Raw genomic sequence first — 72089 nt, forward strand, 5'->3', positions numbered from 1 at the left:
ATACGCATGCTTTTTTTTTTTTTTTTTAAAGAAAATGAGTTAAACATTTGTAGCGATTACAATCGCTATAATAATCACCACAATTGGATGTATTTTTTCGTATCGATTATTGAGGCCAACCCCAGCAATGTAAAACCACTACCAAAGGCTAAGGCAACGGGGGATATTGTATCGAATAACCATTCGTTGGAAAAGCTTTTTGTTACAATTACAATCGATACTAAAGGTTAAAATAATCGCTACGAAAAGGTTGTTTTCTTGTAGTGAAAAACCTTCCCTTGACTGGAAATTCCTATTCTCATGGCATTTCAAGTCAATTAAGCATACGAGATGTAACTTAAGTTCATCTCTTGATCCTTCGCTGAAAAACTTGGATAATAGTTCTAGCAATGGACATATACAAGAACTAAGCAATTAAACCACTTAAGCTCAACTAATTAACACCCAACAATTATCAAATTAACACATGCAACAAGTAATTAGTGACTACACTGAAGGTTTTACCCAAATCCTAGAAAATTACACTACTCACAATCCATGGAGATTAAAGCAATTAAGGATTTCAAGTAACTCATAAACAAGATTTAACCAAAAATTAAGCTAAATAACAATCTAAGCATAAAAGGATTAAGCAAGATAATTAACAATCAAAGCAATTAAAATGGAAGAGAAGAGTGAGAAAAAGTTACTAGAAGCTTCAATTTGAATAACAATGGTGGAACTTGTCTTCTATAATGATCGAGATTGAAATTTCCAAGCTATTAATTAAAACCTAACTAATGATTTGAGAATATTTGTGTTCACTAGTACATAACTAACTTTAAGTAACACCCAAATAGTGTTACATAAAGTGATAAAAGTGTTATTATAGACAATATGTAACACTTTAGTGGGTGATACATCCGCCCATGTTACCTAGGGTCTTATGTAACACTTTGGGCAACGTGTGGTAACACTTTTTAAAGTGTTACTATAAGCCCTCTTATGTAACACTTTTTTATATTATTAGTATCATTTTTAGAGTGTTACTTTTTATTTCTTATGTAACACTAGCTTATCTTTAGTAACATTTTTCAATCATATAGTAACACTTTATTTGACATTGTGTATCACTTTTGCGAACTAATGTAACACTTGGTTGATTGTTAAGTATCATTTTTTAATCATCTTTTGACATATAGTATCACTATATTTGTCTTTATGTATCACTTTATTCAAAGTAATGTACAATGAACCCGGTTCAAAACTGGCTTAGGGCACTGATTTAATCGCCTTTTTGGGGGTTGCCCATGATAGAGGTTATAGACACTGGTTCATGGGCCGTTCAGGGCACTGGTTTACCCTCTATTCCTAAAAAAAAGTAACTATGATAAATAAACCATTATATATATAAACTTAGATATTTTTATTAATAAATGCTTGTAATATTACAATTTCACAAAAAATAAAAAAAAAATAAAAAAAAATAAATACAATGCTTAAGGCTAAGTATCAGTAAGGCACAACATAAGTAGTGTTAAAACACGATTATTCACAACCTTCTCCTTCCTCTGTAAGTACTAGCTGTTTGAGATGGGAGTCACATCCTCTGGAATGCATACACAAGTGCATCAGTACAAGGTTCGTCAAATAAAATGGAGATGCTAAGCACACTTAAACAGAAAGTTAATTAATTATTCACTACAATCTCATATCTGAAAACCTACAATTATCCACAGTATAAGATTTTATAAGATCACTACAATCTTAGTTAAAGATTAGAATGACAACCCGCAAATAAGAATGAAAAACATTACCTTTATAGCTTCAAAAGTTTTGTTAGTAGGTTGGATAAAGAGTACTGTATATAGGGTTGTTATGTCCTGCAAACAAAAAAGGAAATTAAGTTATACCTTAGCATGATTATAATTTCTGAATAGATCAATGGATAGCTCAGAAACTAGTCCAAAAGGAGGAGACTCAGGTTCAAGAACCACATGACCAGCATAATTAATCAAGATCATACTTTATGCCAGTCTTTTACGAGCCCTGCTGCCGATGTTCTTGATCACCATTGTTATTGGAGAGCTCAGCTCAAATAATCATTTAAGAGAGAAATTGAGAGAGATAGAGGTGAGTGGAGCAGAATAATCAAGGGAATATACTGGAGTATATTCTTGGAAGAATATCTCGATAATGGGAGGCTTCTCTAAGCATTGCCACTAGTTTAGAAACAATTGAAACCAAGCCAGACTAGGAAAGCCCATAAAACTTCTGACTTCAGGAACCCATACGCTAATGTGAAATAATAGATTCTTGTAGCCCCTAATAGCTAATCGATTGCTAATCAAGAACAACTTGGTTTATCCCGCTAAGGGGTAATGAATGTCTACATACAATGTGATAGCCATTAGAGCTTCATCTATACATGATCAAGGTCGAGAAACATATACAAAAATTTATGAGCTATGTAATTGAGACCTTAATTAACATATTAATCCTGAACACAAAATTTTGAATAGTTAGATGCTAGAAAAATATTAGAACAGAAAATCTGGTGTACTGTCAAACAAATTTAGAATAGAAGTTTTCCATAATCATTCCTTTTCCATTCACGCCCATCTAAAAACAACTATATAATTATAGAATTATTCATGTTAGCATATACTTTTCAATCATTAACAAACCCATGTACATTTCTCTATTATACATTTCAAAATCCTATTATATCCTAAGCTTAATAATCTGATCGATCAAAATTCCCAAATTAAATCAATAATCACTAATAAATATCTTAAATTTAAACTCAACATTCAAAAGAGAGAATATGAAAATTGAAAGAAAGCGTACCAGAAACACTCAGAATGGTTACTTCATTAGCAACAACTCAGCTAGTATCATTATCAAACAACACCACATTATTCATTTCCTCCTCCCACTTTCCCTTACTCCACTTATGCAAATTCATGTGCTTAAGCAAACTCATGTGCTTATGCAAACTACTGTCAATTCTACTAAATAAGATAAGAAATTAAATTAAGGTGAGATTTTTGTAAAAAAAATAGTAGATATTAGTATGATCTTAATTAGATATACTATTTTACTCATAATTCTATCTTGAATTACTGCAGTAGTTAAAATAAGTAGGACTTTCATAAGCTTTTTAGACAATATCAAGGGGTTAATGAGATTCTGATCCACACCATCATGCAATTTAATCAACTAAAGGAATAGGTACTACGTACCTTTCAACCAGAATTCAATAGTCTATATACTTGTTGTCATTAGAGTTTAGACTTATATTATACAACCAATGTTTCAAGTAGTCTTGATATGCTAAGTTGCTAACAAGCAGCAACATACAAGCAATGAATAAAAATAAAATTTCAGAAATAATTGTCACTTATATAGTAGCAACTACCAGCACCCTAACCGCCAAGCGTAGATATAAAACTCCCATTCCAATTATATACCTCTTTAAATGGCCAATTTATACACATTACACAGTCAAGGTTCAAATCAGTAATAATTTTCCTTATAAAGCATATAAGAGTAAAGAGTATAGTGGATTGACAATTATATAAACCTTTAAATTTGGTATTGGTTGATACCTCCTTTGAGCTCTTTGTCATTGACTTTGCAAAAGCTTGCCTGAAATTCTAAAAATACTCTGTCAAAATCTTAGAATTTAACTCAAATGTCAATTTGCTACTCTCATCAAACTTTATGACTAATTTCATGCAAAATTTAAATGCAGTCAAATTGGAAAATGTCTGATGCATGATGGAAGAATTTAATATAATTAACATGAACAATAAATTAATAAGCTATGATGTTGACATCCAACAGCTTGATAGAAAAACTCATAGTCTAATAATTGCGATTAAAACATAAATGAAGTCCAACAATGTAAAAATTCCAGAAATTATAGATATAGTTCAAAAAATCAACTATTGAAGAAGAAAAACAAACCAAACCTATAAATCGGCTCCTCTTTCTTTGTTTGACCGTCTTTTATAGCTTTTTCTCTGATTTGTTGAAGTGCTTAGAAAATTTCCTTTAATTTCACTGAGAAACAAGCCTAAATTTCACAAATTAGGAAGAATACCTGATTGGAAGTGCGAATTAGATGAAATCAGAGATGACTAGTTTAACTAGGCGACTGGTTTTGTGATTTTGTGACGATTAAAACCCCAGATGGCGAATTTGTGACAATTGAAACAATAGATGACAAATTGAAAGAAAAATACTGATTTTGTGATGAATTTCGTGAGGCAATAATGAATTGATGAACTGTATCACTAAAGATATAATGAAGTAATAGAACACCGTTGTAGTACCGTATGCTGTGAATCCTTCGCTCTCGATTCATTTGATGATGTTGCTTGTTATTCAGATGATGGCATTGATTGATGATGATGATTCAGAAGATGACGCTACTAGTGATGAAGGCGACTCCATTAATTGTATAATCTAAACTCAGTCAGAGTGAGAACGGGTATTTGAGCAAGAATGAGAGGAGGAGATGGAATAGAATGACAAGTATAAAAAAATAAAAAAAAAATAAAGGGTACTGCTCATTTTTTTCTACACTGAGATTAGAAGAAAAAAATATTTAATAAAGAAAAAAATAAAAAGAATTGAACATAAATTAAATGTTACAACTAAGTGATACCTAATATTAAAATGTTACCGTAAAGTGTTACATAATATTAATGTGTTACAAAAAATGTTACTTAATACGACAATGTTACAAAAGTGTAACGTAAAAATTAAATAATCCAATTTTTTTTTTTGTGTTACCAATGGGTGTTACTTAAGCCCAATTTTGTACTAGTGGTTTCTACAATTACAAAGTAAGAGGAAGCACTAAAAACTTGGATGCCGTACAAATAAGCTCAAGGGGTTATGTATAAAGACCCCCAAATAAAAAAGACGGAGAAAACAAGAGTCCGGCACGGCTACAGGTCAGCAAGGACGTGTTGAGGTAGGCACGGACGTGTAGCCAAATCCGCACGAACGTGCTGAGGTAGGCACGGACGTGCACAACCAGAGGATGAGAAACAGTTTTCTACTATTTTGGCCAGGGGATCCTGCACCGACGTGCCAAATGTGGCACGAAAGTGCAGGCCTTGTTCTGCACAATCAGTTTTGAAACTCATTTGGGTTGGGCAAGATACACGGACGTGCAGGATCAGGCACGGACGTGTTGAAAATCCTGCATGGACGTGCAAGTCTTGAGAGCAGCAAACTGAAGTTTCTGGTTGGTCTGGTGCACTCCTGCACGTCCGTGCAGACTCTCTTAGGCCCTTTTCTTCACCTTTCTTCGGTTATACTCCTTTGTCCCGCTTCTAAACTCGGTTTATCATCCAAATGCTTCAAATGGTCGTCCTTGTACCTAAAAAATCAACAAAAAAAACTAACAACCCGTGAAGCAAGGGGTACACAAAAAATTAAACGAAAATAGAGTATAAGTGAACCAAAATGCCAATATATCAAGTAAACAAGGGTCAAAATCACTCTAAAATCATATCAAATAACAAGTTATCAGTACTCAAATATTTTTAGAAAAATAATTAAGTGTTTTCATTGCTTTAATAAAGAGTGTAGTGTAAAAAGTTGATTTAATTTAAAAAGTTGAAAATTGCATTAACAAAATAAAGTAAAAATTACATTATTGATGGAATTTAAATAAAAGCTTAATATAATAAATTGACTTAAAAATTAAATTTGTCTAATTTGATGTTAAACAATGCTTCAATCTTTCTTCTCCTTCTTTGCTCTTTTCTAATTCTTTTCAGCGTCTTCTTCATCGTCCATCACTTTAGCTACTAAGCATCCTTTAGAGGATCTGCATTCAATTTTGGTGTAAATAGTTCCTCCTTTATCTAGAACACCATGTTTCTTCTCTAACCATATTTTCTTTTCTGTAGAGTCAACTTTCCTTTTCTCTTTGCCTTTAGTAGTGTCTTTCTTCTTAGGCATCATAGGTGTTTTGAACTCAACTCTTTCACCTAAGCGTTCCTTAACATCATAGGAGTTATCTTGTCTCCTAGACGATTCTTCACATTGGTTCTACTTTGATCTATCTTCGTGTCCTTTTTAGGCTTATTAAGAAGCCAATGCTTCACATCCTTGGGCAAAGAAGGAGGAACCTTTTGGGTAACCACTTTCCATAAAGGCCTCGCACTCCAATAAGTGTCAAATCTCTCTACTTCTTGTGAAACAGGGAATTCATAAGGACGACGAAGATCTCCAGAAGGAATTGTTTGAGTAAGACCGTACTGTCTTTATACCCTGCAGGGATAATAATAAAAAGTCATCTTGGTTAAGCTTGGAAGATGGCAGAAGGGTTGCTTGTTGACACCAACCATTTTCTCAATTTTCCACCATGGGATGATCCATTTGATAGCAAAGTCACAAAAGGCAAATATTTTGCTCCACTCACGGCGACACATCTTTATGGAAAAGTGCTTCTTTCGTCTCACAAAGCAGTTTGGAGTATATTTATCAGTGTTATCAGGAGGACTAATTAATTCTAGTCTCTCCATTAGTCACATCTACAAAAATTCAATGCAAATAATTAGTAATACTATACAAAAATACATGTTTTTTTATTTATGTAATTAAAAATATTATTTTTCTACCTGTAATAAAATTGGAGAGCCTCGAAAAGATGCTTTTGGATTTTTCTTTAATTCATCCAAACTAAGCATTATTTCTCCAACAATTAATGGCATTGGATTTCTCCCTGATTCAATTTGTTCAATCATGGACACTAAAATTGCTTGACCTTCACGATTATTACCACTTGTGAGGAGATATTTGCTAAGCATGCAAAAGAGAAAAGCCCTTCTTTTATTCACATGAAAAGACTCAGAATATGGTCTATCAAAGTAGTGACGTGCAAATTCTTTCAGATTAACTACGTTGCCATCTACAATATTTGTTAGATCTCTTTCTTTCTGATTAAAGAAGCGCTCAAAATCTTTATTATAATACTCACTTATATTTAGGAATTACCGCAAGATCCATGGAGGGAAAGCCTAGAATGACACCAACTTCTTCTGGTAAAGGACTAATTTCATACTATCCTAATCTAAAACAATGTGTGTTTGGATCCCAATATTCTAAGGCGGTATGGATAAAATCTATATCTTTGTCTACCCTCTTAACACCATAAATACCTCCCATATGAAAGAAATCAAGCTCTTTTCTCTCCTTAGCAGTTCAAGAATGGCACCACTCACGAGTAAAATCACTAAAACCCTCAGACATGATTGCTTAAAGAGAATTAAAGTTATAACTATTATTTTTAATCTGCTCGAAATATACCAAATTCGGCAGATTTGGGGGCTATTTATTGACAAAACTGATGCAGTTTGTTTTCCGAAAGGATTCGGAGAAAAGGAGTTTGTCGTCAGACGATAGGATCAGCGCCTGGCGATGAGGATTGTCGCCTGGCGACGAAATCAGCGCCTGGCGACGATACCAGCGTTTGGCAATAGCAAGTCGGTTCGACGACAATTTATTCGCGTTGTGCAAACCATATGATTTTTTCGATTACGACTCGATTTTTGTGCATTGATTCTATGCTTTGACTTCTTTCAAATATGTTTTCGATTAATTTAACCTTAAGTAATTTTAGGCTTATGTTAGTCAAAATTTTATTTTTTATTTTTTTTTATGGGGAGAAAGTCAGATACCCTCCATTAATAACGGAGATTTTTTGCGCAAAAATTAGTCACAATTCTTTGCACACACTCACATGCACGTAAAATAAAAAATAAAATGCAAAGATAAAATAAACATAATTAAGTTGTATATACAATATGTCTAATAAAGAAGTCATAAAAATTAGCAAAGTTCTATCAATCTAATAAAAGAAGCACAAGTACATCTATGGTGCCGGAGGACGCAAATGAGGTGGCACTCCCAAGGTATCAGAAAATAAGGTAGATCATGGAGTATGCCCCTTACCGGCCCCAGGATCGTCACCAGTCGGGATCGACAGAGTAGGGCCAGCCCATTTAGGCTTACTATGAAGCTCAATAGCCAATTAATGAGGCTACGGCAGCTGCTGCAACGACGAGCCAACCTCGTACGTCCCACCACCCCCTAAAGAAGTCGATGACATGCCTCCCTAGCCGGCTGACCTAGCCTGCACACCCTCAGAAGAAGAGCCCAAGCCATCCGGCCTCTCAGAAGGAGCCGTCTCTAATCGGCCACCCTCACTCCTAGAAGAAGTAAGACGACGCCTCAACCCGGACCTCTCTCTCCTAACCTTAGGTCTCTGCTGGGTATGAGGAGGAATAGGTTGTCCCTGCAAAAGTAAGTCATGTCAGATACAGAATGAATAAATCAAATCATAAGATAAGGTTAAGAGAGATACCTCTACAGTGTCATCTCGACGACAAGAAACATGATCCCTCCATCTCACCAGCTGGTAATGAAAGGCTTTCAAGCCCCTCGCCATCATCGTCACCACCTTGCGAGAGAATTGTCAAAAGACAAGTCAGTAGCGATCGACAATATATGTGCAAATGAAAGACAAATAAATGACTCACCCAAGTCTGATGTCGTGGTATTGACTGCTCGATAAAACGACGATCCGGAGGAGCTAGAGGAATCATCTCCTCAACAGGGCCATACATTCTCTGATAGGTGCTGGACACAGGAGGAGCAACAAATTCCGCGTGCGCATCCTACGAGATAAACAGAGTAATTAGGTATCTACTTGGGGGCTACACAAGAGACAGATGCACAAAATAAAGAATACCTCCTATCCTCCCTCTGGCAGAACAAGTGGTGAAGCCAAAAGCAGCAGCAAGGCCTCCGTATAACACAGCTCCAGACGAGCGTGGGTCCGCCAAAGCGTGCCCTCTAGCGCCCTACCCGCCAAAGTCCTCAACGTTGCCTTTTCAAATATATGCCAAGGTAGGCAAGCTGGAACAGCAAAAGCCTCTGAGGAGTATTGAATAGCCAATCTCTCCCAAGATACACCGCGGCATCATACGTCCCTTAAAAATAACGACGCTAAGCGGTGTATTGCGCAACTAGCGTAGGAATGTAAAAATCGGCCCACGACCTAAACTCTACGGCCGACTCCTACAGAATGTTCACTCATGAGAAAAAATTCTACTAAAGGTATGTATAAAGAGTAAGCATCTTAAAAAACATACTGAGAGGATCAACTCTCGGATGCGCCTAGAAGTGACATCTGCACTGTGGCGACCTTCCCAACTAGCAGCAACATAGAGCTTGCGAGGTGAAGGTCTCGCCGGCGCAAAAGATGGAAAGTACTCGTAGAACCAGATCTACGAAAGCAAAAAAAATGTGTCAACACATGCTAAAATAGGTCTAGAGCTAACTTCAAAAGGAATAAAGTGTACCTCTACGACTCTCCAAAAGCTGGAAAGTGCAATGTCTCCCTCGAAGGAGCTGTGACGACTAGAAAGTCGCAGTCCAACCAGGATGTCCGCATAGGCCAAGCTGGCCCAATCATACGACCCGACTGACGTAAGGTCGCGAACATCAGGCAGGTAGTAGTGTAGCACTCGACTACCTCTGTAAGGAAATAAGGTCCCTGAAAACACGATGAAAGCAAAAATGCGCACCCGCTGCTCTAGGGTGGTCGCAGGATCCTGAAAAGCTATAGTAAGTGTGCTCCAGTGGATGCATCTAGTGCTAAGCTGCGTCGGGGCAGCCTCAACACGAGCCCGAATAGTAACGGGGCCCAATAGCTCCAGCACCTCTAGAGAGAAGACTGTGATGTTGTTATCAAAAGGGAGAGGGACAAAAGTGAACTATAATCCCGTAATGAGACTGAAGTCGGTAGGGTTAACAGTCAGTTCACCCCAAGGAAAGTGAAAAGTGTTGGTGGTGTCTTAAAAGAACTCCACCAAAGCTCGGACTAAAAGGTGGATCTGTCCGAAAGAGTACATAGCCCGGGTGGCTCGCAGTAAAGGATTCAAGCCACATGACTCCCACAGAAGACGCAGACTGACATGGTCGCAAAAGTAGGTGTCGTACAAAGAGTCGATGGTCGTGTTGCCGCCAAAACCATGGCTACGGACCCTCCCGCATAGAATCCCTCAATAAACGCGCTCTGAAATATGAAACTCTAGCGCAAAATACAGAGTGTGCTCATCCCACTCTAGAAACTCCCTAGAGAAAAGGAGGTGCCTATGGGGTCGTCCTCCTAACGAGTCTCCGTAGAACGAGAACTTGAGCCTCATTGTATAGCCATGCTATATTATGCAAAATACCAGAAAATTAAGGTTCTATAGTATCTAAGGTTTTCCTAACCGCATGATACTATGTTTGCATAAACAGAGTACGTAATACTAAAACAGAGCACAATTTCAATCCAAGCACAAATAACAAATTTCAGCGATCAAACAATTTCTTGCAATATTATTAATGGCAATAAATTGAGTGAAACAAGTCTTAAAACATGATATAAAAAAACATAATCCAGCAATTTCAAAGCATAAAATTCGAGAAATGAAGAGAATTAAGCAAAAATGGGTCTGAATTATTCGAATACCCGCGCAAGAATGTCTCTAAATTTTGCAAAAATTGAGTTGAGTTTTAGAAAAACTTACATTGATCCGGAAAATAGATGAGATAAACTTTGATTTGCTTTGAGTGAATTTGGTGCACAAACGAGCTAGAACGGATGAATTAATGTTCCGAGCAAAACGCGAATAGCAGCAGCAACAACCACGGCAAATGGGGAAGAAAGGGGTTTCATTTCGAAAACCAGACTCCGTCGCCAGACGACGCCAGGCGCTGGTTTTTGTCGCTTGGCGACGGAGAGAAAATGGGGCGACGATGCTTTCCATCGTGCGCTAGTGTTGCGACAGAACAAGTGGACCTCATAAATGATTATGTAGACCTTATGCAGCAATTTCGGGTTCCTTGGTACGCCAGTTAGCCCCTATAAGTAATTTGACATGATTAAGTAATTGGCTCGATTACAATCGCATTAAGTGATTGACCTGCTAAAAATCGTCCCACTTAGCTTAAAGTGCCTAAACATTCACTCATCGCAAAGCACCGACATAATAGTTGATAAACAGCAAATACACCAACATAATGGTTCACAAGCAGCAAAAAGCGCTGACGTACTGGCACCTCGGAAAATTCAGCAAATATCACGGCAGAAAAGTTCAAGCGAGCTTTATAGATCGACGGGCGTTGCTCTTCGGTAATGTTCTTCGGAATATTATCGCGACAACTGAAGATCATTTCAAGCGAAGCAATCTTTGATCATGTTCCCTGGCTTGCGGACTATGGTCACAAGGCAATAGAAGATCGTTTCGGGCAAAGCAATCTTCGATAATGTTCCCTGGCTTGCGGAAGATTATCATAGCGGAAATTGGAGGCAGTTACGGGCGTAGCAGTCTTCAGGCAGTATTCCTTAGATTGAGGGAGATCGCCAAACAAACGGAAGTCTCTTTGTTCAGAGACGCGTGGACATCTCATTCGAAGCTCTTTGGCAAAAGACGTGTGGGCATATCATCCAAAGCTCTTTGTTCAGAGACACATGGACATATAAAAAAGCTCCATTGTTTAGAGACTAGTGAACATCAACAAAACATCAAGATGACGTTCCCTAGCTTGTGAACAGTTGTCACAACAACAAATTAAATGCAGCAACAAATCGGTAACCCTCAGAGACGTGTGCTCGATGGTGCAAGATACGCATTTCTTAACTCTCTTATTTATTTTAACTAAAGCTAGTTTACAGGTATCGGCGTTCCAATAATGATTTAGGATCGGAGAACGTTCTTAATCATTCTCCGTCCATATCGTTACTTTGACTTTTGTTTTTGAAACTTGCTTTTCTCCAAACTCAGTCAAAGTGGAGGCTTCTGTAGACACCTAAATGTGTCTCCCCAAAACTGAACACAGTTATAAATACTTTTCACGTCATTTGATTATGGAACGAAGTGAAAGTGTGGAAATTCTAATGATGAGGATGTTTTTATTAAAATATTTCTCTTTCTGTTTTCTAAAATATTTCTTTTTTTTTTCTCCTATTTATGAAAAATAGCCAGTCCAATTTGGTTTGGTCCATAATAAAGTTTCAATAATAGTGTAGTTGGATTGGGCTTTAAAAGATCTTTCTAATGATATGTTATAGGCCCAATTCCGATGACTTGTGAGGAAGTTATGGATTAAATTAAATTAGGCCCAAATGATTTTTAAGGGTGGCCTTATGACCTAGAGGAGGGTCTATTAATTATATTTTTCAAAGAATGTTTTATTTAGGATAAAATATAGTAAATCTGATTTTGAAAACTGCTCGGACACTTAATTACCTACAATCGGTGTTAAAGGTAATTATGCGTGGAAAAGCGCGTTGACTTTTGGACAAGCGCGAGACGACAGAGTCGTCGCCAGGCGCTGACCCCCGTCGTTTGGCGCTGGCTCCTGTCGTTTGAGACAGGAGGAATTTTATTCCGAATATGATTTTCTTCGATCCCGTGCTATTTTTTAAAAAATAGGGGTCGTATCTCTCTGTTTTCAAATCATCTATATTCATCATCTACATCAACAATCTTCTCTATTCTCGCTCAAAAGCTTGAAGCTTTCTCTCTCTCTTTTCTTTTGCTAAACCTTCCCTACTCTCTCAAAATTCCTCATACATTAGCTTTAAAAACATCTAGCCAAGTTCAAAGTTGCCTTTGTCCCAGACGTGAAAGGTTTGATATTTCTTAGGGTTTGGTCCCAAATCCGTATTTCAATTATTTAATTTAGTTGTTTTGAATTGATATTTTCCTTGAAGTTACTAACGCGTGTATTTTGTTATTAGAAAGAGGTACGAGTCATCGAAGTAAGTGCTTTAATTGTTATTCTTTTGATATATAAATCATGCTTAGATAATTATTTTATTTCCTAGTATCATGTTAGGATGTTTTATTGCTTCCTAGTATCATATTTAGGGTAATAATTAAGTTTCTAATATCAATTATGATCATTGTGATGCTTCCTATTTCTTTCCTAATATCATGTTAGTATCATTTTAGAGCTAAAACTTTGATCTTTGATGTTTAGTTGCATGTTAGGATTTGTTATTAATCTTGTTAGTATCATGCCTAGCATCTTGCTACTAATGCTATGCTTTAACATGATTATTTTGATTATGATTATAATTTATTATAATCATGTTACTTGATTATATTTATTGTTGTTGCTTGATCAAACCTTTTATGCATGTTTAAAGGGAATTTGTACTTGTAATTACGCTTAATAAGATAATTAATAATCTTGTTTAGGTTAATTTGATTATAATTCAAGTGATCGTCAATAATAGTTTTGTTTGTGCATTAATATTTAACCAACATAGATTAAACATAGTTAACCTATTGATTGTATGTTAGTCAGAAAGGGCACAAGAATACGAGAAGAATATAATAGAGACCTATTTTAAGGGCAAGTTCAATCTCTTTTAGATTAGATTTGTACCTTCATTCCCGAACTTCCAGTCTTAATTCCAGACCTATTGGAGTTAACAATCTCATGTATCGTTAAGGGATATAACCTTCACCCTGTGAACGGTTTACAAATTCCTAAAACTTGTTGGCGACTCTTTTACTCTATCTTCCTTCTCTTTGGACGCCACCATGCTTAAGTATATGATCACAGTGGGACTCAAGTGTGGGATGACTTGAAATATTCCCTACAGGCGGCAATTAGGAGAAGTCAACAAAAGGTAATAGATGTTTTTTTTTTCTTATAATCAAAAGGTAATTGATGTTCCGAATTCATTATTAGTGCACACAAGTCAAAGCCAATTATTAGTGCTCACAAGTCAAACATAATTATTCAACTCAGAATATTAACATCATAAGATACTACATAGTGTCCCCTGACGATAATGTAGTATTATGATTCAAAGGTATGTAGTATCACTTAATCGAACATCAAGACCTTCTAATGCAATTGGGTGGAAAGTGGTGCTCATAACGTGTTATAAAATAAGAAGAAAGAGAGAACATTAGAAAGTGATGTAGATAGGTAATTGTGTTCTATTTATCATTCCAATAGACCATATATATACACGATGAGCATAAGCTAACCTTCATGGACAATTAAGGTTCCATTTAAGTAAGGTTTTACAAAGAAGATAACGGCAAATGAGGGTTACAAGGAGGTTACAATGGGTGGCATTATACTAAAGGTGTTACAAGCCGATAATAATTTTATAACAAGCCGATAATAATTTTGTCTGAACCAAAACTAACTTGTCGGCCAATTACAAACTTCAACTGACCTATTTTAAATCTAAACGGTTCCAAACCAAATCGAAACCAAACTGATAAACCGTTTTGACCGTGTTAGTTTTATGGGCCGAGATGCACTCTACAAAATGCTTCAAAAAGGTCGACTAAACTGACAAGGTGTTTTAAGTTATGGCAAATTGGCAAACCCTGTCAAAAAATAAAAAAAAAAAAAAAAAAAAAAAAAAAAAAAAAAAAAAAAAAACAAACCAACCAACCAACAACCAATGATATGGACTACGGTCCACCTATATTCCAACCATTTTTATAAATAAATAACTCTTACTAAGCTTTAATGCTAATTTTTTTTAAGTGCCCACTAGATCTACTATCTGTCGATCCCACTTGAAAAATAAAAACATCAGATTCATTAATCCCAGAAACATCCGTCTAACAATTAACTTCATCTTTGCTTATTTTTCACATATTCACATTCCTTTAAAGTTAGTCTTAAAATAGACTAACCCCACCTCGCCGAGGCGCCCTCACACCTAAACCGTCACAATGTTAAACACCAACATCATCTCATCTGCCCTATATTTGATCTTATTATCCTCTCATCTTGGCCATACCCTTTGTCAGTCCAGATCCAATGACAAAACCATCATCCTGCTCGCCGGGCAGAGCAACATGGCGGGCAGAGGTGGTGTGATCAATGACCAATGGGACGGTATAGTGCCCGATGACTGCAGTCCAACTTCATCGATCCTTCGCCTCAATGCGAAGCATCAATGGGTTGTTGCGACGGAGCCGCTTCACCGTGACATTGATACGAATCATACTTGTGGGGTTGGGCCAGCGATGTCGTTGGCCCACGCAGTTGTGAGGAAATCTTTTGGCACTAGAGAGGTGGGGCTGGTGCCTTGTGCCGTGGGTGGGACTAATATTAGTCACTGGTCTCGTGGTGGTCATTTGTATAATCAGTTAGTTAGAAGGGCAAAGGGTTCGTTGCGTGATGGTGGGACAATTCAAGCTTTGGTTTGGTATCAAGGGGAGAGTGATACGCTCTTAAAGCAAGATGCTGATGCTTATAAAAGGAGATTGTTGAAGTTTTTTTTGGATTTTCGGACTGACCTTCAATTACCTATGCTTCCAATTATCCAGGTATGTAAACAGTGATAAATCAATCTTCAAGAACCGCAATATTATTTTGAATGTGAATCAGTCTGTTAAAGAATTTGTATTTACTTATTATGCACTATTTATGTAATCCTACATTTAAATTTGGATTTTTCCGAGCTATGCCCCTAATTTTTTCGATTTCTAAGCTTTATCCATGCATTTTCAAAGTTACAAATTGTACCTTTCACCTCACTGATATTTTATCAACAATACCCTTTGAAAGCCATATTCGTTAACGAAAATTAAGTTATTTTATCAACAATGAAATTGTGGCGTTATTAATTTGACACGTGTTCCGTTCTAATTGGTTTAACACTTTAAAAAAAATTTAAAATCAGAAAATGAAATAATAAAAAAAGGTTATTGTTAATGTCAAAGGTTATTGTTAATAAAAATTAGTGAGGTTAAGGGGCACATCTTAGACGTTTGAAAAGCATGCACACGGCTTATAAACCGAATAAGTTTGGAGGCATTGTAGGGTATTAGGTATTCTAAGCGGAATTTCATGAATCACATTCATACGCACCTAAACAAGATCTCATGCATATACAAATAAAGATCACATAATAGTTTAGAATTAACCTTTGAAGCGTGAATCCTATTAGCAATCTAAGGCCCACTTTGAGCTTCGGGTTTCTTTATTGATCCAATCCTAATGTGTGACCTTGTAGGATCCGTTTAGGCGGGCTTCGGGTTTGTTACTTACCAACCTAAAGTTTTATAGCATTCTCTAGCAAGACGTATAGACGACCCAAATAAACGAATTACTATCTCCATAATACGATCCATAATTATGTTAAGTAATTGCATTAAAGTCGAGGACACATTTCCTTCAATCTCCCACCTGTCCAAGACAAGTATGCAATATTCAAATTCCTTAAGTCTCTTAGTGTCTAATTTGATAGTATGATCACATCTCTATGCTATCCATACTAGCGTTCAAATTATTTCTTGAAATCCGAGTTTGAATTGCTAAGCAAATGATCATCTTATGATCCATTTGAGCACGACCATCCATTTTCAATTCTTACTTTTCAAGAGGCCAAAACACCCATCTTATCTAACATAGGAGGACCTATTCAATCTTGTGGCAACCAAAACTCCCACTCAACTTTTAGCACAACCCGAGTGTCGCCTTTATAGTCCCCTTTTACAGCATGACGTTTGACAACATCAAGGTTACAGTAATCATTGAATTGAGTAGTGTTCCACTCATGTGTAAGGAATCCGCTAATATAATTTGCGAAGTTTTAGAACTTCTAAGTAGGTCTGTTCGATCATGTATCGACTATACATATCCATATGATTGACTAAACATCTCCATGTTTCCATAGCCCATGAAACGACATTATCAATCAATCGTATATGCTAATCCTTTTATTGAGTCATTTATGTCCAAATTAACAACTCAGATTAGGAACTTAAATATTTTATGAATTCAGTTCACTTATGAGGTTTCATTCATCAAATCACGTATTTGACAAGCCCAATAAATTCAATAAATATGTTGGACATTTTATTTAATACTAAACCAAAATCAAATAAGATGAAAAATTTCATACCATATAAACATAAAACATGAAATTCATGTCTTTAAATTGTAACAACTTTCTCTAAACAAAAACAATTTAAAGCCATTCTAACACTTGCTTCAACCCTACAGCCCTAGCGTGACGTTCATGCTTGGGTCGAGGGAGAGGTTTAGTGAGTGGATCAACAACATTCTCATCCGTGTGAACTTTGCAGATCTTGACATCATTCATGTCTACAATCTCGCGAATGAGGTAATATTTCCTCATTACATGCTTGGATTTGTCGTTTGATCTTGGTTCTTTTGCTTGCGCAATAGCTCCATTATTATCACAAAACAACTCAATTCCTTCTAGAACACTAGGTACGATGTCTAGCTCTGTTAGGAACTTCTTTATCCAAACAGCTTCCTTAGCTGCTTCTACCGCCGCTAAATACTCTGGTTATGTCGTAGAGTCTGCTACAGTGCCTTGCTTTGAACTCTTCCAGCTCACTGCTGCTCCATTCAGACAAAAGATGTACCCTAATTGCGAGCGGTAATCATCTCTGTCGGTCTGGAAATTTGCATCAGTATAACCTTTAACAACCAACTCATCTACTCCTCCATAGACCAAAAAATTCCTTTAGTCCTTCTCAAGTACTTTAGGATGTTCTTAGCCGCAATCAAGTGTGCTTCACAGAGCAAATGCAACATCTGGTCGAGTGCATATCATGGCATATATGCTACTCATCCGCTTCAACTCATCAGGCTCCGATGGGCACTGACTCTTGCTAAGCGGAATGCCATGTGACATGGGAATGAATCCTCTCTTAGAGTTTTCCATGTTGAACCTTGCAAGAACCTTATCAATATAAGTCTCTTGGCTCAGTCCAAGCATCCTTCGAGACCTATCTCTATGGATTTTGATTCCCAAAATGTACTCAGCTTCTCCGAGGTCTTTCATGGAAAAACAACTTCTCAACTATTCCTTGACTGACTCAAGCATTGGTATGTCATTTCCTATGAGTAGTATGTCATCTACATACAAAACCAAGAAGACTAAGCTACTCCCACTAAATTTCTTGTAGACACAAGATTCTTCTTCACTCTTGAGAAAACCAAACTGTTTGATTGCCTCATCAAATCGAAGATTCCAGCTCCGAGACGCTTGCCTCAATCCATAAATGGATCTCTGAAGCTTGCAAACTCTTTTGGGATTTTCTGGATCCTCAAAACCCTCAGGTTGTGTCATGTACACAGCCTCCATCAAGAACCCATTCAAGAAGGCGGTTTTGACATCCATCTGCCAAATTTCATAATTGTAATGTGCAGCAATCGCCAAAAGTATCCGAATTGACTTAATCTTTGCCACCGGAGAAAAGGTTTCATCATAGTCTATACCATGTAGTTGTTTGAATCCTTTTGCAATCAGTCTTGCTTTATGGAGTCCATGTCGGATTTCATGGCCTCAAGCCATTTCTCAGAGTCTGGGCTCGTCAAAGCTTGTTTGTAGGTAGTAGGTTCAGAATTTTCCAAAATCAATATTTCAGAGTCTTCTACAGGAAATCAACCAATTGCTTGTTTGGGATCCTTGTTCTACTCGACCTACGTGGGGCTTGAGCATCAATAGAAATATTCTCTTCAACATCTTGAAGAATTTCGCATGAATTAGATTCAAGTGGGACGACATGAGTTTCGCTTAATGAATTAGCTTGCTCCGACACCTGACCTGTCATAGCAGAGTCATGCGCCCTCGCCTCTGACGTGGTTTGATCCACATCCATTTGTTGCTCATCTGGAATTTCTTCGAGAACTATTTACTCCCACTTGTCTTTCTAGAAATAAACTCCTTTTCAAGAGAGACACCATCACGAGCAACATACACTTTGTTCTATTGACAGTTATAGAAGTGGTAACCCCTTGTCTCCTTTGGGTATCACACAAAGAGACATTTATCTGATTTGGGTGCAAGTTTGTCTGACACTAAACTTTTTACATAGACCTCACAACCCCAGATTATAAGAAAAGATAAGTTTGGAACTTTTCCATTCCACATCTCATATGGAGTCTTTTCTACAACCTTTGACGGGCTTCTATTTAGTGTGTGTGCTGCTGTTTCTAGAGCATATCCCCAAAAAGAAATTGGAAGATCAGCAAGACTCATCATTGATCGAACCATATCCAGTAAAGTTCGATTCCTCCTTTCAGACACACCGTTTAACTGTGGCGTCCCTAGTGGAGTTAACTGTGAAATTATTCCACAATCCTTTAGATGATCATCGAATTCTTGGGTCAAATATTCGCCACCACGATCAGATCGTAATGCTTTTATTGTTTTACCAAGTTGATTCTGTACTTCATTTTGGAATTCTTTGAACTTTTCAAATGATTTCGACTTATGCTTCATTAAGTAGATATACCCATATCGACTTAAATCATCAGTAAAAGTGATGAAATAACTAAACCCACCTCTTGCCTTGAACTCATAGGCTCACAAACATCTGTATGTATAAGTGCCAAGAGATCATTGGCTCTTTCACCCTTTCCAGTAAAAGGTGACTTTGTCATTTTCCCTAACAAGCATGATTCACATACATCAAATGATTCATAATCGAATGACGTAAGGATTCCATCCTTTCGTAACTTTTGGATGCGCTTTTGGTTTATATGACCCATCCGGCAATGCCATAGATATGTTGGGTTTAAATAATTCGACTTTTGTTCCTTGCTATTTATGTTATAAACTTGTATTGTCCTATCAAGTACATATAAGCCATTAATCAATTTTGCACTAGCATAGAACATGTTATTGTAAGAAATGGAACAACATTTGTTCTTAATCTCAAAACAAAAACCTTCATGATCCAAAACAGAAATAGAAATAATGTTCTTAGTAATTGACGGAACGAAATAACAATTATTAAGTTCTAAAATTAATCCAGACGGTAAATGTAGACTATAACTTGTGACGGCAAGTGTAGCAACTCTTGCTCCATTTCCGACGCGAAGCTCCACCTCGCCTTTTGCTAGTTTTCTACTTCTTTTTAGTCCCTGCACATAATTAACTATGTGAGAACCACAGCCGGTATCAAATACCCGTAAAGAAGTAGAAGTCAAATTAACTTCTATAACATAAATACCTGAAGTAGAAGCACCTGACTTCTTGTCCTCCAAGTACTTGGGGCAGTTTCTCTTCCAGTGACCTATCTTTTCACAGTAGAAACATTTGCTTTCCGCAGCAACTTTTGGTTTAGCGGTCTGCTTAGGCTTTTCAGAAACTTTGACAGCTTGCTTGCCTTTGTTTTTCTTGCCTGCCCCCTTCTTTTTGAAACCCTTTCCCTTTTGAACCATCAAAACCTCTTTCTTTGGTTCTTTGGGAATGTTCCTTTCAGCATTGACAAGCATCCCATGCAATTGAGTCAAAGTCTTTTTAGACTCATTCATGTTGAAAGTCATCCTAAACTGATTAAAGCTGTCAGGAAATGAATGGAGAATGATATCAGTAGCCAACTGTTGTCTATAAGGGAATCCAAGACGTTCCATGCTTTCAAAAAGACCCATCATTTTGAAAGCATGTTGGCGAACAGATTCAACATTTTCCATCCTGCATTCCAAAATCTCCTTATTAATCTCATATCTCTCAATCCTGGCCTGTTTCTGAAACATGGCCTTAAGCTCTTGCATAATGGTGTAAGCATCTTTGGTCTCAAACCTCCTTTGGAGGTCCGGTTCCATAGCCGCCACCATCAAGCAAGTGATTGGAGTAGACCTATCATTAGCCTGCTTAGCACGACGTTTATCAGCATCAGAGGATTTATCAGTCACTACTGGAAGTGGGTTTTCTAAGACATCCTCTCTGCCTTCCGACTTTAAAAGAAGTCTTAGGGTCCTTTCCCAATTGATGAAGTTTTCTCCGTTCAGCCTATCCTTCTCAAGGAAGGGACGGATGCTAAAAATTGAGTTGTTGTTGTTATTAGTCATGATATCTACAGACAGAAAAAGGCAAAGTTCAATTTATGTTTATAAAAGCACCTAAAAAAACAATAGTTTCTAGGTTACTTAGCACTCTATTCAATTTTAATGTCCCAATTTGAATAAGTGATTCCAAGATCCTATCAACATGCAACGTTAAGCAGACAGAGACCTTTTATTAAAATTACATTTTCAAGGTAAGTAAACTCTTTACTAATTACAACATTTGTAATTCTTGGTTAGTCAGAAAAACATCTCATGCTTAACTGTCCCTTTGCTTCAAAATCCAAAACGCTTTTGATGATTTTGTTGAGGTTAACCAAATTAAGTGTGCAAAATTCGCAATTTCACCTCACCTCCCAAAATTAATAACAATACCCTGCGGAGGCATGACCTATTACTATTAATTAAGGGTTAATAAGTACTTTATATTTGGAAAAGCAAACCTTAATATTTGCGGGACCTAAGTTTATTATGTCGTTATTAATTAGTGAACTCTAGCGCATTGATAACATACATACAATAAACTTATAAGCATTTTAAGAATAATAATAAAATGCAAAATTAAATATGAGCTAGTATGACCTCTAATCCTAAGAACTAAGCCTGAATAGGCACCTCCTTGGACTCTTCATGGATCTCCATCCACCTTCATCATGGGCCTTCTCATTTGGGCTCTTCTTTGGATTAATTAAGAATTTATATAATTAAACTAATTCCTAATTAATTAAAATTACAAAAATACTTAACGATACGCATATCGTATTTAAATTACAAAAATACATAACGATACGCAGATCGTATTTATAATTTAAAGCTAGGGCCATACTAGTCATTTATAGCAATAATATATCATATATATAAAAATGCCACATAATAATATCACATATTATACTTGCCAATAATTAAAATATCATATATTCTTAATTATGTCAAGTGGATAAATCAATTAATTAGGAAATCCTAGAATATAAATCATATTTGATAAACTGGAATCCTAACCACTTAAAAGATTTTATCCAAAAATTAAGCTAACCAACTAATTTTAATTAGATTAAAAAATCAAATTATGTAATTATCTTATAATCAATTCAAAACAACCATAATTGGAATTGCTCAATATCCCCTTAAAATCAGTTTTTCAATATTATCCAAAATAAATAAAATCAGAAATTATTATTTTTTATTTATTTTTATCAAAAATTTTTTTAAAGTTGAAAAACAGGGGCTGCGTGACTGAGCTTGCTGCCCAGCCACGTCACAGCCGCTGCAGCAGCCAGGCCGGAGCCCAGCCACCGCAGCAGTTGGCCACCGCAGACAAACAGCCGCCCAGCTACAACAGTGCTGGCTGGCGCACCAGGCAGCAGGGCGCACCAGGCAGCAGCCCAGCACGCCAACCAGCTCGAGCAGAGCTGAAACCGTGCAACAGTTGCAGGTTCATCTCTACTCTTGCCCCACACCGACTCCCCTGCCACCCCTCCGCCATTTCCGACCACCGGAGTAGCCACCGTGGCTCACCATTAGGTGGTTCTGCCACCCAGCCGTGGCTGCTCCCCTTGAAGCTTTATTTATTTATTTATTTATTTATTTATTTATTTATTTTGTTGTTTGAGTTAAATTAATTTCACAACTTTTGCAAAATTAATTTTGGTGATCTAATTTTAATTAAACACAAACTCCTTTATGCATAATTTCAGAAAAAATTAATCAAAATCTCCATTTTAATTAATTTAGGGCTTTTCATATAAAATAATTCCCAATTCATATAAAACCAATTTTACATGAATTAATTAATAATATCTAAACAATTTTAAATATGAAAAATAGATTATATTATATAAATTTAACAATTAAAATCGAAAATTAGGGTTCATAACCATCAAATTTGAAATTATGGGGCTTTAGGGTTCTTAAAAAAAATATGGTTAGCGGCTATTTGAGCAATTAAATTCACAATTTCATCAATTCCAATCAATTAAAATCATATTTTAATAAGGTTATTTTAATCCATAATTCAATTCCTCCCCTTAATCGAATTAAAATTAGCCTAATTCACACATCAAAATAATCATATTATTGTGACCAGTAAATTATATGCAAGGGGCTAACTGATATCACTGTAGGGTTTTAGGTACTCTAAGCGGAATTTCATGAATCACATTCATACGCACCTAAATAGGATCTCATGCATATACAAATAAAGATCACATAATAGTTTAGAATTAACCTTTGAAGCGTGAATCCTCTTAGCAATCTTTTTCTCTACCGGAGATAAAAAGCCTCAATTGCAACTCCTCTATTTGGTCCACCGGATTGAATCAACACTCCACCAATGCTAGTTGGACGGGAAAAACCTTAAACCTTTCACCTTTCTTAGAGTTGAGAACCAATTTTGGAGAGAAAATATTGAGAGAAAAACTTACGTTTTTTCAGAAAACTGAATAATGTGTATTTAAATTAGGAAAAATTGCTCCCATTATCTAAACTTTGCCTCGTCCGCCGAAAATAATCCCAACTTTCGTTTATTATCTATTGCACCCAACTTTGGTGGGTATTAATTTTCGTTGCACCCAACAGGTCGTCTAACCTGATGTAGTAGGTTACCTAGCCACGTGTCAGCGTATGATTGGCTTAATTTTTTTTTAAAAAAAAAAAACAAAAAACAAAAAAAAAATAAAAACTCCACAAACCACCCATACCCAGCGGCTGCCACCACACCCCCACCCCACCCCGCCGAAAAATCACCCCCACCCCCGAAAAACCCCTCCCCTGCTGCCGGAAACCACCACCCAGCTTTCCACCTCCCTCGAAACCCACCCCTTCCCCTCCCCCACCCCCGAAATCCCCTCCCCCACCCACGAAAACCCCCTCCCCTGGTGCCGGAAACCACTGCTCAGCTTTCCCCTTCCCTCGAAACCCACCCCTTCCCTTCCTCCACCCCCGAAAACCCCTCCCAACCCCCGAAATCCCCTCCCCCACCCACGAAAACCCTTCCTCCACCCCTTCCCTTCCCCCACCACAGTTTCCCAAATCACGAGCAAGGAGGCCACGAAATTGGCTGAAAATGGCAGAAATTGGCCGATTTAGGGCTAACTCCAACCATTCAGCCCGAAATCGGCCAATTTCGGCCATTTTCACCATTTCTATGGCCGTTTTCTGGGAGAAATGGGGGTGCGTTTCTGGTTGTTTTGGGGCGTTTATGGGGTGGTTCTGGCGTCGAGGTGGGCCATGGGTTGCGACACCGAGGTGGGCAAAGGGTTCCGGCGTGGAGGTTGGGGTTGAGAGAAGCTAAGGGAGGTGGCGGTGGTGGACGGCGGTTGATAGAAGCTAAGGGAAGGTGGCTGTTGGGGATTTTTTTTTTTTTTTTTAATTATGTTATTAATTTTTTTCAACCAATTACATGTTGACACGTGTGCGAAAAAAAAAATCAGAAATGTTTACCTGATTTACCGGTTGCAGGTCATTTGGATGCAATAGAAATTAATACCCCCTATAGTTGGGTGCAATAGATAATAAACGAAAATTGGGATTATTTTCAGCGGACGAGGCAAAGTTTAGATTAATGGGAGCAATTTATCCTTTTAATTATCCTTAACTAATTAATATATAATCAGATTATTATTAATTAGGTTAGGGTTTTCTCTCCCATTTCCCTTTTTGGCCGGTCACCCTAAGGCCCACTTTGGGCTTCGGGTTTCTTTATTGATCCAATCCTAATGTGTGACCTTGTAGGATCCGTTTAGGCGGGCTTCGGGTTTAATTTGTTACTTACCAACCTAAAGTTCTATAGCATTCTCTAACAAGACGTATAGACGACCCAAATAAACGAATTACTATCTCCATAATACGATCCATAATTATATTAAGTAATTGCATTAAAGTGGAGGACACATTTCCTTCCGGCATAACTTAGATAAACTTAAAAACCCTTAAAATTTTGACAGTTTGCTATGATTAGACAATATTTACTACTCCGTATTTACATAATTAGCCTTGCGTTTTGCTAATACAAGTGTGCTTGTTTGGTTCATATGGGTATTATTTTCCCATGAAAAATGCTATTTTTAGGAAATTACTATTTTTATAAACTTTCTAGGAAATACTAGAGAGTAGTAGCTCGGTAGTTTTATGTAATTTATTGGAAAAAACGTGGGATTTCAACTATTAATCTCAACCAAACTTCTATTTGCGCAAGCACTTAGAGCACCTAGATCATATTTTGCTAATTTGACACGGCAACGGACACAGTTCTAATATTTTGTACTGCATAAATTTGTGGGAAGGCTAATAGGAGTATAGGACTCATATAGTCATATATTGGGACATAAGGACCATGAGGTTACTAAATCGGGTATGCAGCCACAAATTATGGTATACTGCCAATCAATCTATGATAACTCTTGACAAAATGACTCAAATTATTAATGGTGGGGCTCAATGTATTTTCCTGCAATAATAGCTGACAGTTCTTTTTATTTTTATTTTTTTTATTATTTATTTATTTTATTTGTATATTATTATTATTATTAACCTTATTATTAAACTTATTATTAACCTTATTATTAAACTTATTATTGTTATTAGTATGTTCATTATTATTATAATTATTATTGAGTGAATTTTTGGATAGAGAAAATTGTGAAAAAGGACTTTTTAAATGGTCGACTTTTTGAAAAATGACCTTTTAAGTGAAAACTTGTGAAAAAGGACCTTTTAAGTTGTTATTTGTTTGTATGAGGTACTTGGGTGAGCTTTCGAGGTGGACAATGTCGGAGCTCCGACGTTGACTATCACATGTTAGTCACGTGTCTTATTTATAAAAAAGTTAAAAAAATTTCCCAAATTTCCCAAATTTCCCCCCTTTCTCGACCTCCGTGAGAATACTATATGAAAGGGTTAGATCGATAAATGAGTGGAATTAAAAAAAGACACATGACTAATATGTGATAGTCAACCCCGAAACTCCAGCGTTGAGCCGTTGACCACAATGCAAGCTCACCCAAGTACCCCATACAAACGAAATACAACTTAAAAGGTCCTTTTTTCACAAGTTTTCATTTAAAAGGTGCTTTTTAAAAAAGTCGACCACTTAAAAGGTCCTGTTTCCCAATTTTCTTTTTTGGATATTGACATAGTCCGTTATCATTTGTCAAGTTTAAAAATTAAAAAACTTATCGTGCAAAATACTTTTATACAAAGTGGTTAGAGCTCCCCTTACGATTTTAGGAAATCTTGAGATCATTTCTCATCATCCGCCATTATGTCTTTCTAAACACCAAAAAAAAAAAAAAAAATTAGGAATAAGATCAATATATTGCAAACAATGATATATTTAAGTAATAGTCAGCTAGCTAAAATTATTGTATGATGTTATTGCTCAATAATTGATTGTGGAATAAAATTGAATGATTTCTGCTGCGTAGAAAGCTAAGATAACTTTGTTGGATCTCCTAGAATTTTTCTGCTTATTTCATTCTTTTGTTGCTTCAATTGCCTCTATACATACACCCGAGAATCAGTAGTCTGTTGTAGTGGAAGCAGCTAATATATTAAAAAGAAGAGGAAACATGCTGTGTTAGTGATAAGAAAGGCCAGATGAAATTTATTCCTTTCATCCTACAGTAATATACAGAGTAATTATTTGCAGCCCAAAAATTTACCCCTAATCTCTTCAAATGAGTAGGCATATTCGGCAGACTTAGGCTAATATGGAATAATGCGGTAGTAATACTACCTACACCGAGAATCACTTAGGTGTGATGGCTTATATATCACCCAAATTATTGATGATATGTATGATATTTTTTTATTACATTTACACTGACAATAAATTATTTGAAGTGCCATGGATATGAGGAACATATGTTCTGCTGCCAAGTAGAACTCTGTCTCCCCTTGACTCCTTGAGTCCTTTAACCTTTCAAGATATTTCCTATTAAGGCTGAAGCGCGTTTACAATATTTGTTGCATACAGGTAGCCATAACATCAGGAGAAGGGCGTTTCATAGAAGAAGTGAGGCAAGCTCAGATGGGAGTTGATCTTATGAATCTCGTGACAGTCGATGCCAAGGGACTGCCTTTGGAGCCAGATAATCTTCATCTCACTACACAAGCACAGGTCGAACTTGGAGAGAAATTGGCCCATACCTTTTTGCAGTTCCTACCAGTACATGTACAAAGTAATGCTGGCAGTTTCTTAGTACAAAATGATGCTGCTAATATTTTACATAATAATTTCTTATACACAGCCCTTGTTGCTTTGATCTTGATTTTTCTTAGATTGCAATAGCAGTACATAAACATTATTTTTTTCATTTTTAAATCCTCTACTTTTTTTTTTTTTTTTTTTTTTTTTTTTTTTGAAGAATTTAAATCCTCTACTTTGTTAACATTAAAATATTTTATTTGCTGTACAAGAAATGATATTGATATAATGATTTTTTTTTTGGCAAAAAACTTCTTGTATTTCAAATGTACTGTTAGTGTTAATTTCATAAACCTGTACAAAATTGTCTATTTGACATACTCAAACTATCCCTTACCTTCCTACACTTATTTAAATAAGAAAATTACAGATAATAATATTTGAAAGATGTGAAATACAGTATACATATATATGATTCTTTATCTATGGAAAAAAAATTAAATTTTTAGGAAGCTTTCAAGATTCAAGGTTTTGTAGGGAGACCATGGAAACTATACAAATAATGACTCCACCTTTGGATACACCTTTGATAGTTTGGTGTACAAAATCATGCCATTTTCGCAACAAGTTTAGGCATGTTTTAAGGGTAGTGTTCTTTTGGATGAATTAAAATTTGTTACCAAAAAGAAAGAAAATTACAACAATTAACAACCAAATCAATTTTCATATGTAAAGCAATAACCTAAACTAATGAGCTTTCCAAAATACACGAGCAATTAGGAAATTCTTAACAACAATTGTTGGTAGTAGTTATTCCAATAACATGTAGCAAATTCGAATTGATTCTCTTTCCTAATTAATTTCATATGAAAATGATGCTAAATACGGAGTAATAAATATTGATGCTACTCTATATAACAAAATGTTATTGTCTCTTAGCCAAAAATAATTTAATATACAGAGATTAACATGACAATAACCAAGCTAACTATCATGCTTTTCTTGTTCAATGTTGCACCAACCTATGCAGAGTTACCGCAGGACATATTCATCCTAGCGGGCCAAAGCAACATGGCTGGCCGTGGTGGAGTCACGAACGGCAGATGGGACGGGTTCGTACCACCTGAGTGCCAGCCCAGCCACAATATCCTTCGTCTTGATGAGCAACAGAGTTGGGTGCCGGCTCATGAACCACTTCATGTGGACATCGACCTAAATAAGACTTGCGGTATTGGCCCTGGCATGGCGTTCGCCAATGCCATTGAATCGCTTGGTGGATCAGCAAAATTTGGTGTCTTGGGCTTGGTCCCCTGTGCTGTTGGTGGGACAAAGATCATTCAATGGGAAAGAGGAACGAACTTTTACAATCAATTGGTGACACGGGCTAAAGCGGCCATGATAGGCGGTGGCAGAACCCGAGCCGTGTTGTGGTATCAAGGGGAGGCTGATACGGTCAAGCTTGAGGATGCTAAAGCTTATGGAGGGAGGATGGAGAATTTTATCTCTGACTTGCGTTCTGATCTTGGAGACCTATCTCTCTTAATAATTCAGGTAATTAATAAACTTCGTCATTTGGGTAATCAATCTTAAGAATCGTACCATAGGTTTTTGTTTGGACTTTTTGTGATAAACTAATTTATGTACATCAAGTTTTTGTGAAAAACTATCTTATTAAAAAAAAAAAAAGTTGTTGTAAGAAATTGAACTTTCTTTATATACATAAATAATTTTTATATGCATAATTACTTCTATAACAACCTTACACATTTCCACAAGACTATTCTACTTGTTGGTAAAATAACTGTTGAAATCAATAACAAACAACAAAAGATTAGAACTTTCCTGGATTGAAGATCCCAAACTCATAATCGCGCCGCGGAACAAAATCCACTGCCTTAGAAGCGAAATACGCCACCACCAGTACAAGTTTCCTAGTGACGCACGCCCCCCAAGTTTAACGCAACTCTCCTTCGTAATTCGTGCACCCGAACCCGAAGAGTGGAATTGCTCAAGAATTGTTCAGATCTCAAAGTGTAGGTTTTGTGTTTGTGTGTTTAGGGTATAATCAATAATGAATTAACGTGTATTGATTTTGGGGTATGAGGGTATTTATATGAATATATTGGAGTAAGGAACAAGCCAAGAAATTAGGTCTTTTAGCCCACGCAAGCCCACCGCCCAAAAGCAAACTGATCGACCGAGCTCTCGCTCGCAGTCGAGCGAGCTATCGCTCGGCCTAGCAGTGAGCAACTAAGGCAACGAGCTAGCGTGCGAGCTATCGCTCGAGCTCTTGCTCGCCCATGCCGCAAGCAAATGGCCAGCGAGCTATAGCTCTCTCGTATCCGAGCTATAGCTCGGCCTTGCAGCGACCACGAGCAGCAGCGAGCTATAGCTCTCTCTTACCCGAGCTATAGCTCGGCCTTGCCGAAGCTATCTATCCTCGCTAGAGCTATAGCTCCTTCGCTAGATCTTTAGCTTGCATATATCACTCCCTCGCTAAATCCTCGCACACTCACTTGGTAAATCTCCGATTTGCATTACTAGAATTGAAAATACTCCAACAATCCCCCACTAATGCAAAACGGACATGAGATCATGAAATCTGAACAGTAAATGAAAGTCTTAGTACTTAAATGCTAGTATCCAAAGGTTTGAACTAACACATTAGTGCACAAGGTTTTCAACACTTCCCTAGTGAGTATCCTAAGATTTGAACTTCTAGGAGCGAGAAAGGGACCTTGAATGCACATACCTTGACTTTAGAGCTTAAGCAACTCCGCCAATCTTGGCCAACACTTGGGCTCTCATGAGTACTTCAGGAAAACAATACTTCAGTCTTCCCTTGAGAGAGGCCACCTCTCGTACTCACGTAGGTGTTCATCCTATGTGTTACTCACACACGTTCCCAGCAAATTCATAGGTCTTTCCCTGCAGGCTTAAACATGTTTAAGCACCTTGCAAACCTAAGAAATCCATGCAATGGAACTAGAACATTAAGAACATAAGTTCAACCCTTCAACTTTCGGTGTCATTATCTATCCTGTTTTAGGAGCCACTGGGACAAAGGTCTTAACTCTTTAATAACCTCCACCTATCCCTGCTCAGAAAACAACTGGACTAATGACATTAAGAGATAAACTCAACCTAACAGAATCAACTTACCACTCTTATAGAGTAATAGATTCAAACACATGATACACATATAACAAATCCACATGATTCATTGCAATGAAACAAAACAACCAAAACAGGTTCTTGATTTATTATAACCAATGTATCATGTCACATAGCTAGAATAGCTACCACTTCAAGTCATTATAACAAAGGTCCTAAACCCATACCAGCTGATGACTCCACCACTAGTCTACGACTCAAACCCTTAGTAAAAGGGTCTGCCAGGTTTTTCTTTGTTCGAACATAGTCCAACGAAATAACCCCATTCACAATAAACTGCCTCACAGACTCGTGTATGACTCTTATGTGTCTTTTCTTACCGTTGTAAACGCTATTTTTAGCAACACATATAGCGGCTTGTGAATCACAATGCATAGATACAGGTGGTGACGGCTTCCCCCACAAAGGAATATCGATCAACAAATTTCTCAACCAATCTGCCTCTTGTGTAGCAAGATCCAATGCAATGAACTCACCTTCCATAGTTGATCTAGCTATACACGTCTGCTTACCAGACTTCCATGAAACTGCACCCCCACTAAGGGTAAACACATAGCCACTTCTAGACCTTGTTTCATCACTATCCGTTACCCAATTTACATCACAATACCCTTCAAGAACCAAAGGATGACCAACAAAATTCAATCCCCAAGACATGGTTCCACATAGATATCTGAGCACACGCCTCAAAGCAACCCAATGTTGCTCACTAGGACAATGAGTATAGCGACTAAGTCTACTAACAGCAAAAGCAATATCAGGGCGAGTGCAATTCATCAAAAACATCAGACTTCCAAGCACCTTAGCATATTCAGTTTGAGACACACCGTCCCCCACATTTTTCACCAAAGCTCCAGAAGGATCAAAAGGAGTTCTCAATGGAGGCAAATCAAAACAATTAAAGTTCTTCAGAATTTTCTCCACATAATGAGACTAAGACAGAAAATACCCTTTCTTGGTTTTAGTAACTTTAACACCAAGGATCACATCTACCTCTCCCAAATCCTTCATCTCGAACTTTGAATTTAAATATTTCTTAGTTTCATTTATGACATACATGTTTGTGCCAAACAGGAGCATGTCGTCAACATACAGGCATATATCACACATTGCACACCAAACATCTTAGAGTACACACATGCATCACTACCATTAACAACAAAACCAAAACTAAGAATAGTTTTATGAAATTTTTCATACCATTTCTTCGGAGCTTGTTTCAAGCCATATAAGGACTTCTTTAGTCTGCACACCTTATTCTCCATCCCAGGAACTACAAAACCCGAAGGTTGTGCCATGTAGATCTCCTCCTCCAAATCGCCATTCAAAAAAGCTGTCTTAACATCCATCTGATGCACAATCAAGTTGTAAGATGAAGCTAAGGAAAACAAAACACGAATAGTGGCAATTTTAGTCACCGAAGAATAAGTATAAAAATAATCAAGGCCAAATTTTTGAGTGAATCCTCTTATCACCAATCCAGCTTTGAACCTTTCCACAGTGCCGTCGGTTCTCATCTTTCTCTTGAAAATCCACTTGCACCCAATAGCTCTGCTCCCTTTTGGCAGGTCCACAAGCTCCCATGTTCCATTTGACATGATTGAGTCAAGCTCACTGTTTACAACTTCCTTCCAGAATGTTGCATCTACTGAACCCATAGATTCTTCAAACAATTTCGGATCTTCATCCACAACCTGTAGACACAACATGATCTCATCTAGATCATCTTCAAACTCACCTAGATTTCCGCACTCTGCTATAAAGGCTGTTAGGAAATCAGGTCCAAAGCTTGTCTCCACTCTTTGCCTTTTACTTCTCCTAAGTTGAATCTCACTTTCAATCCTAGGGGAAGTATCTTCTGGCTCTGCAGATGAAGGAACTGAAGAAACATCGTTAGTAACTAAATTTTTCTTCAAAGGAAATACCTTTTCAAAGAACTCTGCATCACGAGATTCAGATATAGAGCGATCTTCCAGACTCATAAACCTGTATGCGGCACTATTCTCAATGTAGTTAATGAATACCGTATCATAGGTCCTAGAACCTACAGTTGAGCGCTTGAACGATGGATAGCCCACCTTAGCTAGGCACCCCCACACTTTCATGTGATTCAAGTTTGGAGCATAACCCTTCCATATTTCATATGGAGTCTTGTCTAACTTCTTGTGAGTTATTCTGTTCTGTACATAATTAGCTGATAGAACCGCTTCACCCCACAAATTGTCTGGTAACCAGGAACTTAGGAGCATTGCATTCATCATTTCCTTCAAGGTCCTATTTTTCCTCTCTAGCACACCATTTTGCTGCGGAGTATACGGGGTCGAAACTTCGTGAATGATTCCCTCACTTTCACATAAGTCCTTGAGGAAATCGGAGCCATACTTTCCACCCCTATCTGAGCGAACTCTCTTTATTTTCCGCTCCAACTGATTTTCTACCTCTGCCTTATACACAAGAAACTTGGACTCAGCTTCATCCTTCGTCCTTAAAAGATACACCTTGCTGTATCTAGAACAATCATCAATGAAGGTGATATAGTAGCGTTTCCCGCCTCTACTTTCCAAGTTCTTAAAGTCTGCTAAATTTGAATGAATTAGCTCAAGTGGTGTGGTCTCTCTCTCCGTGACAGATTTATAGGGTTTCTTCACGAATTTAGACTCCGCACACACTTCACATTTTTCAAATCCATCTAATGACATATTAGGGAGCAAATTTAAACTTTTCATTTGTTTCAATTTTGTTGCACCAACGTGACCCAACCTACTATGCCATAATTCAAAGGACTCAACAATATAAGCAGAAGTAGAAATCTTATTCATTGAAGGAACAATTACAATCTCAAGAACAAATAGGCCCCCACTAAGGTTATCCTTTCCAACATACTCCCCATTACGGGTTAACACAAGTTTATTAGCATAAAAAACTAACTTAACTCCTACTTTGTTCAACAAAGCACCAGAAATTAAATTTCTACGAAGAGAAGGAACATACAACACATTGTGAAGAGCCAAGGTCTTCCCTGAAGTCAGCTTCAGAACCACTTTTCCCTTTCCAAGTACCTCAGAGCTGCTTGAATTTCCCATGTAGACTTGTTCACCTTCCTTTGCATCTTCCATACTGACAAACAGGTCCTTGTTAGCACAGAAGTGTTTAGATGCACCAGTGTCCACGATCCATTCACTGTTGTTCTCAACCAGGTTGACTTCAGAAACAAATGCAGCAATGACATCTTCATCCTCATTCTCAACCAGATGAGCATGACCCTTGATTCCTCCACTCGATTTCAGATTTTTCTTCTTCTTGTTTTTGCATTGTGAAGCAAAGTGCCCCACTTCACCACATGACCAACACTTGCCAGTGTTTTTCTTCCCAATCTTGCCCTTAGCTTGGAGATTTCCCTTCTTCTCAGAGCTCCCCTTCTTGGCACGATTATCACTTGTTTTCTTGTCAGAGTCAACACTAGATTCAACAAGGTTAGCCTTGATTTCTAACACATTCTTAGTCTTAGAGGAAACATCCTTAAGCCTATTGGCTTCCTCAATCTTCATGTGGCTCACAAGTTCTTCTAGGGTTAGATCCCTCTTTTTATGCTTGAGGTGATTTCTATAATCAGACCAGGAATCAGGCAATTTTTCAATCAAGACATTAGCCTGAAGGATTTCACACATCTTCATACCCTGACCAAGAATTTCAGCAACATAATTTTCATACACATGGACTTGGTCCATAATAGGCTTTGTATCAACCAATTTCCAGTCACATACTTGTTTTTCCCAGCATCATCAGCACCATATTTCTTCTCTAAAGACTCCCACATCTCCTTAGCAGATTTTATATTGACATACAAATCAAATATGTTGTTTTTCATGCTGTTCAAAAGATGACCTCTAACGAATTTATTATCACGATCAAATTTCTTGATTTCAGATTCATTAACAATAATAGTAGTGATCCTTTGACTAGAAATAGATTCTTTATTCCCAGGAGCAGGAGTACTAGGAATTTCAATCATGGTATTGGTTTGCTCAATGGGCTTTGGAGCATCCCTAAACAAAACATAATCAATCTCTACTTGTTCAAAAGCAATCAACATACTTTGTGACCATCTCTTATAATTAATTCCATCAAGAGACTCAACCTTAGACAGATCTAGGTATAGACGAGTTTGAGAATTGCTAGTCATGATATCAACAGAATAAATCAAATTCTATTTCGCTTCTAAATTGTTGGTAAAATAACTGTTGAAATCAATAATAAACAACAAAAGATTAGAACTTTCCTGGATTGAAGATCCCAAACTCACAGTCACGCCGCAGAAAAAAATCCACTGCCTTAGAAGCGAAATACGCCACCACCGGTACAAGTTTGCTAGTGACGCACACCCCCCAAGTTTAACGCAACTCTCCTTCGTAATTCTTGCACCCGAACCCGAAGAGTAGAATTGCTCAAGAACTGTTCAGATCTCAAAGGGTAGGTTTGTGCTTGTGTGTTTAGGGTATAATCAATAATGAATTAACGTGTATTGATTTTGGGGTATGAGGGTATTTATATGAATATATTGGAGTAAGGAACAAGCTAAGTAATTAGGTCTTTTAGCCCACGCAAGCCCACCGCCCAAAAGCAAACTGATCGACCGAGCTCTTGCTCGCAGTCGAGCGAGCTATCGCTCGCAGTCGAGCGAGCTATCGCTCGGCCTAGTAGTGAGCAACTAAGGTAGCGAGCTAGCGTGCGAGCTATCGCTCGAGCTCTTGCTCGCCCCTGCCGCAAGCAAATGGCCAGCGAGCTATAGCTCTCTCGTATCCGAGCTATAGCTCGGCCTTGCAGCGACCATGAGCAGCAGCGAGCTATAGCTCTCTCTTACCCGAGCTATAGCTCGGCCTTGCTGAAGCTATCTATCCTCGCTAGAGCTATAACTCCTTCGCTAGATCTTTTGCTTGCATATATCACTCCCTCGTTAAATCCTCGCACACCCACTTGGTAAATCTCCGATTTGCATTACTAGAATTGCAAATACTCCAACACTACTAAGTTCTTCAACCTCATTATGGCAAAACTACATAATTACGTCTTATAGTATATGAGTATATCATACACGAATATGTTTATTGTATTGTTCCTATTTTATTTTTTTACTTGCAATGATTCGTACATTTCTTATCAAATGAATAATGAAGTACTATTATATAATTGTGCATGTTCTTTTCACCTTATTTGTTTTTAACTAAAATTTTGTTTACTGACACTATTAATTTAAATTATTTTTATCGAACCGAAATTAATTTTGCCGACTGAAATTATTATTACAGAACTTAAATTATTTTTAATAACTTAAAATTAATTTTACTGTAGTGAAAAATATTTTTTACTGATTATCTATTATATTTTTCTTTAATGTTACAGAATTGTAATAAACTGAAAATTTAAGCTAACCTTATTTTTACTACACTAGAGTTATTTTTATAGAACATGTTTTTAAGGTAAAGAGAACATGATCTAAAAATGAACGAGGGAGTGTAGTAAAAAAAAAAAAAACACTTATCAATATAGAGTGAGATGTGTAGTATTCACACTAAGCTATTGTAGAAGAAACCTCCCTAATTCTTCTCTATATTACATATCCTAAAACAAAAGATCGAAAAATACATCATATTTTCTGTGATTTTATTAAATATGTTTGCAGATTGAATCTGTCAATACTATTTCGGGTGTGTTCTTTTCACCTTATTGCGTGCACCTGAATCTCTCTGAACGTGACTTAACTAAAATTATCTGAACTTAACTGAGCTTATATGATTTTGTTTGGGCCGAGTCTATTGTCCTAAGCCCATTGACCTGGAATTATGAAAATACCCATCCATGATCCAGCCCATCATTAGTTAGAGTAAAGTATAGATTTACCCCTAATCTGTCCAATTAATTACAACCTCTGCCACCTGAAAGTATATCTATAAATAGCTCTCCAATAATTAATAAGGGTAGCTTTTTTTAATCCTCTAACCTTCTCTCTCTACTTTCTCTCTCTAAAGTAATCTCTCTCTCTAGAAAGTACATTCGTTGACTTAAGCAATAGAGTGGCTTTCCCGGGTCACACCCCCGGGGCAGTTAACCCCCTCTCTTTTGCAGGCGTAGCTCTCGAACAACAAGGCGGAGCTGAAAGAAAATTCGGACATTCATTGGACTTAGCCTTAAGACATCTTGATATTATTACCCTAACATTGAGGAGTATTCTGTTTTCAGTAACATGTGGCGCCGTCTGTGGGAATAACTAACAAGAAGTCATGGTGAACACTATGCGTTTTCGCAGCACATATCAAGATGCTACTAAACAAGATCCATTTCTCTCGGCTAGGCATCCCCATATAGTCGAGGAGGTGACCCTCCGGGCTGGGAGCGACCCCGTAGGCGAGGTGAACAGCCCCCAGGTAGTCACCCGCCGAGACTTGGATCCGCTGGCAACCTAGATCAACAGGAACCTTAAGGAAAGCCCGAGGGCACTTGTCAACAAGGGCAGGGGGCAAAGTAGACAGGGTAACACTCCAAAGCTTAACCCCCAACCTCACGTATCCCATCTCCATCAAGCCTCCTCTCGGCCTTAGCATTAGAACTCCCATCGCTTTCAACCACATTAGTCTCCCAACCCCCAACGGGAGTCAAGGCAGCCAAACCGTCAAGAGATGCAAGAGAGATAATCAATGACCGAAGGCTGAGGGAAGGAACTCTAGATGCCTGAGAGATAATCAACTCCAGGAGGGAGAACTCAAAAGAAGAGGATGATCCCCCCCCAGAGAGGTCGAACCAGGGTTCACTCTCGGCATGGATCAACATGGTACCGGAACAACTTGGTTAACTCATCTACTTCAAGACCGAGGGGAAGGACTTCTCTTCCCTCTCGTTCAGCAAGCAAGAGTCTTGAGCGTCCTTCTTCCCCCGGGCCGAGGAGGCTTGGGATTGTCAAGAACATTACCCCCTTAAGCCAAGAGATAATGAATATCCTCATTTCTCTTAAGGTCAAAATCCCCAAGTTGGACCCATTTGATGGAAATACAGACCCAACGAACCATTTGAACGCTTACAAAGCACCAGATGGGAGTCCAAACCGGGTGTGAAGCCTCATGGTGTAGATTCTTCCCCACCACTCTCAAAGGCATAGCTCAGACATGTTTCAACAACCTTACCCTAGGGAGCATAAGAAAGTTTGACATGCTGGCTACCCAATTAAAAAAGCATTTCATCGTTGGGAGTAAGCAAACAAAGACTAGTGTTCATCTAATGACGGTGAAGCAAGGAAAGAATGATTGTCTTAAAGACTATATCAAGAGGTTCAACACCGAGTCTCTGCTTATCCCCGACCTCCAAGATAATGGTTCTTTCACAACCCTTCTCTTCAGGTTTAAGTCCAACAAGTTGAAATTTGAACTTGTGCATGATAAAGTCAATACCTTCTCTAAAGCCATAGAAAGGGCTGAAAGAATCATTGAAGCAAGTGAGGTGTGCAAGGCACCCGTGGTTAACAACAAGGGGAAAAGAAAGCAAGAAGATAACTATCATGAGAACAAGAATAGAAGGCCAAGGAGGGCTGAGATTGATGATGAAGGACTCAAGTACGATGCTGATAGGCGTGAGATTTATTTGGATATAAAAAACAAGGCTATCCTCCCCAAGCCTAATCCAATGAATACGCCGATAGAACAAAGGAGCAAGAAGCTCTGGTGTGAATACTATAAGGAAAGCGGTCACACAACCCGAAACTGCAGAGAACTCCAGATAGCCCTGGACAAGCTAGTAGAAGAAGGAAAGCTTAACCTATATCTTAAGTTCCCCTCTGAAGGATAAAAAAAGAAGCAAGGCTTCCAAGGTTGTGCAGGAAGCCCATAGCTCAGCTGAAACCAACATGAGCATCAATGTCATAGCTAGAGGATTTGCCTCCAGGGGTTTGCCTAACAGGGCACGCAAGGGTCATTTGCAGTCGCTCGAAGAACCTATCTACGATATTGTCACTCCCTCATCCACCCCGAAAAACCTCCTCATGGTGTTTGGGGATGATAATTCTAAGAAAATTCAAATGCCCCATGATGACCCTCTAATGATCCATATGAAGGTGGCTAATGCTAAGGTCAAGAACATCTTAGTGGATAGCAGGAGTCCAGTTGACATCATTACTTAGAAGTGCCTAGAACAAATGCGTTTTGGCAGGGGAGACCTCACACCCTTAAACAAACCATTAGTCTGCTTTGGAGGGCAACATGTTTACTCCCTAGGAACGATCAAGCTACCCGTCCGCTTGGGGGAAAAGAAGAAGGGGAGGAGCTTTGTACACACGTTCTTAGTTGTGGATACCCCTCTTCCATAAAACATGATTATTGGCCGGCCTCTATTCAACAGGGTCAAAGCCACAATCTCAAACTATCACTTGCTCCTTCAATTCGAGATATATGATGGCTCGGTAGGGAAAATATATGAAGATCAGTTTGAGGGAAGGAAATGCTACGTAGATAGCTTGAAGTAACCTGAGGACTCAGTCAATCAGAAAGATAAGGGGGCCAAGCGGAAGGCAATGTATGTTGTTGAACCTCAGCTCCCCATAATGAACATCTACATGGCTGAGAATCTTAAGCAATACGGTAGGCCTAAGCATATTGAGGAGGATGAAAGAATACCTTTGAGGGATGACCCCGCTTGGAATGTGAGAGTGGGAAAGATCTTAGACCCCCAGCTCAAGAAAAAAATAATTTAAGTTCTTAGAGAATTTAAAGACATTTTCGCTGTTACATCAGAAGAAATGTCGGGCATAGACCGACATCTTCGCTGTTACATCAGAAGAAATGTCGGGCATAGACCCCAAAGTGATGACGCATGAGCTGAATATCAGGGAGGGCTACAATCCCATCAAGCAGAAACTCTGGCATGTCGGGCCAGAGAGAAACAAATTAGCAGCTGCTGAGGTCCAGAAGCTTCTCGAAGCAGGTTTCATTTGAGAATGCCAATATACCGAGTGGCTATCTGATGTTGTGCTTGTTAGGAAGCCAAATGGATCTTGGCGTATGTGTGTGGACTTTACAGATTTGAACAAGGTATGCTCGAAGGATGATCATCCTTTTCCTAAGATTGATAGGTTGGTGGATTTCATCGCTGGTCACGCCCTCCTAAGCTTCACGGATGCCAATGTGGGGTATCATCAGATACCTATGTCAGAAAAAGCTCAAGCCCACACGGCCTTCATCAGTAGCCAAGGGGTATACTGTTATAATGTGATGCCTTTCGGCTTGAAGAATGCCGGGGCTACATACCAGCGCCTGATGAATAAAATCTTTGAAGGGTAGCTAGGCTAGAATGTTGAAGATTATATTTATGACATGATTATTAAAAGCAAAAAGAGCTCATACCATATAGCAGACCTAAGGGAGACATTCATTACCTTTAAAAAATATAAGATGAAGCTCAATCCCAGCAAGTGTGTCTTCGGGGTTCAAGGAGGAAAGTTCCTGGGCTTTATGGTTGATCAACATGCAATTGATACCAACCCGGAAAAAATCTAGGCCATCCTTGAAATGGAATCCCCCCGGAATGTGAAAGAGGTGCAACGCCTTACAGGTTGCTTTGCTTCGTTGGGGCGGTTTCTATCCCGATGAGCTGACAAGAGAAAGTCTTCTAGCAAGTAAAAGAGCATTTGATGAACACCTCGAAGCTCGTCATCCCCGTCCCTGGGGTAACATTGTTCGTATACTTGGCCATTTCAGACTATGCCATGTGTGCGGTTCTTGTTGCTGAGAAAGAAGAAGGCCAAGTACCTGTCTACTTTATCAGCCATGCCTTAAAGGGGCTGAGACACGATATACTTTCATCGAGAAAGTGGTGTACGCTTTAGTCATGGAAGAAGCAAGTTAAAGCCATACTTTTAAGCACACCCAATAAAAGTTCTCACTAGTCAACCAATCAAGAAAGTGTTAGAAAGCAAAAACCATTCATCCTTGATGACAGATTGATCAGATCAATTGGCTGACTTTGGAATTGAGTATGAGCCCCGTAAGGCCATCAAGGCACAATCCCTGGCGGACTTCATAGCGAAATGCGCCCACAGGACTACCCCGGTAGACACCTCCGCCCCTTGGACTATTTATGTGAATGGGTCGTCTAGTAAGGCCGAAAGTAGGGCAGGGCTAGTCATAACCTCCCCAAAGGGAGAGAAATTCGAATATGCTTTCAAGATAGCTTTCCATGCTTCAAACAATGAGGCTGAGTACGAAGCCCTCATCTTGGGGCTAAACTTATACCAATAGATGAAGTTCAAGTCAGTCCAAGTATGTTCAGATTCACAGCTCATTGTGGGGGAAATGACAGGATAATTTGAGGTGAAAGAGGAAAACATGAAGGCCTATTTTGAGAAGACTGAAAGCTTAGCAAAAGCATTTGACAACTTTGAGATTAAGCACATTCCCCACTTAGAAAATCAGTAAGCTGATGCTCTTGCCCACTTAGCAAGTTCAGCTGATGGGATAGCCCCCCTGAATATCATGTGGGAAGTTTTGGAGAAACTAAGTACTCAAAAGCCAACCATTATGGATATTAATAGAGAAGAGACTTGGATGGATCAGATCATTCTATGCTTAAAAGAGGAATTACCTGAGGATACCCCTGACTTCAAGATGATTAAGAAACGGGTTGAATGGTTCGTGCTGCATGACAGGACCCTTTATAAAAAATCTTTCACTCACCCGCTGCTCAAGTGCATCACCGCGGAGGAGGGGAACTATGTGCAAGGGGTCAGCCTAGGCCCATAATCACATATGTGCGCAGGAGTTCCAGAAAGAACATTCTAGCAGCTTGATGCTGTGCTGAAAAATTCTATATACCCTCGGCCAGACGAGTATGCCCCTCTTTCCTCTCTTTATACCCTCCTAGTTGAGAGTATCCCTCACTCAACCCCTCGGCCTATGCCCAGCCAAAAGCCTGACTCCCCATATCATACTTCCTATGACCGACTCTCAACCCCTTGACGAGTGGAAAATGTAGGTCGTTCTCTACCCTTCCCAAAAGCCAAACTAAATTTATAAACACTCGACTAACCTAATAGTAGTATGTGGCATGTCAAGGGTCGAACCCAAAGGAATGAGTAGGTGCAAACTATAGTCTAAATCAAGCTACCTCGAAGATTGAAGTGAGAAAATGGTTGGTACTATGGTAACAAAGCTAGATTGATTAAGTAATTCAAGATGCTAAACACTAGGGATATAGGTTCCACATGCAAGTTCAGTAATCATACTAATTGATAGTTCATTCAATTGATTCAAGCATTGCAAAGGACAAACAATAGTAGCAATCAAAAGAATCCAAAAGCTATATCCTATAGGCCAAGATAGGGGTCACTATGAATGTCTAATCAAGGCGAATCACAATCAAACTCAATCAATTAAAGCAATTCTCAAATTGATGGTTCATGTCATTAAGAATTGCAATGCAATCTAGATTAATCTTATAGGTTGATCACTTCTAATCTAATTAATCACATGCAAAACTATGTCAACCAATTTAATTGCAACAATTCAACCAATCAATGATCATCAACTAGCATAAATCATCAATCAAGCATGCTTCCCCTTCTCCCTAGCAACTAATCTACTCACTAATTATGGTGTAACTCAAGAACAAATCACTAGAGATTGCATTGATCATCATTCTAAACCAAAATCAAGAGAAAACAATATTAACTACAATATCAAACTCAAATCCAAGGAAATCAAACAAACAAACATGAATCTAAGACAAACAAGTAAAGAGATGAACCAAAAGAAGAGATTCTCACTAATATTAATGATTGAAGATGAAGAAATCCAAACTTGATTGAACCAATGTTGAAATACAAATCCAAATCCAAGAACTTCTCTCTAACTTCTCTCTCTAAAACTAAGCTAATGAAAATTATCTAAAAGTTAGTTTTTAAAAAGGAATTACAAGTGTATTTATAAGCAAAGAAGGAAATCGGGTTCCTCGCGCCCTCTCTAAGAAATCCCGCGGGCGCAGAGAAATGGGTACGAAACCCATAACAAACTCCGCGGGCTGTTTGTGCAACACCCGCGCCCGCAGCAAAAGCCACCGCGCCTGCGGCAAGGGGGCAGCAAATGCCCTGCTCCCAAAGAGTAATTGGAGGCCCGCGGTCTCTCTAATCTGGAGCGCCCTCTCAAATCTACTCGCGCCCGCGAGGAGCCCTCGGGGCAACCCCAGGGAGTTCCTTGTTGATTTTTGTTGTTTTAGTGAAACAAAACCCACGCCTGCGGCCTTCAGGACCCGTGCCCCGCGGGTTTTGGCAAAAGCTGATGCCCTCTCCAAGGCCTCTCCATGCAGATTGCTTCCTCCTTGCTTAGTCAATATAGCTCATCTTGATCCCTTTGCAAAGACAACTCCTAGGTACCTACAAAAGCAAACAAAGGAAAGAAATAGAAGGGAAAAAGAGCCAAATAAAAGGAAAATATGAAGAAAACACGGAGAACACAAAGAAAGAAGGAAAAAGAGGAACTAAAGGAAAAAGGACCAAAAATAAGAGAAGAAAGCATGAAAATGGGATGAAATCATCCTAAAAGACTACCCTATAAGTGACATAAATGACACTCATCACCCCTCAGCCAGGCATACCCCTTGGTTTCACAGCAGTCTACTACCCTTATAGCTTCTATTCCTCGCCTATGCCTACACCTCAATCTCACTCCTCCGCTAGGCCATGCTAAAATTTTCATGTTCAACATACATATCCAACCCCAAATTTGACCTAGCCATATTGAAAAAAATAAAAAAAATATTCGAAATTCAAAACTCAAACGTTAAAATTCAACAATTCCCAGCAGAAAATTCCAAATTTAAATTCGAAACATTTAAGTACAAAAACATAAAACGTGCATTTGGATCAATCACAATTCAATCGGAGAATGAAAATCTTCACATACCTCTTGAAGATCTTGTTGATTTTGGAAGAACTTAAGTGATGTGACTTGGGTGATGTGACTTCAACACTCCAACTCTCAAGAACTTGAGTGAAAATTAAAGAGGATTTTTGAGAATTTCTCTAAGGAAAATGAAAGAGTGATAAGCAAATGAAGTGAGGAGGGGGTTCATATGTTTAAAGCTAAGGAGATTGAAACTCCTCAAAACCCTGGCTCAAATGGGCTTAAGTGATGCTTGATAGAAAAACCACCATTGAAGGATTAAGCTTAATTACAATCTTAATTAAGCATTCAACCATAATTAGTTAAACTCTTAATCCCAAGCTTAGCCAAACATCAAGACAAGACATGCCCTCAGCAATATACATGGAGCTCATCCTTAAAAAAAATATTTAGAAAGGAGAAAAGCTCTCGGTTGTCCATAAATCGTCATTCCTCATCTGGCTAAGCTCTCGGATAAATTCTCAAAAAACCGCTCAGTTATCTCAATTAAAGTATTTATAATGCATTGCTTGGGGATTGTTTTCACCCTTGCAAGTTGCTTGTGGTTCTTTTTAGCTCTCAGGAGCACTTGAGGCTCGTTAGCCCTTAGGTACGCCTCAAAATCCACTCCAGTCTACATGAAAGCTTCTCTCATCTTCATTCCGCGTGATATCCAAATTTCATGTGATCTCGTTCCCACATCACGCATGGGGCTAAATGTTTGGGCCAAGTCCATTGTCCTTAGCCCATTGACCTAGAATTACAAAAATACCCCTCCATGATCCAGTCCATCATTAGTCATAATAAAGTACGAATTTACCCCTAATATGTACAACCTCTGCCACCTAAAATTACACCTATCAATAGCTCTCCAATCATTAATGATAGAAACTTTTTCTAATCCTCTACCCTTCTCTCTCTACTTTATCTCTCTAAAGTACTCTATCTACTTTCTCTCTCTAGAAAGTACATTTGCTGACTTAAGCATCGGAGGGGTTTTCTCGGGTCACACCCCTGGGGCACTTAACCTTCTCTCTTTTGTAGGCCTAGCTCTCGGACAGCAAGGCGAAGATAAAGGAAATTCGGACATTCATTCGACTTAGCCTTAGGACATCTTGATATTATTACCCTAACACCGTGGAGTATTCTGTTTCCAGAAACAAAACTTATTAGACCTTATTGAATTTATTAGACCATATTGAACTTATTAGACTTTATTGGGACATATTGGATCTTATTATTACAACTTGTTGGAACTATTACACCTTATTTCACTTATTGAAACTTATTAAACTTTATTAAATTTTTGTTTATAATCAAACCTTATTGAAATTATTAGACCTTATTAAACTTATTGTAACTTATCTGAATTGATATCAACTTATCTCAATTTATTATTCATGAAACTTATTTTTATAAGGTGAAGAGATTGAATAAGCCCTTAGTTTGCATTCATAAAAGCATTAAATTATTTTGCTTATTGTATACAACCTTCGTTTTTATTTAATTGATACTTTTTGACTTTAGCACTATTCACACACCTTCCTTTGACCGTGTTTTGTATTTTATACGTAATGAAAAATATAGTCATGTGGGATCTTGTTAAATTCGTCACTTTATATACTTTCAAAATATCAACGTTTCATAATTTTTACTTATCGATAACTAAATATATTAATGATTGAATAAGTGCATTGGAAAACGTGACTAAGAAACATGTCAACTAAAAAAATAAAACGGAGGAAGTATATTTTAGGTTTTTTTTTTTATTTTTTTATTTTTTTTTTATATATTTATCTTCATAATAATCAGCATAAAAGTTTTAAACTTAGATCTTTCTATTATCTCTACTCCATCACATGTTATATACATTGAGTAATTCCCAATTCTTTTTCTTTTTCTTTTTTTTATTGAAAGATTCATGTTCGGTTTTAAAAATCATTAGTAACTAGGTTAGATCCTGCGTCATGCACAATTTTTCACTCTTTGTTACGGTGTATCAATTTTAAATTATATTTAAATATAAAAATATAATTTGGTTGAAATCTATTTCTTATTTTATCCCGAATAAAGTAACTTAAAATATTATATTTTTATCTTTTATGACTACATATTATATATTTTTATTAAAGATTTCTTCTATTTTGAATCTTGATGGCATACTTATTTTAATTTTTTTACTTCACATTTAATAATTCATTCACCAACTATCTTAGGTTGAAAGATATATATTCATGAGTCTGATCTTTTACTATAAATTATCATTATTCATCAATAACTAATTACTCATATGAGAATTTATAAGGATATACTTAGAAATCTAAGTTGGTAAATATCTAAATATATTATTTTACAATTATTTTCCTATACTTTGGAAGAAAATATTTTTTGTACATACCAGAAAATGACACGTGTCATTGATAGTATGTCTTTTAGTATATAGTTATTTATTGATTGTTATGAAAGTCTCTAGATAAGTCCTAATTGAAGTAGTAGTAGTAGTTTGAATTTCCTTTTTTACTAATGCATTTGAAAAAAAAAACAAAAGTAGTAGTTTTAGAATTTCCTTTTTTGTTAATTTAATTATCTATGTTTGGGATATCTATCAGGTAGCATTAGCGTCAGGAGAAGGTACATATGTGAAGGTAGTGAGAGAAGCTCAGCTTGGTATCAAATTGCCAAATGTTAAAACTGTGGATGCAAAGGGACTTCGGTTAAAAACAGATCATTTGCACCTTACAACTATGTCACAAGTTCATCTTGGGCTCATGTTGGCTCGTTCTTTTTTAGATATTTCCCATAAGCCTTACGATTCTCTTAGAATAGATGTAGCTAATAATTCGTTAATGTAAGAGCATCTCCAATGGTTTTTTTAAAAAGACTTGCTTGCAAACTTAGAAAGTATTAAATTAGTAGCTTGACCATTGAAACAATAATACAATCCTGCTTTGCTGAGCAACACCGCTCACTTGAGCAACACTGCTTGAAATAATTGAAGCAAAATTTTTTTTCTTACAAAAATAATAAGACTTAGTTACTATTAATTGTATTTGTACGTGTGGGACACAATTAAGATATGAGTAGAAGATATATGCTGTTTTTATTTGGGCTCATCACTTTCTTTCTTAACATTTATTTTTTATTATAAAAACCAAATTATGTTTTTTTTTTTATTATTATTTTTTTGTAATTTTTTTTTATTAAAAGAATAAATAGGTTATTTTCGTAAATGTGTCGAAAAAAGAGTTATTATAAAAAAAAAAAAAACTATCACAAGTACGTATGATGTATTAAGCATAATGGTTATATATTATCCAAAATTTTGATCTACCATCAAATAAAAATAAAAAAAATTTCTTAATTTGGCAAGCTATAAAGTGTTGTAGCCAACCAATGGGGAACTTTGTAGCTTAAAATTATTGTAGTTTAAAAATATATATGATGTGGAAAGCCAAGCTACAATACATTGTATTTTGCCATTGGAGATGCTTTAAGGATTTTAGCAAAGAATAATGATAATTTAGATTTAAAACGCATATTGAAAATCTTGACTTGATCACTTTTCTAGAACTGTGCTAGTTTTGATCTTTATGTCCCTATTTTACAAGTATTTTTTTAAGAACAAAACGTTTTGTGTGAGACTAGAGTCATTTGAGACCGGACTCATAATAAAAAAAGGCTTGGGCCTGACAAACCCGACCAAAGCCCGCTCACCATTTTATAAAATGCCTGAATGTTTTCATTTTCATCATTTTCCTCAAATTTCGTGCGCCATCATTTCCTTAAATTTCAAACGCTTTCATTTCCTCAATTTTCGAACGCCTTTATTTCCTAAAACTAGATTAAGCTCGTGTGTTGCACGATTTAAATAATTTAATTATTATGCATATGAAATAATTTTGTTATCATACATAAAAATTAATTTTTTCATTTGTGTAAAAATGAGTGGCAATCATTTTTTTAAAAAAAAAAAATCTATAATGTAGATTAAAATAATAATTGTTAAAAAAATTAAAATAATAATGACAATTAATGACAACATCAATAGAAATGGAGGGAAACTTTATAATGTGAGAATGACATGTAGGATAATTTAAGGGATGATGATGTTAGCAATGTTTTGTTTTAGTAATATTTAATAGATTTCAGAGCATTCGAATCTCCAAATTTAAGAGAACTCAAATCACAAAATGGAGAAATCAAACAACACGATCAAAATTGAAGGAGAATCTAATTCACTTATAGAATCAATTTCGAGGTCAATCACTGCTGAAAAAGGTATAATTTGTTTCATAATTTTCAAATCGTATTTAATTTTAGATCATATTCAATTACAGATCGCATTGAATTTGTACAATCAATTTTAAGTTTATAAGTTTTCGCAAATCATTAATGCAATTTTGCATGCGATTTGAATTAGCATGCAATCAATTTCGACTTATAATTTTCATGCAAGGCTAATTTAATTTCAGATCGATTTAATTTCAACTTATAATTTGCATGCAAGGCTAATTTAATTTCAGATCGTATTTAATTTCGAATTATAATTTGCATGCAAACCTAATTTAGTTTCAGATAGTATGTATAAGGTATCGCAGATAATTAATTTAAATTTGATTCCAATTTATTGATTATATTAAGATGTGAAATTCAAATATACTAATATTAATGATGAATGCAGCAGATAATGTAATTATAGAAGAGAACACCAATCAAGGAAGAGATGATGAAGAAAGAGATGAAGATGTTGTAAATAAAATAGGTATGTTTGTTTGAAACTTATTAAAATTAGTAGTATAATACACTAATAATTAAATGCTCTATAATAATTATAATGTTGTAATTGCTGACAATTAATTTAATATAGTCTACTTTCTGACAAAAATAATTTAATTCCTGACTAAATTAACCTAATTTATAAGAAAAATAATGCAATACCTGACTAAAACAATCTAAAACCTGACTCAAACATACCAATTTCTGACTAATATTATCTTAAACTTGACTAAAAACTCTTAAATTCCTAACTAAAATATTGTAATGGCTGACAAAAATTGAACAAAACCTGACATAAATTATCTAATTCTTGACTAAAATATGCTCATTCCCGAGACTTTTAACTTAAAAAAAAGAAGTTTAATTACTGACTAAAATATTGTAATTCTCGACAAAAATAGACTTATACCTAACTTAAACTATCTAATTCTTGACTAAAACATGGTAATTCCTAAAAAAAAAAAATTTCTAATTCAATTCCTGACTGTATAAATCTAAATCTTGATTGAGATAATCAAATTTCGGACTGGCTAAAATGATCTAATTCCTTTATGTAATAATCTAATGGACAAAGGAACTAGGATTTTAACACATACCAATCCTTGACTAATATTACCTAATTCTTGACTAATATTATCTTAAACCTGACTAAAAAACTATTCAAATCCAGGCTAAAATAGTGTAAAAGTTAAACAATACCTGACATAAATTATCTAATTCCTAACTAAAACATAATAATTTATGAGACTTACAACATTCAAATAAAGTTTAATTACTGACTAAAATATTGTAATTCCTGACAAAAATAGACCTATACTTGACATAAATTATCTAATTCCTGACTAAAACATAGTAATTCCTAATAAAATTAAACATGGTAGTATTTTAAGATTATGCTAAGTTTCTTAGGTGTTACTCTTGGTATTTTGACTGTAACCCTTATGACAATTTGAACTATGTTAGTTATGTTAATTTGGTAATGTAATGAACTTTTGTTAGTGTTATTTATTCAATTTCATCAGCTTTTTAATGATAAGTCCTTCTAAGTAATCATCTTCCATTTTTCCTTCATTTTATTATGCATATGTTAAATGTGAATGTAACCAAATGAAAATACATACTTGAAAATTTCATCATATTCATTTACTTTAAAAAGATTTTGTTGGATTTTGAAAAGTCTGACTTTCCGCAGAACAAAACCCAACCCTAAGACCTGCTCACAATTAATATAACTAAAAGACATATATAACAAGATAGAGTGAAAAGACATCTTACCCTTAGCGTGTGCTTCGCTCACACTACAGAGCTCTTACTTGAAAAGACAAGTCTTGCAAGTGCAAAGACCTCCAACGGTATCCACCTACAACCCAACCCAAACGGTCTGTTACTCGGAGTTGTTAAAAATTAATTTTCTCATTTTATTTTTAAATAAAAAATAAAAGAAAATATCAAACAAATAATTAATCAATAAGTTGCAATCATGGAGGGAAAGGGTAGGTAAGGACCACAAGGAGAGGGGACCATTTCCTTCCTCCCCAAGCTTCCCCAACCGCCACTCTCACACTCACCCGGAACAAACCATGCAGTGCCATGTGGCGCGCCCATCTTTGGGTGCCAAGGTTTCCTTGCTGGCGCCTAGGCCCTAGGCTAGGCTACTTGGTTGGTCACTAGCATGCGCGCTCAGTAAGCGTGCCTTGCTTGCTAGTAGGCCGCTGTCGGCTGCTGCTTGCTTGGCACGCCAGCAGTAGCGTGCTGGCCTCGCACTAGCCCGCACATGTATACATCAAGCGACACACACAATGTGGGCTGGTACTGCTAGCATTGCGCCATCAGCTTTCTGGCCATGCGCACCCAACACTCTAGCCTTAGTGCGGTGCACATGCTAGCACCATTGCCCCTAGCACTTGATTTTCTTGAGGCATTCCGATGCTAGGGGTATTTTGGTAATTGTTGATTAATTGATTCGTTTTATATTAATTTAACTCAACTTGCGACGCTCTGTCTTGACGCTCTTAGCTTGATTTCCGACAACTAAGTTCATAATACACGAGCTACTCATTAATTCCTTCTCGATTAATTTGTCGTGTCGGATCGTCTGTTGCTTGGGTGTTACCCGAAGGATTCATTCAAGATTAAGCTGTAATATTAATTATACGTTAATATTACTGATCGGAAGCGACCTCTAACTAGGCATTCCGATCACTTGACCTCACTAAATAATTAGCTTTCTAATAATTCCGAACCCTCTATCGAAATAATACACTTGTTTAAAAGACACCATTCCTTTCATATATACAATAAGCACCTAAATACTAAGTAATGCAGCCCTATGAAATTACAACCATGACACCCACAAAAGCATTCATGCTGCTGCATTTTTCCTTTCAATACTACTATAAAAATTAAATTCACCATCATTAACAACACCTTAAATTATAACATACCATATGACCCAAAAAAAGACCTACACCTAAGCAAGTGATCGGACAGACTAAGATTGGTCAGCAACCTCAGAATAGAAATCCATGGAATAAAATTCCTTAGGACAAGCTTATTGCTAAGGGTATCAGTCTGTCCTTTGTTGCTCCTGTAATCAGACACGGCAAGACTGTTGCTCAGTTTTAGACTTCAGAATTGGAGCAGGGAAATGCTAAATGGAAGAACACTATCATTTTCTATGTTTTGGGATATTATCCTACCATTGTTGCTGTACACAGGTACATTTATGATAACTGGAAAAGTGCTCTTAAGCTTGGTATATATTGTCATGATGATGGTTATTTTCTAATTAGTTTGCAAAATTCTGGTGATAAGGATATTGTTTTAAATGCTGGTCTTCATATATTTATGGGTAGACCTGCTATTGTTAAGGCATGGTCTAAGAAGTTTAATTTTCATGATGAAGTCAATTCCTTTATGGGTTAAACTTTCTAACTTACCTCTTAATTGATAGGGTATAGAAACTCTTAGCAAGCTAGGGAATGTTATTGGGGTCCCTATTTGTGTTGATGAGTGCACATCTAAGCAACTGAGAGTCTCTTTTGCTAGACTGCTCATTGAGGTAGATGCTACTAAATCTCTTCCTTCTAGTATATGGGTTGAGAGTCTTGCAGGTGAGTTGATTGAGCAAATAATTAGATTTGAGTGGGCTCCTCCTTTTTACAAAAAGTGTAACAGGGTTTTTCATAAATATGAAGCTAAACCAACACCTAAGAAACCACCTACTAATAAACATCTTGCAAAAGAACCAGTCAAGATTTAGGTTCCAAAGGCCAACAATGGCCCTGTTCCTGCTCATGCAGTCCTGTAGCTGTTCCTGTTGCTGGTTCTTCTGCTACTGATGATAACTCTCTTCATAGTGCTGCTACTATTACTCCTGGTCCTACTGCTCATCAACATGATTCAGATTACTGGAGAATAGTAGGGAGAGGACATAAAACTCATGGTTTTGCTTATGCTGCTATTGGAATTGCTAATTCAATCTCAAACTTTGCCTTAGGCGATACACTTGGGCTATTTCCTAATGGGGGTGATGGTAATCCCCCTATGGGATCATGATAGTCATTACATGAAACATAAGGGATCTTAATGACCTTAATAAGGTGGTTGATGTAAAACAACTACTTTATAAGCAAAGCGTTGATGTAGTTTCTTTGTTTGAAACAAAAATAAAAAAGAAAAATCAAGTGGTTATGCAGAGGAAGCTTGGTAGAGGCTGGGCTTGGGCTGACAACTACTCTTGTTCTCAGATAGGTAGAATATGGATACGATGGAAAAATGATAGACTTACTCTACAGGTGCTGGATGTTATTGAGCAGTATGTTCATTGTATTATCAGCTCTAAGGATTTTCAGAAAGAAATTCCTTGCACCTTTGTGTATGGATTACATTCTATTCATGACACGAAGACTCTTTTGGTTGGTGTTAGAGGATTGCAGACTCTTAATATTCCCTGGCTTTGTGCTGGGGATTTTAACTCTGTCTTGAATACTGGTGATAGATTGAATGGAACTGATGTCACTAACTATGAAATTAGGGATTTTAGACAGTTCATTGATGATATGGAGCTTCTTAAGATTATGAGTAAAGGTTTCTTTTACTCTTGGTCAAATAAGGCTCATCTGGGGCCTAGAACTTGTACTAGGATTGATAGGGGCCTGGTTAATCAGAATTGGCTTGATCATTTTGCTCATGTTGAGGCCATTTACTTGTCTTTTTCTTTGTCTGATCATATTCCTATGCTCTTTGATGTTTTTACTTCTCTTCCTGGAAAGGGAAGACCCTTCAGATTCCTTAATTATATTGCTTCTCATGTTGATTTTGATGATTCTGTTAAAGAAGCTTGGGATAATCCTTGCTATGGTTCTGATATGGGTCAAGTATGTAATAAGTTGAAGAGTGTCAAAGCTAAAATGAAAGATTTGAATTCTAAGCACTTTAGTAATGTGGATGTTATAATTGAAACTGCCCAGGCAGCTTTAGAAGAGGTGCATGTGAAGTTTAATGATGGTTCTGATCCTACTTTGATTATTTCTAAGAATAAATGTATTCAGCAAGTGAAATATTGGAGATCTGTTGAAGAGAATATTTATAAGCAAAAATCTAGAATTGAATGGATCAAGTTAGGAGATGGTCATACTCATTTTTTCTTTTTTGTCATGAAGCATAGACAGAGTGTTAATAGAATTGATTCTATTTACACTACTGATAATATTTTGCTGAAGAAACTTGATGAGGTGGAGCATGGAATTGTTGGATTTTACAAGAACTTGATGGGGTCTGCTGCTAGCTTTTTGCCTGAAGTTGATCTTGTTACTTTGAGAAATAGAAGACATCTATCAATGTCTGCTCAACAAATTCTTATTGCTGATGTGAATACGATTGAGATTGATGAAGCTATTACGGGAATTGAAGCCACTAAAGCTCCTGGTATTGCTGGCTTCAATTAATTCTTTTTTCACAAATCTTGGCATATTATCAAGAATGATGTTTATTCTGCTGCGTAAGAGTTCTTTAGAACTGGGGTCATGTCTAAAGCCTGGAATTGCACAACTATTACTCTGGTTCTTAAAATTAAAAATCCTTCTTTTGCTAAGGATTTCAGCCCCATTGCTTGCTGTACAGTGTTATTTAAAATCATTTCAAATATTCAGACTGCCAGGATTGCAAGGACTATAGGGGAAGTTGTTGATAGGCTCAAGCTGGTTTTATTCCTGGTAAACACATATGTGACAACATCCTTTTGGCTACTGAGTTGATCAAGAGTTAGTCTCACAAGCATATCACTGCTAGGTGCTTGATCAAAGTGGATTTGAAGAAAGCCTATGACTCTATTGAGTTTAGTTTTTCGGAAACCGTTTAGCTTAGTTGGGTTTTCCTAGGCTTTTAATTGGGTGGATTATGAGTTGCATCACTACTGTTTCCTTTTCTGTGCTCATTAATGGTATTCCTTCTCCCCTATTTGTTTCTAAGAAAGGGTTTAGACAAGGTGATCTTATGTCCCCCTTTCTTTTTGCTAAGAAATCCCATGTTGCTTGGAATTCTGTGTGTTTGCCTAGAGTTAGTGGGGGTTGGAATGTTATTTCTCTTCCTGAGTGTAATATTACAGCTGTTTCTAAGCTTTTGTGGGATATTACTCACAAAGCTGACTCTCTTTGGATAAAGTGGGTACATATTTATTATTTCAAGAAGAAAGACTGTTGGAAAGCTTCTATCCCTAATAAAAGATCCTGGGTTTTAAGAAGAATTCTCAAGTGTAGGAAGGTTACACTGGTAGAAAAAATAAAAAAGGCACCCCCTAATTGCCACCAGTTCAGTCCAAACCAATGGCAAAAATAGGCGGCCCAATGAACCAGGATAAATGGCACCAAATCACTTCAAACCGGTGGCAAAAACATAAGTCCTACTGGTTTAAAGTGAAACGGTGCCATTTATTATTAAAAAACAAAACTTGCCCCTTATATCGCCCCAAACCCTAACACACTCTCAGTCGCACCTCTCCTCCTCTTTCCTTCTCTTTCCCTCTCCTCTCGTCCTCTTTCCTTCTCTTTCTCTCTCCTCTGCTCTGACAAAGGGTGGAACTAGGTCGTTGAAACTAATCCTCTCTCGATCAAACTAAATTTATAAACACTTAACAAACATATATAGTAGTATAGAGGCAAGTCAAGGGTCGAACCCAAAGGAACAATAATGTTCAAGTGCTCTCAATTATGCGCCTAAGCTAGGTCGAAGACAAAGATAAAAGGAGAACACTAACAACTAACAAACAAAGAAAGCAAACAAATAAAGAAATAGGAACGGAGATCAACATGTAATCATGACAATCATAGCAACTCGGGAACAATATGCAAATCAATTGTTGTGAAGACTAATGGCAATCTCAATCAAAAGAGTCAACAAGCTATCTCCTAAAGGTCAAACTAGCGCCAACTACGAGAGACTCTAACTAGGATCATCACTAATCAAGCTCAATCGACAATTGCAATTCCTAAATCAATGGTCCATATCATTAGAAACTATAATGCAATCTAGCATAATTCTCAAGGCCTAATCGAATTACACACATGCAAACTTCCATTAATCTCTTTAATCTCAACAATTAATCAACACAATCCCCAAATTAAGCACAATCAATCAATCATACAAGTTTCACCCAATTCCTAGCAAACAACTACTCTAACATCATTATCTAATCAACTAACAAGTAAAGAAATCAAGAATTAACAATATATGAAGAACAATTACACTAATCAACAATCAAACATCAAAATCAAATCAAACAAACTTGAATATTAAACAAAACAATAAAATGAAATAGAGTTTTTTTTTTTTTTTTTTTTTTTTGGAAAATAAGATATTATTACCAAAGAGAGAAAGTTACAACTTACAAGAGCTAAGTTATAACCACCACCAGAACACCACAAGACCTGAAAAACAGGCCAACCCCAAAAACCAGTTCTAGATCCAATCCTAGCCACCTTCTAGGAAGGGTTCTTTGAAGGGCCTAGAACAAACTTGACTCAGATTTCCAGCCACCTTCTAGGAAGGGTTCGGGAAACCAGGACCAGACAACAACACTAGAAGCAAACTACAAGGCCACCAACCCAAAAACCACCAAAAAAACAATCAGAAGTAGACAGGCCTGCAAACTGATCAACAAAAACAACAAAAAACCTAAACAAAGATTTCCTATTAAAGATAAGGCATCCACAAGCAAAAGCAAGGCCAGCAATAAGAGCTGCAGCAGACCCAAACCCATGCCCCAACTGCCAAAACAACAACACAAAACAGCAGCACTAGCATACCCTTGCACCATCTGAACAACAGCACTAGTAGCCTCTGACCATAACAGCAACACAGTCAACAGGACAGCAAAAGCAACAGCAACAAGGAGCAGCAGTACAACAAGTCAGCAGCAGTAGAAAACCAGAGTAACAGAGCAAGCAACATCAAACATAAGCTGCTGCACAGAAAGCAACACCTGCTGACCAGCACAACAAGAGCAGACAGCAAGCAGGGCAGCCAGCAACAGCCACTGCAGCAGAACAGTAGCAGTATAGCAGAGTAGGCGGACAACAGATAGCAGACAACAAACAGCAACAGATGCAGACAGCAGCTGCACCACAGCACCAACTAGAGCCGATAACAGAGCAAACCTGCCAGCAGCAGCAAAAGAAATAGCAACTGCAACTGGAATTCAGAAACAGCAAGAAAGCATAAGCAACAGCATAAGCAACAGCAGAACCCAGCATCACAAATAGAACCAAAAGAGCAACCAAAACAAAACAACAATAACAATAATCCCCAAAAAAGAAACCAGAACTCAAAAGCTAGGAACCAGAAATCAGAAAGAACCAGCAACAGCAATAGAAGACCAAGAACAGGAGAAGCTCCTAAACGATTAAATATTTGCTTCCCGCCGGGATTCTACAAACTGAATAAAAGACAATATCCCTAACTAGAGCATCAACAGATTTGCAACAACCAGTAAAAAGAACTGCATTCCTCTGAATCCAAATACCATAAACTGTTTCAGTGAAGGCCACCTGGATCACTTTGTTTTTCAATCTGGAACTTCTGCAGATTTTCTTCATCCAATCAACCTCATCACTAAACTGCTGAACAGGCTTGGAAACACGTAAGATACCCAACACCTTGCTCCAAACCTTCCTAGAGTATTCACAATTAAAAAATAAATGCTGAACACTTTCATTGCTATTCAGGCACAAGAAACACTTTGGATCATAAGAAATGTGCCATTGAAGCAATCTATTCTTAGTGACAAGCCTGTTCCACAAAGCTAGCCACAAGATAAAAACACTTTTAGGAGTTGCTAAGTTATGACAAATAACTCTCTTCCAAGGAACTTTAGGTACTTGAGGCCTAATAGCAGCATAAAGCTTCTTGATTTTCAACTTGTTGCCCTGTATGAAACCATCCCATCCCCCTTGATCATTCACAACATCTCTACAACTCAAAATCTTCTTCAAGAACCAAGAGCATTTAGCAGGGGTAGGGGTGGTCCAACAATCTTTATGCTTGAAGTAGTAGATATGGACCCACTTAACCCAAAGATTATCAGCCTTGTGAGCAATATCCTAGAGTAACTTAGTGACAACTGCTTTATTCCACTCAGGAAGAGAAAGCAAGTTCCAGCCACCACAAACTTTAGGTAGACAGACATTATTTCAAGCAACCAAAGATTTCTTAGCACGGGCAGAGGATCCAGTCCAGAGAAAACACCTAAACCTAGCCTCAATCTCTTGCAGAATTTTCTTCGGTAAGATAAAAATTTGAGCCCAATAAGTCTGAATACCAAACAACACACTCTTCACCAATTGAAGCCTCCCAGCATAGGACAAGTGTTTAGCCATCCACCCTTGGATTCTAGCAGTGACCTTCTCCACCAAAGGCCTATATTGAGCAATAGTAAGCTTCTTGGAAGAGAGAGGGACCCCAAGATACCTAAAAGGAATGGTACCTTGAGAAACACCAAGAAGCTCCCTCAGCTCTTTCTAAACATCAACAAAAACTCCTCCAAAATAGACTTCACTTTTATCAAGATTAGTAGAAAGCCCAGAAGCACCCGAAAATTTCGAGAAGGCTTGGAAGAGAAGCTTAACAGAAACACTATCAGCTCTAGAAAACATCAATAGATCATCAGCAAACATCATGTGAGTTAGGTTTAACTTTTCACATCTAGGGTGAAAGTTAAAATAAGGAGTTAACCTAAGCTCATCAAGGCATCTGGAGAGGTATTCCATACCAATAGCAAAAAGAAAGGGAGACATAGGGTCACCTTTTCTTAACCCTTTCTTAGCTTCAAAGGGAGGGGTAGGAAAACCATTAATAAGAATAGAGTAAGAGACAAAAGTAAGACAAGTCCAGATCCAGCCAACAAATCTCTGAGGGAAACCAAGCTCCTGCATAACAGTGATCAAGAATCTCCACTCAACTGAATCATAGGCTTTATTCAAATCCCCCTTAACCATGCACCTAGGAGAGATAAATTTGTGATCATAACCTTTGATCAATTCAGCTGCAAGAAGGATATTGTCACCAATGTGCTTGCTTGGAATGAACCCTGCCTGAGCATCATCAATCACCTCACCAATGATAGCAGCAAGCCTAGCAGTTATGACCTTAGAAATGAGCTTATAGACCACAGTACAACAAGCTATAGGTCTAAAATCCTTAACATGAGAAGCATTAAGGATTTAAGGAACCAGAGTGATAGTTGTGCAATTCCACTGCTTAGGCAAAGTCCCTTTAGTGAAGAAATCAATAACACTAGCATAAATATCATCTTTCACAATACGCCAAGCTCTCTTAAAGAAAAAGGAGTTAAAGCCATCAATACCAGGAGCTTTAGTGTTATCAATTCCCTTAAGGGCAACATCAATTTTAGCATGAGAAATAGGCCTAATGAGGTAGCTATGAGCAGCAAAGCTAAGCTGCTTACCCCTCCTCATAGTGACAAGGTCAACAGCAGGGAGCCAAGGATTCTGAGTCCCTAAAAGAGACTTATAGAAAGAGATAATTTCATGAGAAATAGCATCTGGATCCTTGAGCAACACCTGATAAGAATCAAAGATGGAGTCAATTCTATTCCTTGCTTGTCTAGTCTTCATCATAGAGAAGAAATAGTGAGAATTGCCATCTCCAAGCTTAACCCAATTGATCCTAGATTTTCGCTTGAAGATGCTTTCCTGAATATCATTCCAGTGTTTGACAACCTTAATAGCATCAGATTCTTTAGCATATAAATCCAAATCATCAGGATTCTGAGCCATTAAGTTTTGAATTCCATAAAGCTCAACATTAGCCTGATCAATCTTTTCCTCAATGTTACCAAACTACTTGCTATTAAGAGACTTGATACTAGACTTCACAGAATTAAGCTTCTGCCAAACAAAACTACCAAAACTCCAAGCCTGCGAAACAGTATCAAGGAAATCAGGGTGATCAGCAATACAGTTTAGAAATTTGAAAGGTCTACCTTTCCCAGCAGGGGCAGAACAAATATCCAACAAAACTGGACTATGATCAGATAAAGAAGGGGGGAGATAGACAGTCTCCACATGCCCATGAGAGGCTAACCAAGCTTGGTTACCAAAGACTCTATCAATTCTAGAGAGAGTTCTAGGGCCAGTATGAGCCTTATTTGACCTAGAGTAGAAGGCCCCTTTGCTTTTGATCTCAGTGAGGTCCAAATCATCAACCGGACTTTGAAATTCTCTAGTCTCATAATCAGTAACATCATTACCATGAAGCCTATCTGAAGTATGAAGGATTGAGTTATAGTCACCAGCACAAAGCCAAGGAGAATGCTGAATAGAGATGCTTCTAAGACCCTCCCACAAAGGAAGCCTATCATGAATGGAGTGAAGCCCATAAACAACAGTGAGATGAATTTGAGTAGAGAGGTCCTTAGAATAAACACTACAATAAATGAACTGTTCATGAACCTTCAAGACATTAACAGTTACTCTATCTGCATTCCAACCAAGCCAAATCCTCCCTTTGGGAGAATGGTCATAATTACACAACCAAAGCCAAGAAGAGCCAAACTTCCTCTGATAAGTGAGACACTTTTCAATATGATTTTTGTTTCAAGCAAACCAACAACATCAACTGAATGAGAATGAGGCAACCTCTTTACAGAGGCAACTTTGCCAGGGTCATTCAAGCCCATGACATTCCAAATAGAGTAAATCATGACACCAAAGGGGGATTAACCTCACCCCCGCTTGGATTTATAGTGAAACCACCTGCACCATCCATTTCATTTGCAAATAAAGCAACAAAAGCATTAGAGTTAGAAGCAGGCTGATGAACTCTAGTTTGCTGGCTTTTTGTCTTCCTTCCAACTATTCTCCACCCCTCATCTGAATTATGAGAAGTATGAACCTGTGGAGTAATAATAGATTGTCCATGAACAGAAGCACCAACATCAACAGCAGTAGTAGGAGCAGGGGCTTGGCTAGGCTTAGGAACCCAGACCTGCTTTTGCTTAGGAGGAACAGGAGCCGGTTGCTTAGGAGCCTGCTTAGGCATAGCAGGCTTAATAGAGCAATCATGACCAACCTTGTTGCACTTAGAACAAAAAGGAGGGGCCCACTCATACACTACCTTGAGCTCCAATAGTTCCTTTGAAGGACTCTCAACCCATACAGAATTGGGCATCAGCTTTGTAACATCAATTTCAATTAGAACCCTAGCAAAAGACACTCTAAGTTGTCTAGTAGTACATTCATCAGCACAAATTGGCACTCCAAGCAAACTACCAATGCGGCTAAGAGTGTCAGATCCCCAACAATTAAGTGGGAGATTAGGGAACTTAACCCAGAGAGGAACAATTCTAAGAATTTCAGCATTAAAATCAAAATTAGGACACCAAGGCTTCACTATTGCTGGCTTTCCAAGGAACATATGAGGACCAGAACCAAGTATAGTATCTTTATCATCACTAGAACATAGATTAACGATAAAGTACCCATCATCATGCCAATAAACATCTGGTTTTTGCATATCATTCCATTGTTGAGCAAAAAAACGAAGAACAACAGCAATAGTGGGGTAAAAGCCAACCACATAGAAAACTAAAGCATTAGCCCATTTTTGATTACCTACCTCAAGCTTGGCTGCCTGTAGCTCAGCAATATGTTTCCCTTCCTTCACTTTCGAAGCAACAAAGGATAAAGAAGCCCCTTTAGCAGCCAACTTTTCAGTAAAAGGAGCAGCTCGATCCTCATTATTCTTGTGTGCGTTCTGCTCTTTGCGCGAGTTCAGCTCCAGAACAGGGGAAGAAGCAGCTCGATCCTCATTGAGTTTGCGCGTGTTTAGCTCCAGAACAGAGGAAGATGCAGCCCGATCCTCACTATTCTTGTGCGCGTTCTGCTCCAAAGAGGGTGAGGAATGGCGAGGATAACTTTCTGGCTCAGCACGATGCTCAGATCCACCAGCATCCAATGGAACAGTAAACCTAGAAACCCTAGGTACTGTTCCATTTGATTGTCTTAAAACCGGCCTAGCAGTAGCTTCAGCAAAGAGAGCAAAGGTCTCAGCATCACTTCTGGGAATAGCTCCACAAGCTGGATGCACTAACGCCGGCGCCGGAGTAACCAATTCATCCACCTCTTGAATCGGACTAGGAACGAAAGAAGTGCCTAGGTTTCTCAAATTCTGCAATATTGAATCAAAAGCTTCATGAGCAGTCTTTTGTTGCGCTACTTGAGGTGTAGAAATAGCCTGCTTCTTCTTCTTAGCCATTGAAATCCAAAATTGATGAAGAAACCAATCAAAGTTAAATAACCATTGAGATAGAGTTAAGAATGCTCATTGATAATAGAGAAGATCTCTAACACAATTTTCACCATTGAATCTTCAATCTCTCAATCACTATAGAAATTCCTCACTTTCTCTCTCTAAAATCTATTCCTAAAACTAACCCTAAAACTAGAGAGAGAAGCTCTCAATTAAGCTAAGAATATGATCTAAATCTAAAAATAAAATTTATTCTAAACTTGCCTCCAAAAATTGGGTTTACAAAGGTATTTATAGAGGCGCGAAAACAAAAACCGAGCAAACAAATACCCAGGAAGGCGCGCCCGTACTGCAGGGGTGGCGCGCCCGCGCATTTTTAGGTTTCTTCAATCTACTTGCGGCTTCGTGCGTTCGATAAGGTCTTTGAATGAACGCACAATCATGATGATGATGAAAACTAAGTAAGGTAGTCCCAAAAGCACATGATTGTGGGTTCAACACCCTATTTTCATGAGAGCACGACTTGAGAGCGCAAGAGCTAGAACTTGGAGAATCCACTTCCTTCCATCTTGAGCTTTCCAATTGCCATGTGCTTGCTCCAAAAGCTTCCTCCACCTTAGTAAATCACCAATAACAAGACCCAAACCTCGAACCTCGTACAATACCTACAACCACGAAAATAAAGCAAATAAAGGAGAAAAGACTAGAAAAACCATATAAATGCACAAAAGATACAAAATTAGAGAGGAAAGGTAAGACTAAGACCAAAAGCATAAAACTAAGAATTTATTAAGCATGAAAGCCATGAAAAGAAGGTAAAAACAATCTAAATGCTCATCAAATGGGTGCCATTTATGACACCCATCAAATACCCCCAAGCTTATCTTTTCCTCGTCCTCAAGCAAAACAAAACCAAGGGAGAAATGATGAGCTTATCCAAGCAAACAAAAAGAAGAGAAGAGACAAGAATATACACTAACTCACTTTCGTAGGAATCACTGTCAATTTTAGCAACTAAAGACAAGCCATTTAAACCCCTAGATCGCCTTAGAGGACGAGTGATGCTCTCGTTAAAGTTTCCTAAGAGATTAACCTATAACTCTCGTAATAATACAAACAAGGAAAAGCATGAAAAAGAAACCAAAATATAAGAAAAGCAAACAAATGTTCATGAAAGGACTTTTTCAAATGAACAAGCATAAATGAATGCAAATCTTTCTAAACAAGTAAGGGAGTGCACGTTTCAAGATACCCGAGGTTTATTGAAACATAAATATGCTAAGAATAGGAACTAGAGAAACGCAATCCACATTCATCCCAAACGGTCCTACCGCGTTCTCCCTACTAGTCTCATATCTTCCCTAGTGAGCATCTCAAAAGTTCCTTAAAGGAACCAGAAAAGAGATAATTTTGGGCTACTCGACGTCTTGACAATGCATCACCTTTCCTTTGGCTTTAACTCATAATGCCCTCCCCCGATATATGACTCAACCTCTAGGTCGAAAGGTCTTTCCCAATGGTTGTAACGTAAGGGCAAAAAGGGTTAGGGTAGGCTTAAAATTTTAAAATTTGGCGGTATTCCTAATTAGTGAAGCAAAGGGTGATCAAACCTTCTCCTCAAAACCAAGCAATCGCCAAACAAAAAAAAACTAACTCCCCCAAGCTTATTCAAAGCTATAACCACAATCATATATATAAAAAGCGTAAACGCTTATCCCCCAAGCTTAAAGGAAGCATTGTCCTCAATGCTTGAAAAGGGAAAAGAAATTACATTGAAATAATTTTTGATATTTCTTATTTTCATTTCTTTCAAAACAATTGTCCATGCCTCTTTAACTTAGGACGGCTCTTACAATTTTGCACTTGCTTTATCCTTGCCTTTATTAACTTTGGACAACTTTTTCATTTATTCATTTGCCATTATTCACAAAATATACACAAATCACAAGCTTGCTTACAGATAGAACTAATATCCAACCTTATATACCACAAATTCCAAAAACATGACCATTTGCTTCATAAAAACAAAAAATGGAGCAAAAAGAAACAAAAGGCTCAAAGTTCTAAAGATGTGGCTTGAAAAGAAGGGAAAAGGCTCAAATGGTTAGCAAGAAGGAAAATGTAAACCCAATGAACTAAAAAGAAAGAAAATTAACCTAGAAAAGAAAAATTACCACCCCGAAAAGATGTCTTTGTCCTCCCTAGATGGCTCGGTCTTGAGTTTGACAATTATGAGTCAAGATTCTAGATTAGGTCTGCAATAGTCAAGGATCCATGTCGCTCATGCATGTTGAAGGCTTGAAAAATAATGAACCTCACATGAATGTAGCAAAAACTCACTATTGGTGTCTATTCGACTATAGGAAGCAACTACCAACATGCCACAAACAAGTAGAATCCGGTTTCATGGTCCCACTAGTTCTAACCAACTACCTTAGCATGCTTTATCCTATAATCAACCAAGCGTACTCTCAAAACGTGCACACTGTTACCATTTAAGAAGAAAAACATTCAAATATACAAGTCCAAAAGTATTATGTCCAAAACAAGAACAAAACAAAACATATTGCAAATTTGCCTTGATAGAAAAAAAAATATTTTTGGGATTTTTCAATATAAAGAACTTGGAAAAGCATATACAAACGTGCATAGCATATATGAATCAATATCCCACCAAACATGATACAATACCCTCCCAAAATCTTGAATGAGACAATATGCTCAGACATAAATCAAATCATCCATGGGAGGGGAAAACAAGGAGATCAATCCAATCAAACAGACATATGTCCAACAAGTCATCATCCACTTGAGAAAGAGCAAAGAACGATATTACCGGATATTAGGTGGGCATAAATACCTGCAAATGACCGAATTAAACCTTTCAAAGCTAATTTTCTCAAGAATTGATCCTTGTGTTCCATATGCTAGCAAACATAGGAGTCAAACTTCCTTGATTCTTGATCCAAATCAAAGCACCAAAGTATATCAAGTCATGTACCTAGCAAAAGGCACACAAACATTTCCATGAGAAAATCTATTCTTAAAAAGAAAAGAAAATGAAAGCAATAAAACACGAGTTACTTCCCGAGAAAGGCCTGCTTAAGGTCCAAGCTTGACCACTCTAGTAAATAATATTGCAAGGAACGCAAGAGCTTGTCAAATGCACTACTACACATTTTATAAGAAAGTAAGTGTGCACATGACAAAAATAAGGCATACAACAAGCTTAGTGCATACCTATGAGGAGAGAGACGCCAAGAGAAGGAAGAAGAATCAAAAGAAAACTCAACAAAATAAGAATAAATAGAAAAAGAAGAAGAAGAAGAAAAAGAAGGCAAACTCTCCTCAAAATATTTTTGGGTGGCAACATCACCCTTTTCCTTAATTGGAGACACATGAGCCACATACAAATCATCATAGACAAGAGGGTCCCCGATGGGCTCATTAACAAAGGGAGGAATATAGGAGTGTAGGGATATGGTTAAAACTCCTTGTGAAAGGGACATGAAAGAAGGGAATAGGGGCTATGGTCTCACTAACGGACTCTTCCTCATGACCATGCCTCAAATAACCCATAAGAGCATATAAATCAATCATAGAATCCTCAAAAGAAGAACACTCATGATCACCATCTCCCTCAAACATCCAACTCCCAAGAGGAACCACATAATCTCCTCCACTACATTCATGAACAACAACTCCCTCAACTTCCTTAAAGCCCAAAGTCTCAAAACCATGCATGAATGGATGCAAATTCATCTCAAAATCATCTCTCTCCCATGAAGCATTCTCAATGAACTTACTTAAAAGGCTATGGGAATTCCTTTGGCATTTTATAAACACATTGGACATAACCTCAAACAAGTCCAAATACTCATGGATAGAAGAGTCACATACATACACTTGAGACTCATCACAATCAACAAAGGAGGAGATGTCAAGATTCAAAATATCATCAAAATCATCATTACTCTCGACTCCCTTTCCTTTACTCATATGCTCACTAACAGGACTCTCACACACTCTTGGTTGCTCGTGAATATCCTCATTATCATTCTAAACACACACATTGAATTTGGAGTTTTTAATAGCAAGCGTCAAGGATGATATTTGGCGTTCTAGCTCTTCACTAATCCTTCTTCTCTCATCCATTAGAGCTTCCCAAGTAGCATTAGGAGATTCAAAAGGTGTAGAAAGTTGAGGCTCAAAAAGTAAAGAAGAAGTACAACTAAGATTGGAAGAATTAACATTAAGATCACGAGCACAGATATCACATTGGGGGGGAGGGGCACATTCAAGCATATGAGATTTGTTAACTTGTGCATGCAATTCATTATCATGAACAAAAGAGGAAATAGAGTTGGAAGCATTTGTTCTAGGTTCAACTATGGGATCATGTGACACATCATGGGAAATCATGCTAGCATTAGAAGAATTAACACATTGCACATAAAAATTAGAAGCACGATTACCCCTATTATATACTTCCCAAGCAAACCAAACATAAAATTCCTAAGCATCATCAATTGAAATGCTCTAAATCTACCATTATGCATTCCTTCAACTATATCCCTAGTTTTCTCATTCAAACAAAAATAATAAATCTCACAAGCCTCCCAAAGACTACACCGATGATAGTCAAGAAATCCCTCAAGTCTTTTGAAATATTCACAAAAAGGCTCATTATCATATTCTGGAAAAGATAGACATGCCATTTTTTTGCAAAGCAAACAAAAAATCAATTTAGAGAAGAGTATATACAAAGACCTAGACTCAAGCAATCAAAAACACTCAAACATAGACACCATTCCCCGGCAATGGCTCCATTTTGACGAAGTGTGGAACTAGGTCGTTGAAACTTATCCTCCCTCGATCAAACTAAATTTATAAACACTTAACAAACCTATATACTAGTATAGAGGCAAGTCAAGGGTCGAACCCAAAGGAACAATAATATTCAAGCGCTCTCAATTATGCGCCTAAGCTAGGTCGAAGACAAAGATAAAAGGAGAACACTAACAACTAACAAACAAAAAAAGCAAACAAATAAAGCACTAGGAACGGAGATCAACAAGTAATCATGACAATTGTAGCAATTCGGGAACAATATGCAAATCAATTATTGTGAAGACTAATGACAATCTCAATCAAAAGAGTCAACAAGCTATCTCCTAAAGGTCAAACTAGCGCCAACTATGAGAGACTCTAACTAGGAGCATCACTAATCAAGCTCAATCGTAAATTGCAATTCCTAAATCAATGGTCCGTGTCATTAGAAACTACAATGCAATCTAGCATAATTATCAAAGGCTAATCGAATTACACACATGCAAACTTCCATTAATCACTTAAATCTCAACAATTAATCAACACAATCCCCAAATTAAGCACAATCAATCAATCATACAAGTTTCACCCAATTCCTAGCAAACAACTACTCTAACATCATTATCTAATCAACTAACAACTAAAGAAATCAAGAATCAACAATATATGAAGAACAATTACACTAATCAACAATCAAACATCAAAATCAAATCAAACAAACTTTAATAATAAACAAAATAATAAAACGAGATAGAGTTAAGAATGCTCATTGATAATAGAGAAGATCTCCAACACAATTGTCACCATTGAATATAAAATCTCTCAATCACCAATGAAATTCCTCACTTTCTCTCTCTAAAATCTACTCCTAAAACTAACCCTAAAACTAGAGAGAGAAGCTCTCAATTAAGCTAAGAATATGATCTAAATCTAAAAATGAAACTTATTCTAAACTTGCCTCCAAAAATCGGGTTTACAAAGGTATTTTTAGAGGCGCGAAAACAAAAACCGAGCAAACAAATACCCAGGAAGGTGCGCCCGTGTTGCAGGGGTGGCGCGCCCGCGCCCGTGCCTTGCGCACCCGCGCATCTCTGGGTTTCTTCGACCTACTCGCGGCTTTGTGCGTTTGCTAAGGTCTTTGAGTGAATGCACAATGATGATGATGATGAACATTAAGTGAGGCAGTCCCAAAATAACATGATTGTTTGTTCAACACCCCATATTCATGAGAGCACGGCTTGAGAGCTCAAGTGCTAGAATTTGGAGAATCCACTTCCTTGCATCTTGAGCTTTCCAATTGCCATGAGCTTGCTTCAAAAGCTTCCTCCACCTTAGTAAACCACCAATATAAGGACCCAAACCTCGTACAATACATACAACCACGAAAATAGAGCAAATAAAGGAGAAAAGACTAGAAAAACCATAGAAATGCACAAACGCTACAAAATAAGAGAGGAAAGGTAAGACTAAGACCAAAAGCATAAAACTAAGCATTTATTAAGCATGAAAGCCATGAAACGAAGGTAAAAACAACCTAAATTCTCATCATTAGGGTGCCATTTATGACACCCATCATGCTCCTCTTTCCTTCTCCTGCTTAATGCTATCCCCAATCTTTCTCATCTCCTTCTACCACGTCTCCTATCCCCAAGCTCTTGAATTTGATTTCCACCACGAAGACCACCACGAAGACATGCAACACCATTTTTTGAGTTTTTAATCAATTTTTATTCGATTTTTTTTTATTTTAATAGACTTTTAATCTTTTTTTTTAATTTAATCGATTTGTATTCAGTTTTAATTCTGGTTTTTTTTTCCCATTTCAATTCAATTTTAATTATTGTTTTTCAATTTCTGGGTTTTTTTTTTCGATTTCAATTTTGATTTTTTTTAATTTTGATTTTTTTCAGTTTTTCGATATCTGGGTTATTTTTTTATTTCAATTTTGATTTTTGGGTTTTTCGATTTCTGGTTTTTTTTCCCATTTTTATTCGATTTTAATTGGTTTTTTTTCCCATTTTTTTTTTTTTTTTTTTTTTTTAGGTTTTTTTTCGATTTCAATTTTGATTTTTTTTTCGATTTTGATTTTTGTTTTTTTTTTTTTAATTTTAATTCGAAATTAATAAATTTGAATTTCTGGTTTGTTATTTTTTTTTCTTGGTTTAAATTTTTTGGATTCAATTTTTGTTTTTTTTTTACGAAGATAAGCATACATTATTCGAATTTATTTTTTTGTTTTAACTGGTGCTTATATATTGATTTAGATATTAAATTGAAGAATCAAGATGCAAGAATATTGATTTAGATGTGTAAGGGGTTTAATCATTTTTTATTTATATTGTAATTTTTTTATTTATATTTTAATTTATTTATTTATTTATATGTTGTAATTGATCTATATTGTAATTTTTTTTAATTATATATTGTTAATTTTGGATTATATTGATTGATATTCGATTTATATTTTGATGTTCTTATTTATTTTAGTTGATTTAATTTTTAAGTGAAAAAAGACAAAAAAAAAAAAAAAAATAACCGGTTGGTGCCAAAAATAATGAAAAAAATATTTTGGGCCATTTTTCATGCAAGTAATTGGTACCCCCATATTGGCACCGGTGCAAAACCGGTGGCATTAAGGGGTTTTGAACCAGTGCCAATTTCGTTTTTTCAGCTAGTGTAGACACCCATTTGTGTCTCCCCAAAACCAAACCCAGTGATGAGTACCTTTCACGTCGAATAGTAATGGAATGAAGTGAAAGTGTGGAAAGTCTAATGTTGCGGATCGTTTTAATTCTTTCCTATCTTTCTGTTTTCAAAACCTATTTTAAGAAAACAATCAATCCAGTTTAGTTTGGTCCATATCAAGGGTCCAATAATAGTGTAGTTGGGTCGGGTTCGAAAAGAGATTTTCAACGATATATTATAAGCCCAATTCCGATGAATAATGAGGAAGTTATGTCCAAATTACTAAATTGGGCCCGGTTTGGTCCTTATATGCGGTCCAATGATCTAGAGAAGGGCCTAATATTGATTTATCATTCCTAATGCAATTAGAATTGATTTAAGTTTTCTAGATTCTTCTAGAAGGTTTTTTCATTACTAATTTAATTAGCATTGATAAATTGACTTTAGTTGACTTTTTAGAGTTTTAGTCAGAATAAAAGAATGTTTTAAGGAAAATACGATTTTTCCCTTCTGTACAGCTAAATTTTCTCAAAATTAAGAAAACGCGTGAAACTGATTATTAGCGCCTAACGACAAGCATTAGCGCCTGGCGTTGACTTTTAGCGCCTGACGCTAATGTCCAGTGTCTTGCACAAATCGTGTTTTATTCTCTTCGAAATTCTGATTTGTTTTTCTATCTGTTCGGCTGATTTTCTCTATAAATAGCCTCCTAAAACCTCCGTTTTTGATCAACAATGATAAAATATCATCAACTCTCTAGTTTTCTTATTCGCTCTCTCTCCTAGCTTTTCTCTACAAAATTCTGCATTCACAAGATCTAGAAACACCTAGCGTTGTTCAAAGATGCCTTCTCCCTAGACGTGACAGGTTTAATATTTCCGAGGGTTTGGTCCCAAATCTCTATTTCAATTATTTAATTTAATTGTTTTGTTTATATTTTCCTTAAAGTTACTAACGTCTGTATTTTGTTATTAGAAAGAGGTACGAGGCATCCAAGTAAGTGCTTTAATTGATTTTGTTGCTGTTATGATATAGAAATCATGCATAGATTGTTATTTTGATTCCTAGTATCATGTTTTGGATGTTCCTAGTATCATGTTAGGATGCTATCTTTAGTATGATATTTAGGGTGATTTGCTTATATCAACTATGATTTCTATGATGCTTCCTATTTTCTTTCCTAATAGCATGTTAGTATCATGTTCGGGCTATATATTTTATCTTTATTGTTTAGTGACATGCTAGGGTTTGTTATTAATCTTGTTAGTATCATGCCTACGATCTTGCTATTATTATGCTTTAACATGATAATTTTAATAATCATGATTATGATTATTATTATGATGATAATTATGTTGCTTGATTATATTTATTGTTATTGCTTGATCACCCCTTTTAATTGCATGTTTAAAGGGAATTGGTACTTGTAATCACGCTTGATAAGATAATTGATAATCTTGTTTAGGGTTAATTTGAGTATAATTCAAGTGATCGCCAATAATATATTTATTTGTGCATTAATATTCAACCAACGTAGATAAACAGGTTTAGGGCAATCCTATTAATTGCATGTTATTCAGAAAAGCGCACATGAATACGATCAGAATAAAGTAGAGGCCTATTATTAGGGCAGGTTCAATCACTTTTAGGTTGGATTTGTACCTTCATCCCCGAACTACCAGTCATGGTTCCAGACCTATTGGAGTTGACGATCTCCTGGATCGTTAAGGGGTGTAACCTTCACCTCGTGAACAGTTTACAAGTTCCCAAACCTTGTTGGCGACTCTTTTGCTCTATATTCTTTCCCTTTGGACGCCACCGTACTTTAGTGTATGTGATCACAGTGGGGTTCAAGCTAGGGGTAATGCTTGAAATATTCCCTACAGTTTTTTGGCGACTCAACTAGGAAGGATTTCTATTTTAATTCCTGAAATTTATTTCGACAATGATTTAGAATGAGTGGATGAGACTCGAAAAGTTCTAAGTATTTCATGTGCGTAATTTTGATTAACATTATTGTCATATGCATAAAAAAGATCTCATTGGAAAGACCATTCGTAATGAGTTAAAACATAGGATTTTTACACATAGGAAATTTGAGGAATATCTTTCACAACTAGGACAGAAATAATGCTGCGCGAAACTGAAAAATTTTATCGAGCACGGGAAGCTGCTGAGGCATGTGGGAACTAGCGTCAGATAACAGAGTTTAGCGCCACTAATTTGACTCAGGCGCCAGGCGACAGTTTCTGTCGTCAGGCGCCAAAGCCAAATTGTTGGCGCCGACCTTTGTTTGTTGGCGCCAAGTTCTTCCAATATTGAGCCAGAAATATGCGTTCTAATTTTGACCAGTTTTTAGCACTGTTTGCTCGATCCTACTTCCTGAATGAGTTTTTCTCACTTTTCTGAAAGCCATATGTGTTCTACATATGGACATAACCCTCTAGGAATTCATGCTTCATCTACCTGATTGAACGCTCTGTGCAACAAAGGGTACATCCGAGAATGTTGAATTCACCAAACCATGGAAGCGAGTTTTTTTTAACTCGCAGTGTCCCATCCACTCGCGCCCATCCTTCAAAAGGTAAGTATCCGCGCGGTGCATCCGGACAATTAACCATGGACCCTCTTTGACTCACCCATATCCCGAACTTTAGAGAACTAGAGCCATGGTTAGGTTGCAAACTCATTGCATCATATTGTGCCTACTTGACTACTTGTGCATCTCTTACTTGTGCATACTTATTATGTGACTAAATTAACCGTTTGGTTAGGCTTGTGTTTGTAAATAAGTCTAAAATAAACCAACCAAGGACTAAAGGACTTTGCTTAATTAATTAATTAATTAATTAATTAATTAGAGCTAATAAATAGACATAAAATCGAGTGATAATTCCTTTAAGTCAACCCGGATTTTTATTCCCGTATACTGCATAAGAGTCAACTTGTTTTGGTCATAGCCGGAATTACAGGAAGAAATACGAGTCGTACAGCCAATGGATCTGTAGCCCCGAGTTGTATCTTTAAAATTTGGCGTTGGTTTCATCCTAATCAGAGTCATAACTAGAAAGTTAACTAAACTACCACAGCCTGTGCAGTTTGATGCATATATGTGAGGTCTTAACTTAGTCTTGGCTTGAGTCTAGTCACATAGTCTAGCCACATGGTCATGACAAGAGTCTTAACATGTCACCTGCACTCACTAGTATTAGCACACACTTTGTACATACTCTTTTCATACCATCACCATGTCTTATGTTCATGCATGAGTCGGTTTTTTCCGTCATTTGAGTTGGGGGTACATTCTGTTTCTAATTTTTTCATATCTCTCCATCTACATCATCTTTCCATAAACATCATCTTCCTTCATATCACAACCTTCATTCTTTCTACCTTCTTTTATCCATTGCATGTTGAATAGAGTTTGAGTCAAATAATTAACAGTCGATATCCCTAATTTTCCTTTCCACAGTAGTTGGTCGAGGAGAGAAGGACAATTAATCAAGGATAATCTCTTTGTTCAAGTTCAACTTTTTGATAAACCAGTGAGTCAGAAGAGGAAAGCTAATAAGATAATGGCAACTCAAAAGGAAGTTAATGAACTCAGGAACCAATTGACTGACATGACTGAGGCATTGAAGGCTTTAGCCCTCAAAATCAATGACCTTGTGAAGCAAGAACAAATGGACCTTATGCAAGAAAGCTTGAGCAAGCTGTCTATTGATTACAAGTTTCAAGGCATTAGTTCACAAGGGGTCTTGGTGGACAAATATCTTCTTTCGCAAATGTTCAATGCCACTGACATCCCTAAATTCAAAGCAACAGATAATCCTTATCTTCACTTAAGAACCTTTGAGACTATAATAAACCTTAAGGGGATTGATTGGATAGTCTTTCAGTCCTTATTTTCTTTATCTCTTGAAACC

General features: G+C 37.1%; 3 protein-coding genes and 1 long non-coding RNA gene across 6 annotated transcripts; 3 read left to right on the forward strand and 1 right to left on the reverse strand.

Annotated features, from left to right (window-relative positions):
• Window positions 1-1370: 1370 nt before the first annotated feature.
• LOC145637835 (uncharacterized) lies at window positions 1371-4727 on the reverse strand. 3 transcript variants are annotated; one of them, XR_014114503.1, is made up of 3 exons: window positions 4320-4727; window positions 1797-4060; window positions 1371-1588 (listed from the first exon to the last, which is right to left on the reverse strand). It is a non-coding gene; the product is annotated as an uncharacterized LOC145637835 (long non-coding RNA). The 3 variants fall into 3 exon arrangements; XR_014114504.1 differs by having other exon boundaries at window positions 1797-1862; window positions 3566-4727; XR_014114502.1 differs by having other exon boundaries at window positions 1797-4727.
• Window positions 4728-14719: 9992 nt separating this feature from the next.
• Window positions 14720-27219, forward strand: LOC145637837 (putative carbohydrate esterase At4g34215). Its single transcript, XM_081688859.1, has 2 exons — window positions 14720-15374; window positions 26849-27219. Exons 1-2 carry the CDS (start codon window positions 14775-14777, stop codon window positions 27161-27163), a joined length of 915 nt encoding a protein of 304 aa, XP_081544985.1. The 5' UTR covers window positions 14720-14774; the 3' UTR covers window positions 27164-27219.
• Window positions 27220-27959: 740 nt separating this feature from the next.
• Window positions 27960-46314, forward strand: LOC145637838 (putative carbohydrate esterase At4g34215). Its single transcript, XM_081688860.1, has 2 exons — window positions 27960-28570; window positions 45717-46314. Exons 1-2 carry the CDS (start codon window positions 27989-27991, stop codon window positions 45957-45959), a joined length of 825 nt encoding a protein of 274 aa, XP_081544986.1. The 5' UTR covers window positions 27960-27988; the 3' UTR covers window positions 45960-46314.
• Window positions 46315-51575: 5261 nt separating this feature from the next.
• LOC145640213 (uncharacterized) lies at window positions 51576-52832 on the forward strand. The gene has a single exon (XM_081691516.1). It carries the CDS (start codon window positions 51576-51578, stop codon window positions 52830-52832), a length of 1257 nt encoding a protein of 418 aa, XP_081547642.1.
• The last annotated feature ends 19257 nt before the right edge of the window (window positions 52833-72089 follow it).

Source organism: Chenopodium album, chromosome 7 (genome assembly GCF_948465745.1).
Source record: "Chenopodium album chromosome 7, dcCheAlbu1.1, whole genome shotgun sequence".
Lineage (NCBI taxonomy): Eukaryota > Viridiplantae > Streptophyta > Magnoliopsida > Caryophyllales > Amaranthaceae > Chenopodium > Chenopodium album.

What these genes read in the sequence shown, in the direction of transcription:
- LOC145637837 (XM_081688859.1), top strand. Translation starts at nt 14,775, where the DNA reads ATGTTAAACACCAACATCATCTCATCTGCCCTATATTTGATCTTATTA. An exon ending in CTATGCTTCCAATTATCCAG is followed by an intron (nt 15,375 to 26,848) that starts GTATGTAAACAG and finishes TGTTGCATACAG; the next exon opens with GTAGCCATAACATCAGGAGA.
- LOC145637838 (XM_081688860.1), top strand. Translation starts at nt 27,989, where the DNA reads ATGACAATAACCAAGCTAACTATCATGCTTTTCTTGTTCAATGTTGCA. An exon ending in TATCTCTCTTAATAATTCAG is followed by an intron (nt 28,571 to 45,716) that starts GTAATTAATAAA and finishes GATATCTATCAG; the next exon opens with GTAGCATTAGCGTCAGGAGA.
- LOC145640213 (XM_081691516.1), top strand. Translation starts at nt 51,576, where the DNA reads ATGCAGAGGAAGCTTGGTAGAGGCTGGGCTTGGGCTGACAACTACTCT.